General features: G+C 41.0%; 1 protein-coding gene and 1 long non-coding RNA gene across 8 annotated transcripts in view; one reads left to right on the top strand and one right to left on the bottom strand.

Annotated features, from left to right (window-relative positions):
• mfsd2ab (major facilitator superfamily domain containing 2ab) overlaps window positions 1-6,796 on the top strand; it is a 59,982-nt gene extending 53,186 nt beyond the window's left edge. For both annotated transcript variants that reach the window (XM_039739251.1, XM_039739250.1), the window contains exon 14: window positions 5,145-6,796. In XM_039739251.1, the coding sequence (XP_039595185.1) occupies window positions 5,145-5,187 (43 nt within the window). In that variant the 3' untranslated portion in view covers window positions 5,188-6,796. The remainder of the gene's footprint in view (window positions 1-5,144) is intronic.
• Window positions 6,797-24,679: 17,883 nt separating this feature from the next.
• On the bottom strand, window positions 24,680-44,868 carry LOC120517951. 6 transcript variants are annotated; one of them, XR_005631146.1, is made up of 6 exons: window positions 42,842-43,389; window positions 42,606-42,674; window positions 42,353-42,417; window positions 41,972-42,140; window positions 41,272-41,355; window positions 24,680-25,490 (listed from the first exon to the last, which is right to left on the bottom strand). It is a non-coding gene; the product is annotated as an uncharacterized LOC120517951 (long non-coding RNA). The 6 variants fall into 6 exon arrangements; XR_005631145.1 differs by lacking the exon at window positions 41,272-41,355 and adding an exon at window positions 27,590-27,636; XR_005631143.1 differs by lacking the exons at window positions 24,680-25,490; window positions 41,272-41,355 and adding exons at window positions 27,520-27,636; window positions 43,747-44,868 and having other exon boundaries at window positions 42,842-43,299.
• Between the last annotated feature and the right edge of the window lie 27,221 nt (window positions 44,869-72,089).

The raw sequence follows: 72,089 nt of genomic DNA, 5'->3' as shown, positions 1-72,089 counted from the left end.
AGTATAGTACTATGCAGGTACACCAGTGTAGGCTATTGTAATATTGTCCATTAAACACCTGCACAAAATTTAATTAAGGTCCAGTTTTGTCATCTTATGGCTGTCCCAAATTACTGCGTGGAACCTCCCCCTTAACCAAAAAGAACACTGTAGATTTGGCAAGGAATATTAGAACATCTAAACAAGAGAACAAGCCATTCAGCTTGCCAGTCCTTTCCACTCAATTCTTCTAAAATAAAATGAATACTTTTGAAAGTCCCAAAAGTCACAGCATCTGCCACACTACTTGGCAACTTATTTAATGTGTCTGTGATTTTCTATGTAAAGAAAAACTTATGTTTGTATTAGATAGATAGAAATTTACCTTTAACAAGTTTCTGAGTCCCCATGTTCTTGATGAACTCATTTTAAATTAACAGTCTTGATCCACTTCATAAGTTTAAACAGTTCATTTATGTCTCCTCTTAATCTCTTTTTGCTTAAACTGAATTCATCCCCTGTAGCCCTGGAATCAGCCTAGTTGCTCTTCTCTGGAGTTTGTCCAGTGTTGCTATGTCCTTTTTTTGCATAGTGACCAAAACTCTACACCGTACTCCAGGTGACACCTCATCAGTGTATTACAAAGCCTGAGCATAACCTCCTTTGGACATGTACTGTAGACTTTGTGCTATGTAACCTAACCTTCTGTCTTTTTAATGGCTTCTAAACACTGTCTCGCAATTGATAGTGTTGAGTCCACTATGCATTGTAAATCATTCTCATAAGATGTACTTTTGATTTTCAGACTTCCCATCATGTATTTAAATCTAACATTAATACTTCCTATGTGTACTTTACATTTACTTACATTAAATTTCATCGGCCATCAGCCTATATGCTCAGCAGATTCTGGATTATCTGCCAATCCACCTAGCTTGATATCATCTGCAAATGTAACCAGTTTCTTTCTTATATTCCTATACAAATCATTTATATATTAAAAACTGCCCTAGCACTGACCTCTGTTGAACACCTCTGTTAACGTTGGCCAATTCTGATAGGGTTCCATGCACCATAACTGTCTACATTCTGCATCTTAGTCCTATTTTGCATCCATCTACAAACACCCTGTACTCTCACTTCTTCACATGGCATCTTATCAAATGCTTTCTGGAAGTCAAGATAAATTATATCATATGCTACACTTTCATCATATCCTTTTGTTGCTTCCACATAGAATTCCAGCATGTTGGTAAGACATGACCTTCCTCTTCTGAAGCCATGTTGACTCTTCAGTAAAACTGTTCTTGCAGTGTGCTGCTGAATCTTTCCCTTCATTCCATAAATTTCTCAGGGAGAGGACGGTGGCATTGAATGTTCGCCGCTTGGACTTCTTCGCCATCCTTGTTACATTCATAGAGGCTCTGGTCGAAAGTTTGTCTTTCATAATCAGCAAAAGTGCTCTGCTACCGGCATTCCATCTTTCTGGTCACTCGTCACACATTTGACGCGTCATCAGAGCACCGTTGCCCCAACTGCTATTAAGTTTGGAAGTATTGTGAGATCTCTGCACTCTAGCATGGGAAATACCCGAGCCATTGTAAAAAAAAAAAAAAACGCTGCGATATCCCTACATCCTCGGTTGGAATTGTGTTATGGAGCGGATTTTAATCTGCATGGAGTGGATTTTAATGTCTTACGACCTTTACAGTGATTTACTCCACAGTTATTGGTCAAATTTGAATTGTTTAACTCTCAATCCATTGGTAATAAATCCACATTGATTGAAGAACATATTAGGGAGAAAGGACTTGACTTCATGTGTCTAACAGAAACCTGGCACCATTCAGAGGTTTACTGTGCTCTAAATGAAGCCTGTCCTTCTGGCTACAGCTACTAGGAAGCAGCACACAGTACTGGCCGTGGTGGTGGCTTAGCTATCATCCACCATCAGGATCTGGGGTTGTCCCCTGTCTTGCTACCCGCAATATCTACCTGCGAGTGCCTTGCATTTAAATGTAAGCCCCCTACTCCCATGACTGTTTTCCTTATTTATCGACCTCCAAAACCCAATTCTGTCTTCATCCCGGAAATGACTGACCTTTTCACAACACTTTGTGCTACTTCTGCTAACATCATAATCCTTGGAGATATAAATATTCAAATTGACAATCCCACAGGTTATCTCACTGCTGATTTCCTTGAGCTGTTAGATTCTCTTAATTTAAAACAATATGTTAATGTCCCTACACATTCTAGGGGTCATACACTTGATTTGGTCATTTCAAATGTTGTCTCAATTAGTAATCTACAAGTATATGATCTTGGTATTTCTGATCATAAAGAGTGTCAGTTGAGCTGCCTTTTTTCTCTTCTTGTACCAAACCAAAACAACAGATTCATTTCAGAAATCTGAAGAACATTAATGTGGATGCCTTGGCCTTGGACCTTAAATGTCTCTCCTCTGATTTTACCATCTCCTGCACTGTTGATGACCTTGTGGATTTCTACAACCAGTCCCTAAGCAATCCTCCTGGACCATCACGCCCCTTAACATCTAGGTCCGTCTCATGTTCGTGCTCAGCTCCTTGGTATACCTGTGAGCTGCGAAAAATGAAGGCGGCTGGGCGTGTCCTTAAGTGGCGACTTAAGGCTTCTGGATTGACTGTTCATAAACAGGCTTATAGGGAACATAAGAGGGCGTATGCAGAAGCTTTGAAGGTTGCACGGTCCAGGTTCTATTCCACTATTATTAGTAATAGTGCCAGGAATCCCAAAAAACTTTTCTCAACTATAAACCACCTTCTAAAACCTCCTTCATCTGTTTACTCTAAGATTACCAATGAGAGGTGCAACATGCATGTCAATTTTTTCAAACAAAAGGTTGATAACATTTGCTTGCATCTCTCTACCATGGACAACCTGCCGTTTCCAACTGTCAATTCATTGTCTGAGATTGTCTGGCCCCTTTGCTCTTTCTCTGTTACCACATGGGAAGAGGTGGAGGCCATTATCAGGAAAATGAAATTGTCTACTAGTTCCCTGGACCCTTTTCCTTCAGCTCTGCTGAAGGCCAACATCTCTGCCGTCTCTCCACTTATCACTAGGATTATAAATCATTCTCTTTTGATTGGTCATATTCCTTCTGTATTAAAAACTGCTGTCATCAGACCTCTATTGAAAAAATCCACCCTTGATCCTGAAGTTCTCTCTAACTATAGGCCCATCTCCAATTTTCCATTTCTTTCTAAAGTTCTGGAGAAAATAGTTGCAGCTCAACTTCATGATCACCTCAAACTGAATAACTTGTTTGAGAAGTTTGTCTGGTTTTCGCCCTGGCCATAGTACTGAAACAGCCCTGGTCAGGGTTACTAATGACCTTCTAATGACAGCAAATACTGGTTCTCCTTCTCTACTTATCCTTCATGATCTGACAGCTGCTTTTGACACTATAGACCATAACATTCTCCTTCATCGCCTGCAATACACTATTGGACTTTCTGGAAATGTTCTTAACTGGTTTACATCGTACCTGACTGGTAGAACTGAGTACGTTGCCTTGGGTAGCGCAAAATCCTATACCCACAATGTTACCTGTGGTGTCCCACAGGGCTCTGTTTTGGGCCCTGTTCTCTTCAACATCTATATGCTTCCCCTTGGAACTGTCAATTGGTAGACATGGTTTATCCTTCCATTGTTATGCTGATGACACTCAGCTTTACCTCAGGACTACTCCCACCTCCTCTAATGCTCCTGTGCCAACATCTGCTTTGACTACCTGTTTGGAGGAGATAGAGGCATGGATGAGGCTTAACTTTCTTTAGATGAACAGATCCAAAACAGAAGCCATCTTAGTTGGCACACCACATCATCTTCGTTCTTCTATCATTACTGGTATTACATTCTCTGGTCAAAACATTCCTCTTTCTATATTTGTCACTAATTTGGGTGTTAAAATGGATTCTAAACTCACTTTTGACACTCATATTAAATATCTTTTGTAAATCTTCTTTTTATCATCTCAAGAACATTGCTAAACTCCACCCTATACTTACCCTGGCGGATGCAGAGAGGCTTGTTCATGCCTTTGTCTCCTCCAGGTTGGACTATTGTAATGCTCTTTTTATCGGGATTCCTGGTAAGAGTATCCAGAGACTCCAGTATATTCAGAACTGTGCTGCCAGAATTCTGATGAGGGTGTGAAAGTATGACCACATCACTCCTATTTTGAAAACCCTTCATTGGCTCCCTGTTTCACTTAGAATAGAGTATAAGGTTTCCCTCCTTACCCATCAGTGTATTTATGGGCATGCCCCCATTATTTACAGGAACTCCTTACCCATCATACTTCTTCACGTTCCCTCCACTCTGTACACATTAACACTCTTCAAGTTCCCAGAACTAAGCTCAGCAGCATGGTTGACAGGGCCTTTTCTTCTGTGGCGCTGAGACTATGGAATGCCCTCCCGGATTACCTGAGAGCCCCACAGTCGATTGATGTTTTTAAACGAGATTTAAAAACATATCTTTTTAGAAAGGTATTTTATTAGTTTTTTTTTTTTTTTTTAGGTCATTTTGTTTTATTACTTTATTTTACTCTGTAGCACTTTGAGATTGTTTATATAAAGTGCAGTATAAATAAAATGTATTATTATTATTATTATTATTATTAAATTTACCTGTGATACATTTAAGCTTACTGGCCTGTACTTTCTTCGATCTGCATTGACACTCTTTTTATTTAACGGGATAATATTTGTCATTTTTTAGTTCTTTGGAATTTCCCCAGTGTGCAGTAACTTACTAAAAATGTAAGGCAAAACACACAAGTAGAGGAACAGTAGAGCTACTGGAAGACATTTATACCAGCTCTAATGTGAATTCACCCATCTACTGTCTGTTCAAATCCACTTGATCCATTGTTAGGTTCTGGTTTCCCGCAATACAATCACAGCACTTGAGTGTAAGGTAGGAACCTACCCTGAACAAGGCATTGTAAGCCATACTTGGGCACATTCACTTGTGCACAGCCAGTTTAGAATTCCCAATCAACTTAATATGCACATCTTTGTGATGTTGAGGAAAAAACAGCTATGAATGTGTGTTACTCAGTCTTCAAAGATATGTTTTTTTTTTTAATTTCCAGTTTTATTTTTTCTTTACAGAGACGACATAGCTCAACTGGATACTGACTCCAGCTTAGTATAAAAGAAGAGTTTATGATGACTTTTCTTGCCTGCCTAAACCAAAGAAAACTGAAACAAGTGCAGCTTTGAAGACAAGAATCCAGTATATACAGTAATCACCAGAGTTCTTTGAAAAAGGGATGGAATGGCTTCATGTTTGAAAATAACACTAATTGGATCTTGTGGTTTCAAAAAGATTTGAATTTTTCTGAAGTCTTTTTGTAAGGTTCCATCAATACTACTGAGAAAACCTGAATGGTATACATATAATTGCCGTAATTATGCACTTTAACATATTTATGAACAAGGCTACATAATGTTATAAATTGCAGGAAAAAAAACCCTAAAATTATGGATGGCCAAATTTCATTTTGGTAGATAGTCTCTCTCCTTCTGACATATAGAGAATTCACAATCTCTGCAACGCACTTACTGCGGAAGGACATTAAATTACTAGTGCACACATTAGTCAGAGTTGTCTGCCTCTTTATCAGGTATTACAACTCTGGCATATTTGGTTCTCATTGAGGTGCTCTTTAAACCTGCATTCATGAACATGCTGATCATGCTTTTTCCTAAGCATTTACAAAGGTGTACTTTTTTGTTTGCTGAATACTACATTAGTTTGTGCATCATTTACCTTTTTAAGTAAGTTTTTTTCACATTTAAGAGTAAATCATGTTATTTACACTTTGAGATGAAATCTTAGAGGATAAGAAAATTATGAATTTCAGATAAAACACCCATTGCATACCTTTTAGTGGCAGTTATGGTAAGTCAGGAAATGCAGAGAGACTCTTCTAGAGTGATCCCAGAATTGGGACATGTCAGACTAAGACACACCAGCCTAATTTGGCCTGCATGTCACTTAGTCTTTGCCTGTTTGATCCCTCATTTTCTTTTCTGTCTGCTCTTCAAGAAGTAATTTATTTTCTTGAATGACTTATTTACCATGTTGTAAACTGTTTTTGAAAACCTTTGTCAAATAAGTCTTTTCTGAAATGATGGAACTTTACTACTGCATATTTTCCTTCCATGTTACTGAGACCAAATACAAACTGGACTAGGAAGCAGTACTGTATGAAGTTCAAAACTCTAGACAAAACCATGTTTCTGACCCAAGGCTATGTCATCCTGACTGATCTTGTTGTCTTATTTTTGTATGGTGTACTTTACTGAGAATTTTAGCTGATGTTTTGCAGATCAGAACCTAAACAGTGCATATTTTGTCATACAAATCCTTTGAGCTAAGCTTTAATTTAAATATTAAAGTTGAGTTTATAGGTCTGAAGTATTGCTTTCCATAAAACATTAAATTGCGTCTCATTTTTGTGGTGCCACTTCTTCTAATCCAGGAAATCTACCGTATGGTGCTGCTGTATAGCTAATGCTATATCTTGTATTTTACAAGGTAATTGTACAGGAATTATTTTGTATATAGGAACTATAGATGTAGTGTGTGATAAGAGAATGAGCTGTTAGTATTGTAATTTAAAAAACTGTAATATTGTTGAGATTGTTTACATGTACATACTAAACTGTTTAACTTATATTCAGCATTCATTTATATGTACAGAACTCTAGTGTTTAAATTGATTTGTGTTTAGGTGATTAAAAAAGCTGGAACAGGGTGACTAGAAGTATTTATTTTCCCCCATCTAGTAAAACTTGCCGCTCCCACTACACGACGAACCAAGGCAAACACACTGCTGATGGCTGTGCCCAAGAGGTCATTAAAGGCCTGGATTTTGGTTTTTATCAAGACACTCGCAAGCCCAGACACTCAGAATTCTCACTCAGTCTCTCGAGCGCCCCGATCAGAGTCTCCATTGACTCAGCGAAGATCACAACATCAACAGCAAAGTCAAGGTCTGTGAATCTTTCTTCACAAACAAATGCCCCACAGCCGCTGGACCCCACGACCTTGCCTAACACCCAGTCTATACAAGCATTGAACAGAGTAGGAGCAAGAACACACTGCTGCTAAACCCCAGAATCAACTGGGAAAAACTCAAAGGTCCTGCCTCCACTCTGCACAGCACTCACAATACCAGTGTACAGGCCAGCCATGTTATCCAGCAACCTCGAGGGGATCCCGTGAACCCTCAGGATGTCCCACAGTGCAGCTCGATCAACTGAGTCAAAATCAATAAAGGCTGCAAAGAAATTCTGCCGATGTTCGCGTTTGCGTTCCATGAGAACCCTCAGTGCTAGGATGCGGTCGACTTCTTAGGCATAAAACCAGACTGTTCGTTTGCTGGTAGGTGAGTAAGTGATCATGGATCCTATTGATCCCAGTGAAAGTGAGTGGTTCACAGCTAATTGGAGGATCAGCCCCAAGAACTGTGGATCCTTAGATATCCATCGTCCTAGCCAGAGGAACAGTTTTGAACAACTGCTCAAAGTAGCCAGCCCAGTGGGTCACAACTGCAGTGTCATCCGTAAGGACCGTTCCATCAGTCGCCCTAACTGCGACTTTCAGAGGAACAGATTCAGATGTGTGTAATGCTTTGATTCCTCTGTAAGTAGTATGTGAGTCGCTAGACCACAGATGGTGTATCACTTGCTCACAGATTCCTCTAACAAATGCCTGTTTATCTGCCCTCAGAGCCCTCGCAGTAGTCCTTCTCAGTTCCCGGTACAGACCAGAATTGCCATTGAGTCATGCGCTGCGACTCCTCTCGATGATGAAACACCACCTTCTGGGAACACCAGTAACACCAACACAACCCTCAGCAACCTTCAGGATCTTGTCTTGGAAGGTCTCCCATATCACATTAGGATGTCAGGTTGCACCCAAATCTGAAAGTTCATCACACAAACTGCATGCAAACTCATTAGAAACAGCCTGGTCTTGGAGTCTGGCCAAGTCCAGGCTAATTTTCCTAGTAGGTGATAACCTACTTGGCCTAAGCTGGATCCTAAGAGTAGCAACAAGAAGTCTGTGGTCCGAATTCACAAACTGGGCACTTCTGTAGACCATACAGTTTTGCAAGAGCCTCCAGCGTCTGCCCACGAGGATGTGATCGATCTCCTTCACCACACCACCAGTATTGGAGTACCAAGTCCAACGATGCGGTTCAGGGCAGTGGAACCAGGATCCAGCGTTTCGCAGCCCCGACCTTTAGCAAAGTCAAGGAACATGGAGCCAGTTTCACCACGGTCACCAGACCCATGGGGACCGAGACAACCCTCATAGCCAGCCCTGTCAGTGCCAGTGGTTGCATTGAAGTCACCTGTGACCAGAGGAGTGTCACCTCATGGGCACCCATCAACCACCCAGCGAAGCTGTGAATAAAATGTCTCCCTTGTAGAGATATCACTCACCGCGGTCGGAGCATACACTGAGACAACAGGCAAGGCACAAGCGGTCCTCCAGCCCTGCAAGCAGTCCTCCAACTTGCAGGGAAATCATGAGGGTTGGTGGCAGGATTGGAACTCCAGCCACTGTAAAAAAAAAAAAAAACTTCACAAAGCACTTAGACTACAGAAAGGACCCTTTTTGCTCTCTGCAGGAGTAGCTCTGCTGCAGCCACCCATAGGAAGACTTCCCACGTCATGAAGGGGATGGGGGAAAGCCCTCGGGAGCCCAATCCTCGGAAGAGTCGTAACCGTTAGAGAGCCAATAGGGTCAGGTCTGTTGGGGATCGGAACTGGTGTGGTGCTGAGACGTCACCCGCTGCATGGCAGCACTTGGGTCCCAATTTGAGGTGGCCCATACAGGTGGGCGCATGGAACATTTTGTCTCACTGGTAAGATGATCATCTTCCTCTGCTGTCGGAGGAGCTGCGTAAACTCCGCATTTCAGTGACAGCACTCTTTGAAGTGCGCAGACCGGGGACTGGCCAGATCTCTGTAGGTGGATACTCCTTTAATTGGTCTGGTCGGTCTGATGGCTGTCATACTCCGGGAGTAGCTGTTGCTATAGCGGATTGGCTTCTTCCGATGGTGTCCGATGTCACTCCTTTCAACAAGCATATTATGGGACTCTTTGTTATCAATTCAGAAAATATTAGCTATTGAATTACTGTATGAATATTTAATATGTTATTTTTATGTGCAGGAAAATATAAATCTTGATTCAGTTTGAGTAATTCCTTTTTTAAAGTGAAATAGTTATTTAATAATCTTTTTTCATGCTTCAGCATTTTAGAAGTATTACATTCAAAATCAAGAATATATTCAGAAAAATCAAGCACAGGTATTACAAGAATTATTCAAATAAACTGAAAATTAAAATATACGCAATAATTAAATAATCTGTCGTACTAAATATAGTACAGTATATGTAAGACAGAAATTTTAATTTTTTTGTTTTTCAGATAGATAGATAGATACTTTTATTAATCCCAAGGGGAAATGCACATACTCCAGCAGCAACAAACTGATAAAAAACAATATTAAATTAAAGAGTGATAAAAATGAAGGAATAACAGACAATAACTTTGAATAATGTTAAACCTGAGGTTTACTGCTCCAGGTGGAACTGAAGAGTCGCATAGTGTGGGGGAGGAACGATCTCTTCAGTCTGTATGTGGAGCAGGTCAGTGACACCAGTCTGTCACTGAAGCTGCTCCTCTATCTGGAGATGATCCTGTTCAGTGGATGCAGTGGATTCTCCATGATTGACTGGAGCCTGCTCAGCGCCTGTCGCTCTGCCACGGATGTCAAACTGTCCAGTTCCGTGCCTACAATAGAGCCTGCCTTCCTCACCAGTTTGTCCAGGCATGAGGCGTCCTTCTTCTTTATGCTGCCTCCCCAGCACACCACCGTGTAGAAGAGGGCACTCGCCACAACCGTCTGATAGAACATCTGCAGCATCTTATTGCAGATGTTGAAGGATACCAGCCTTCTAAGGAAGTATAGTCTGCTCTGTGCTCTCTTGCACAGAACATCAGTATTGGCAGTCCAGTCCAATTTATCATCCAGCTGCACTCCCAGGTATTTATAGGTCTGTACCCTCTGCACACAGTCACCTTCTGATGATCATGGGATCCATTAAGGGCCTGGGCCTCCTAAAATCCACCACCAGCTCCTTGGTTTTGCTGGTGTCCTGGTGTAAGTGGTTTGAGTCGCACCATTTAACAAAGTCCTTGATTAGGTTCCTGTACTCCTCCTCCTGCCCACTTCTGATGCAGCCCACAATAGCATAGTCGTCAGCGAACTTTTGCACGTGACAGGACTCCGAGTTGTATTTGAAGTCCGATGTAAATAGGCTGAACAGGACCAGAGAAAGTACAGTTCCCTGCGGCGCTCTTGTGCTGCTGACCACAATGTCAGACCTTCAGTTCCCGAGATGAGATGCACATACTGAGGTCTGTCTGTAAGATAGTCCACGGTCCATAACCAGGTATGAATCTACCCCCATCTCTGTCAGCTTGTCCCTAAGGAGCATAGGTTGGATGGTGTTGAAGGCGCTAGAGAAGTCCAGAAACATAATTCTTACAGCACCACTAACTCTGTCCAAGTAGGAGAGGGATCGGTGTAGCATATAGATGATGGCATCCTACACTCCCACCTTCTCCTGGTATGCGAACTGCAGAGGGTCGAGGGTGTGGCGGACCTGTGGCCTCAGATGGGGAAGCAGCAGCCGCTTTATAGTATTCATCACATGTGACGTCAGAGCAACAGGCCTGAAGTCATTCAGCTCACTAGGATGTAATAGCTTTGGGACTGGGGTGATGCAAGATGTTTTCCAAAGCTTTGGGACTCTCCCTTGTTCCAGGCACAGGTTGAAGATGCACTGTAGAGGACTCAACAGCTCCAGCGCACAGGCATTCAGCAGTCGTGGCAATACTCCATCTGGACCTGCTGCTTTGCTGGCACGAAGTCTCCTCAGCTCTCTGCTCACCTGGGCAGCTGTAATTGTGGGTGGGGATGTCTCTCCTATGCTTGAATGTATATACATTAAAGAAAATTGGGCATAAACCATAAAATTCATGCAATATGTAAAAAAAAGAACATTTGAAAAGACTTTTTTATTCCAAGCATGTGTGAAATTCAGTGTAGTCAATATCTGGGACCAGAATGTTACAAAGGGAGTAACAAGTAAAAATCATGGTAGCCAATGCCTGCGGAGGTTAATTTCAAGCAAAGTTGACGTTTATCAGTAGTACAGTGCAAAGAGCACCTTTGGGATCTTCATCTGGTATTTTTATATATTCAGTTGTTGTTATTTTGTTTTCTCTCTTTTTAATTACTAAATTTCAACTGGTGGTCACTAGTTGGTCATTTCCCAGTGGTTTGCCCCTATGTGTGTATACTTTTTATTTTCTTCATGTTTCTTTCATAATAATACACTATAGCAGAGGCCACATTTATGTTGCACATGATGTTATTTATTCATGTACAGACAAACACTGTGTTTCAGAAGTGAACTAGTTTGGCTACAAATTTACTAGACATATCCTTAAACCAGACCCAGGAAAAAACAAGGTAATCAAAGAAATTAAATCACTAAGAAATCATAGAAGTAGAAACTCAGAGTGATTAATTATCAATCCAAATTCACTGCAGAACTTTCAGCAGTAAACTCCCTAGGTGGACATATCACAGCATGGGTTAAGTACCACCCTGTCCTAGGAACGGCAGGCTAACAGCATACTCTTCCACACCCCTTCACTCTAATGAATAAAACTATGCAGTTGTTCTCTTTGACTGTAAATGGTTCTAAGTGTACATAATGTACAGTGGACCCTTGACTTACGAACTCAATTCGTTCGCGAGGGCTGGTTGTAACTCAAGTTGGTTGTAAGTCAAGACTATTTTTCCCATAAGAAATAATGGAAATACCCATAATGCGCTCCGAACCTCCCACAGCAACACTTAGTTAACCTTTTCATAATAAAAAAGGGTTGTATAATGCGCATAATTTACCAAAACACCAATACTTTTTCTAATGTACTAACCAAAAAGTTATAAAAAGTACCTAGCCTACCAGAAACAACAATTTTATACTGTACTCACCATTTAATTTGACATCTTTGGGCTGCAGGAAGGGAGGAGGAGGAGGAGAATGAAACAGAAGGTGGTTATTGCTTAGAAGGAGCCTCCTTATGCAAATCTTTTCTTTGTAAAATAGTCGAGATGGTGGATTTCGACATGCTGTACATATTAGCGAAATCGGTCACGAACGCCACTCTCATATTTCCGCACAATTTCCTTCTTCATTTCGATTGTGATCGCTGTTTCTCAAGTTAATAATGACAGTAGTCGAGCACTCAGTTCAAAGCTGGCCGTGTTGTGAACTGCTGTAATAATACACTCCAAAGCAAGCCGGTGCTGACTCAGCCTGATGACATCATCATGTGCCGCGCCAGCCCGCATTGCTAACATCCCTTAACAATCACTTTCTTTACCTATGTTACCTTCTCTTCCTTCCTTAGAAATTATGCGTCTTGCTTGCCATGGTCTTAGTAAATTATATATATAGATAAATCACTGCACTGACCGAAATTACGTCCACAAACACATGTATCTGGCCTCCGACTGATGCTTACGAACGCTCTCGGCTGTTTGTTTACAATCGCACAAGCGGATACACGTGACCGCATTCAGGTCGTAACGCAAGATGTTGGTAGTAAATCAAAATAAAAATTCTGGTCTTAAATCAAGTTGTTCGCATGTCAGGCCGGTCGTATGTCAAGGGTTGACTGTATATGACTGCCAAGTCATATGACCACAAGTCATTGAAGTTCATATTCCACAAATTCATCATCAGCTGCTCCGCTGAAAATGCAGAGAAGGGTATTGCAGCTCCACGTGTATGATCTCACCATTGTGCACACCCCAGGAAAAGAAATCCCCACCGCAGACAAATGTCGCAGATCTCATTTTTGTGTAGTGAAAATTCATTGACCAAAGGTGTTAATGCACAAAGCTACAATATAATTTGTAATATGTTAATATGTTACTGGAAATTTGATGAAATTCAGGGTGCAACAGAGTAAGACCCCTTGCTTAATGTACTGGTCAGAACAATTCCCACAGGGTGGCCAGAGCCTAGGAAAAAGGGCCTAAAAGGTTTTGTAGAATATTAGGGCACTTGAGATGAAATATCCCGGACACCAAGGTTATTATAGTTTTGCCTTTTTATATTAGTTTTTATTTCTATATTTTTTCTGACCTTACTTGGAAATTCTATTTCGTTTTAGTTTTCCTTCATCGTGTATTTTTAGTTTTTATTTCACAAAGACATTTCTATTTTATTTTTATATCTATTAGTTTTAGTAATTACAGTATTTCATTGAGCTCCTACAGAGTTTAGGTTTGTGTCACAATCGGACAGAACTGTAAACTTAACGGATTTGGATACGAGTTTAATGTTAGTGGAAGCTTATTATACTACATGGTTTACTCTTTGGTTTTGCTTTAGTCTGTTTAAAAACAAGCCTAATCAAAACCAGGTACTGAATATGAACAATTTTACACAATTTATCATATTTTCTATGTCATCTGTGCTGAACAAATTGGCGCTACTGCTGGCATTTTTATCTTTTCCTTTTATTGCCCAGAATGGGCCAATTTGTAATGAAATTTAGGTGAATTTTAAGGTTTGAGGGTTTTTTACTCTAAATGTCTACAGCACACAACAAATTCTGCTCCAAGGCAATGTGTTTATAATGAATGCCTTCAATATTGCATTCAAAAATTTCCCATACTGCGCTTTATTTTCTACCAGCCATATTGATCTCTGATTCCATCTAATGCACATACAATTTATAGACAGAATTTTGCCACCTGCAGGCCTGAAAAGAAATCAAAAATTAGAAAACAGATTCAACTGTGTTATGACAGGTGTGATCATGAAAATCAGGGGGCTTACAAAGAACAAGGCTCTTAGGCTTGAATCAGTGTGCAGACCCCACCAGCTATTTTGAGGAAAAAAAAGAAAAACAAGCAAGTAGTGTGAATATGAATTTCTGTCCATATGGTAAAGGTTTTGTTGACCAGGATATTATGATATTAGCCGTTTGAATTACATCATGATAAACAACAAGCGCAAAGAAAGGTGGCACGTAAATCGCTTTCTATTTCACATGCTTTACGTGCCCGTCATCAGCTCACTCTGTCACCGCAAATGCTGTGTGAACACTCGCTCTCTGCTACCAGCCACCGTTCACTGGAGGAATATATGCGGGCGGCTCGTGGTGGATGACTTTCTGTTTTAGAGTTAAAAGTTCAAAGGGTTAAAGACTAACGACAAGAATATTCATTCAAAAATGAAAACTAAAAATATTTTTAGTAAATTATTATTTAATTTCAGTTAGTTTTTCTAGCTACTTTAATAGTTTTGTTTAGTTTTAGTTTTTCATTTTGGTTTTGTTAATTATTTTATTTGAGATTACGAAAATGTTTTTTTAATAATAGTTTCAGTTTTGATTTTAGTTTCGTTAACTATAATAACCTTGCCAGACACAAGGCATGTTGTTCAAAGTTGAGAAAAATAACTGTCCCTTGTGCTCTCGGAGATAAGATATTCGGTTGGACACACGTGGTCCACATGGGTATTAAAAGATACAAATATAGACTGAGGCGGACACGCTTCTGGCCCAGCACGAATCAACAAATAGAGGCCATTATTTGTAATTGCAACATATGCCAAGAACATTGAAATTAAAATGTTAAGGAACCCGTATTACCCAGCATAGGTTTGTTTGAATAGGAGGGTGATGAGTATGTCATATGTGTTACAGCAGGCTCTTTGAGTTAGAGAAACTTATGAACGGCTAATCCACAGCAGTCATCAACAAACTTAACATGATGTTTGTGATACAACAACAACATTTATTTATATAGCACATTTTCATACAAACAATGTAGCTCAAAGTGCTTCACATGATGAAGAAAGAGAAAAAAAGACAAAATAAATAAGAATTAAAAATCAGGGAACACCAATTAACATAAAATAAAAGTAAGGTCCAATGGCCAGGGAGAACAGGAAAAACAAAAAAAAACTCCAGACGGCTGGAGAAAAAAATAAAATCTGCAGGGGTTCCAGGTCATGAGACCACCCAGCCCCCTCTAGGCATTCTACCTAACATACATGGCATTACAGATGCGGCCATTAGTGATACTGAGCCTTGCTACATTTAGACAAACAGAATATCAGTTTTGATTACATCACTACAAGTCCTCAGTCCCAACTGAATAATGGTTTAGCTGAAAGGACAGTCCAAACAGTCAAAAACTTCAAAGTAAATATCAACTGAATACTAAGATCCATACTTAAACTGGCTTGAATATTGAAACATCCCAGTTGATGAGTCATATGCCGAGATCCAAACTTCCCAGTACAGCCAGAAAGCTTCAACCACAGGTACAAAACCAAAATTAAGTGCGTGCTCAGAGAGAATGTCAGTATTGTCAGAAAAACACTATGACAAATGTTCTAGATCTTTACAACCCTTGCCAAGTAGCTCTGTAGTCAGGTACCAACAAGGTAATGGCCTGTAGAAACCAGTCACTTAAGTTAATTTAGCACGTAGTATTGTTAAGTACTGACAGATCTTACTGCACCCGTGGCACAAATGTCTTGTATACTGACATAACGCAATCTTCAGCATCTTTTACACACAAAAGAAGACTCAATTGCAAATGATACGCAGGTCGGGCCAAGAACAACTGAGCCAAATGCAGATTAACCAACATAGCCTCATTGGGATGAAAACAAAAAAATAACAGGCGAGCAGCAAACATCAATCTCCTCCAGGTTAGACAAAGTTGTTTCACAAAGTAAATTTCTTGATTTGTAAATTTTCTGAAGGGTACAGGCAAAACATCTCATGGAAAAAACTTTTTCCATTTTCAAAGAAAGCTGTTATGGAGCCTGGACGAGAATGATCAACATTTCTTTATTTACACAAAGTTATGCTCAAATATCTCATTTCATGGAGTGAATAATCAATTAAACAATTCATCTGCTTTTATATGTTTTTCTGATTACATCATGTCATCTGACTCTTAATATGCAGAACTTTATTACCTCTGCCAATCAACTAGCGCCACCAGTAATTTCAGACTTCTCCCATTATTCTCAACACCGCTTCATTGAGAGGGGTGTATTTTTGACAAGGCAAAGACCTCTCACACGTTCAGCTTTTATTAGCTGCCATTTAGCTAAACCTTGAGTTACACTCAATCTGTCTGTTTAATAATTCATTCTGTTATAGCTTGATACATATATATATATATATATATATATATATATATATATATATATATATATATATATATACAGTGGAACCTCAGTATATGTCCTTAATTCATTCCGGACCCTTTGACTTATACCAAACAGGACGTATACCAAACAAATTTTTCCCATAAGAAATAATGGGAAAATAATTAATCCGTTCCCATGAAAAAAAAAAATCCTATTACTATTGGCATATTATACATTGATGGGGTTGTATAAAATAATTTAAACACTGCTTAATACTAATACAAAAGCAATTAGATGAAATAAATGAACATTTTACCTCACTTTACTTTTTAATAACATCTTTGTTTTTCACAATCGTAGATACCGTCGTTTTCGGCAAACGGTATGCAGCAGCCATGTCCCGGATACGCATGCCACCTTCATACTTTTCAACAATCAATTCAAATTTACATGAAAAAAACACAAAATCACGTTGTGACAATGCAGGTTTGCTGTATGCTCCCATCTGCTGCCGGGGAGCCCTTGAACCCTACACCGTCGGTAATGTGCCTCACTGCTAAGCTCATCGGTAACAACAAAGCAAGGGGATGGTGAAAAAGTGCAAAATGCTTTTATTTAAACAATTAACAAAACAAGGTGTTCAAATTAAAGTGCAGTCTCCAAAGTTCCAATAAATAATCCATAAAATCAGAAGTGAAACGTGGAGGTTAAAAACAATAGAAAAAAGTCTTCTTAAAAACAACGAAGTTAAAATAGAGCAGGAAGCATTCTTTAAAAAAAAACCAAGAAGAAGCCCGGTGCCTTTTTACCTGGCGGCCCCCCTGCTTCCCAACAGGGGAGTCGCCCTACTTGCAGCTGACGTTAACTCTGCCTACTTCAGCTACTTCGCTCACTCTCTCTCTCTCTCTCTCTCTCACTCACTAAACCTCACGTCCGTTCTTTCTTTTTCCTCCTCTTCTAGCCGACTCGCACTTCTGTTTATCAAGATAAGCAGCTCCAGGAACAATCATGAATGTGGATGGTCCCTCACAAGTGCACTTTGGTGAGAAACTCCCACATCTCTAATCGCCCTGACAACCTTCAGCCACATAACCACCATGCCCCCTCATCAAGCTGCGAGCACGGTGATTATTTATTTTAAAGCTGGACTTTGACAGGAGCTGTGGACCCGCTATACCACACACGTGAAAATTCACAGAGAGTTATAGCGCGGGTTGTTCACTGAATGCTAGCAACTGGCGCACAGATGATCGTGGGCATTCATGGCTTTGTCTCGAGAGAGGGGTAAACAAGGGTAGTACGCGAGTCGTATTCCAAACAAAGGTCGTATACCAAGCAAAATTTTTCGTGTCCAAACAGGACGTATACCAAGTTGGACTTATTCCAAAGCAGACGTATACCGAGGTACCACTGTGTATATATATATATATATGTATATATATATATATATATATATATATATATATATATATATATATATATATGAAATAGTTTAACTGTGAAATAGTTTAACTGTGAAATAATGTCTATGATCTGCTTCTTGCAAGTGAAAGAGTGCATCGTGGTGGATGTTAGCTGACTTGCTGACCAACCACCAGCGTTACCTGGTAGGTAACCACCCATACAATCAGATTGTGATTCACACTACAAATGCATTGAATATATATAGTTAGTGTCAGGTGGCCGGTGCCCATGCACAGCCGGGACACCCCTGGAGTATATCTTCCAGGGGAGCAACGATGGGAAACCCAGTATCTCCCCCTGGATGCTAGATAGCAGCCTCCCTGGGTTGCAGCAGTGCCTCTGACTCCCCCAGGGCTTCATAGGGGTTGGAGTTTTGTGCAGCCCTGTTGGGTTCCACAGGCGCCTCCAGGGGGTGCTGCAGTTGGGACTCCTGAGCCCAGCTGAGCTAATCTTCAGCCCACCCTGGAGTGCAACCGGAAGCAGGTGATCAAGCACCTGGAGCACTTCTGGGTGGTCTATAACAGGAGCCAGCAACCACCACTCAGCAGCCGGAGTCTGGAGGAGGAGGACTAAGCTTGGTGAGGAGTGGTGGTGGAAGAGTGAGGAGTGTTTTGGTGTAGTTTATTTGTGCTTTGGGACTGTGTTGCATCTGAGGGACATGCGGAAAACATGCCCTGCAGCTGAAGAAAAATAAAAGTTTATTTACTTTTGTACATGCCTCCCATGTCCAATCTGTGTCGGGTTGGGCGCTATATAGTGCATTTGTTACAGTGGCATAGACGGCAGGATTCCGGTCCTTCTTCTGGGCCGGGACCTGTATTAAAATTTGTGTAACAATCCAGCACAGCAGCGCGAGGCACATGCATGGCGCAGGAATGTAAGAAGTGCGCACCACAAGTCAGCGCACTGAAGCGCACACCCGCGGCAAGAAGCTTGCAACACTGCAGAGGCTCCATAACCCACCAGAGCTGGTATGAGGAGGAAGAAAGCTGGGCAGACTCCAAGGTCAGCAACTGGCCGCCTGCCCGCCATCACAGAAGAAGCCACGGTTGGCATGTCTCAAAGAGAGGCCACACAGACGAGAGGTCATCTGGAAGACGAGATCCATGCAGGGGCTTGTAGCCCGGGGGCGCCGATTTGCGGCGTGATGGCGGAGCGAGCTCAAGGGCGAGCAAGGTAGGTCCAGTCCCCGTTTTCACTGCAGGACATCGAGCGGAGGACGAGACTCCAGATGATCTCCCCGGCGCGGTTTTCTGTGGTAAGAAGGGGGAGGTGGAGAAAAGATGCCACATCCCAGATGCAGGTAAGGGGGTGGGGAACGTATGCTGTCTTCCTGTCGACAAAAGAACAGAGATGGGGTTGGCGAAACTCCACCTCGCTCCTGGGGCCTCATGTACAAACGGTGCGTACACACTGAAATGTTGCGTAAGAACGTTTCCATGTTCAAATCGCGATGTATAAAACCTAAACTTGGCATAAAGCCATGCACATTTCCACGGTACCTCATACCTTGTCGTAGGCAAGTTCTCCACTCGGTTTTGTTCCTTAAAAGTTTTGAAAAATCGGCGTTATAAGCTTACAGATGACTTAACATTTATTACAGAGCTGATTGTGTGACGATTCAGCATTTGGAGAAAGAAAAGGAAGGACAGGAATTGGAGGTTAGCACTTTTGAAAGAGACATACTGGTGCAATAAATTATTTTATCGAAGGTCACGCACAATCACTGCGCCACCATGTTCCCATGTTTAATAACATGCTTTAACTCCTATCATCAAGAAAATGATATCACGTATACATCTCAGTATTTCAGTTATTCAGAGAGCTGTAATATCATGAATATACAGTAATGGATTCTGTGTCCTGTCGGAGGAGGAGAAAGCCTGTTTAAGAAGCACGTAGTGATTCACACATATAGAGCATATAGAAGATCAAATACAAAAAAATGCATTTAACGTACTATTTTAGTTATGATGGGATGACACCTCAAAACGTGACTGTGAGCAATTTTTAAAACCTTCTCCCTATGCTCACTTGGTACTAGCAACTGCTCGATATGTCCGTCACTCATGTAATCAGAAACCACCCAATACAGAAAACCATCCTTAAGCAAAAAATGTAGTGTATTATAATTTGGGTCCTTTCTCTCTCTCTCCAGATGATAAGAGTCATTTGCGACGTGGGCTTGTCTGAATGCAGAATCCAAGTTGTTATCGGCTTTTTGTAGGCGAGCAAACTATGCCTGGAGGCCAGTCTCTGTTTCCTCTGTCTTTGATGCAGAATCACACTCACCTCCCACAGCTATTTTGTTTTTGTCTGAGCCTGTATTGAGTCTCAGGTATGTGGAGGCTTTTGGTGCGTGCAATGGTGCAGAGAAGTTTGCCAGCTGTCCTGGGACTTCACCTGAGGATTTGTCCCCCAGTTTGCTGGACAACTCTGGTTCAATTTCAAATCTATTTTCTTGACTGACATTGTCTGTGGCGAGCCCCTCTCTTTTTACTATGGGGGTAGGTGCTCTGCAGATGGCCAAGACCCATGGGAAAAGGGCATTCCTTTTTCCTGTTAGGGGTGGCAAGGGAGAGGTGTCTGATATGGCAGTCCAAACCTTAAAGTTCTTCCCTTTGAATTTCAAAGAGAGTAATATAGTCTCATATGTTTTAATGTCCCCATGGATACAGCAGATGTTCACTCTGTCTGTGGCCTTATAAGGGGTCTGCGGGAGCAAGTCACGGCAGACTACACAGAGGTCACTACCAGAGACCAATAGCACAGAGAATGCCCTTCCAGCCAAAGTAACAGAGACCTTAAAATTGTCCTACTTTAGCATCCTGGAGGAAACTAATAGATGAGCTAGATATCCCAGTTGATCACAGTGAAAGCAGCTGCTTTTAATCCGCATTATGGTGTTCTGTGCAGGCCGGATCAAAGTCGGGGTGAAGCCTGGGTAGCCCCACTGTTTCTAGGTGGTTTGTGCACCCTCTAGTGTGCAGATCAGATCCAGCAGTGAGTGGATGTCGCTCCATAACATTTCATCACAAAGGCTCTCATCTATTCCTGACAGGACTGCATCAGTAGTGAGCTTTTCCACAATGCACTTGACAGGGTCTCCATGGAGCCAGCTTTGAATCAGATCCACTAAGCCCTGGATCTGTCCTCATTCAGGGTGATCCAGACCGATATGCCACAGCCGAAACTGGTGCCCATTGACCACCGGGGTCACAGCCATGCAGAGGAGGATCTGTTGCTTCAGGTAGTCATAATCATCAAAAGTTTTGGGAGGGAGATTCTGTACGGCTTGGAGGGCTTCTATGGTTTAAAACGGGGCTAAAAAAGCTGTCCAGACTCCCCTGTCCCAGCACACTAATATTGCCATACATGCAAAGCAGAATTGGAAGCACTTAGGGTTGTCTAGGGGAGCCATCTTCAGGAGCAAATTTTGTGGCCACACCAAAGCAGCAGCGGCTACCAGCGCCTCATCTTGCTCTGGGTTTTGCTGTATTTCTTGGGGATCCATTAGTGCAAGGACCCCACTTCTGGTACCTTGTGATGTGTAAGTTCCTGTCTTGCACCCCAAAACAAGAGACAGAGTCTCAGTACTTTAACAAAACCAGCTTTATTCGGCTTGAAACAGTAACAGCACAATTATTTTTTGTAGCGAGATTTACCACTCTCCTTTACCCAGACACAGCAATCAGGCAGGGTCGTGACCAGATAACACTGTTCCTGTATTTACAATGTTCCTTGCATTACCCATCGACGGCAGGCACTCATAGCACGACCACAATCTTTGACAGGAACTACAGGGCATGTCTGTGATCTGCTTCTCACAACTGAGAGCATGTGATGAATGTCTGCCGACTGGCCGACCACCCACAAGCATTACCTGGTCGGTAGCCACCCAAATAATCGGATTGTGATCATACCTATGCATGTAATACTTCGGTCTACACCCTGTCAAGTAAGCAAACCAAACCAGATATCTTCTTCTTTCAGCTGCTCCTGTTAGGGGTCGCCACAGCGGATCATCTTCTTCCATATCTTTCTGTCCTCTGCATCTTGTTCTGTTACACCCATCACCTGCAAGTCCTCTCTCACCACGCGCATAAACCTTCTCTTATGCTTTCCTCTTCTTCTCTATCTCTAGCATCCTTCTCCTAATATACCCAGCATCTCTCCTCCGCACATGTCCAAACCAGTGCAATCTCGCCTCTTTGACTTTGTTTCCTAACTGTCCTACTTGAGCTGACCCTCTAATGTACTCATTTCGAATCCTGTCCATCCTCGTCACACCCAATGCAAATCTTAGCATCTTTAACTCTGCTACCTTCAGCTCTGTCTCCTACTTTCTGGTCAGTGCCACCATCTCCAAACCATATTACATAGCTGGTCTCACTACCATCCTGTAGACCTTCCCTTTCACTCTTGCTGATATCAGTCTGTCACAAATCACTCCTGCCACTCTTCTTCACCCATTCCACCCTGCCTGCACTCTTTTTCACCTCTCTTCCACAATTCCTGTTACTCTGTACTATTGATCCTAAGTATTTAAACTCATCCACCTTCACCAACTCTACTCTTTGCATCCTCACCATTCCACTCTCCTCCCTCATTTACACACATGTATTCTGTTTTGTTCCTACTAACCTTCATTCCTCTCTAGAGCATACCTCCACCTCTCCAGGGTCCCCTCAACCTGCTCCCTACTATCACTACTGATCACAATGTCATCACCAAACCTCATAATCCACAGGGACTCCTGTCTAATCTCGTCTGTCAACCTGTCCATAACCATTGTAAATAAGAAAGGGCTCAGAGCCGATCCCCGATGTAATCCCACCAGTTACAGGTCTTTTTCTTCCTCCTTAGTGTCCAACCTCTCATACAACTCATTATATGCTTTTTCTTTAGCCTTCACCACCTCTCTCTTCACCTTGCACCTTATCTCCTTGTACTCTTGTCTACTTTCTGCATCTCTCTGACTATCCCACTTCTTCCTTGCCATCCTCTTCTTCTGTATACTCTCCTGTATTTTCTCATTCCACCACCAGGTTTCCTTTTCCTCCTTCCTCTATCCAGATGTCACGCCCAGCACCCTTCTTGCTGTCACCCTTACTACATCTGCTGTAGTTTCCCAACTGTTTGGTAATTATTCACTACCACCCAGATATATTAAATAAAAATTCCATAATTCCACATTGTTTAAGGCAGGATATGTTTAAGGTTCTGTATATAAACTGTCTGAATCATTTAAATTATAATTTTACAAACATTATGCAGTATAACATATCACATGCAATGACAAGATTTTTTTTTCCCTCTGTAATTAATAAAGTATATCAGATGTTAAATGTTGTTCTTATTTCAGATGCATGTTTATTATCCATCTTCAATATGCAGGTTCACTATACATAAAGCCCGTCTTTAGGATCACCATCACTATGTGCTGACTTTTCTGATGTTCTTTTTATTTAGTATTTTGAGAATACCCTGGATATGTATTTTTCACCAATGCTATGCAGCTCACTGTAACTTGTTATTTATTGGTGTGAAGAAAAACGAGAGAGCAGAGATAAAGAGTTGGGGAATCCACCCTATATAATGCAGGTGTAAGCTACAACAGCCAAACAGAGTAATCATAAAAGATAATACAGGATTGTCTCGAGGCACAAATCTGGAGAAGGTTTCAGAAAAATTTCTGCTGCTTTGAAGGTCCCAATGAGCACAGTGACCTCCATCATCCATAAGAGGAAGACGTTCGAAACCACCAGGACGCTTCCTAGAGCTGGCCAGCCATCTAAATTGAACGATCGGGGGAGAAGGGCCTTAGTCAGGGAGGTGACCAAGAACCTGAAGGTCACTCTGTCAGACCTCCAGAGGTCCTCTGTGGAGAGAGGAGAACCTTCCAGAAGGACAACCATCTCTGCAGCAATCCACCAATCAGGCCTGTATGGTAGAGTGGCCAGACGGAAACCACTCCTTAGTAAAAGGCACATGGCAGCCCGCCTGGAGTTTGCCAAAAGGCACCTGAAGGACTCTCAGACCATGAGAAACAAAATTCTCTGGTCTGATGAGACAAAGATTGAACTCTTTGGTGTGAATGGCAGGCGTCACGGAGGAAACCAGGCACCGCTCATCACCAGGCCAATACCATTCATACAGTGAACCATGGTGGTGGCAGCATCATGCTGTGGGGATGTTTTTCAGCGGCAGGAACTGGGAGACTAGTCAGGATAAAGGGAAAGATGACTGCAGCAACGTACAGAGGCATCCTGGATGAAAACCTGCTCCAGAGTGCTCTTGACCTCAGACTGGGGTGATGGTTCATCTTTCAGCAGGATAACGACCCTAAGCACACAGCCAAGATATCAAAGGAGTGGCTTCAGGACAACTCTGTGAATGTCCTTGAGTGGCCCAGCCAGAGCCCAGACTTGAATCCGATAGAACATCTCTGGAGAGACCTTAAAATGGCTGTGCAACGACGCTTCCCATCCAACCTGATGGACCTGGAGTGGTGCTGCATAAAGGAATGGGCGAAACTGGCCAAGAATAGGTGTGCCAAGCTTGTGGCATCATATTCAAAAAGACTTGAGGCTGTAATTTCTGGCAAAGGTGCATCGACAAAGTATTGAGCAAAGGCTGTGAATACTTATGTACATACGATTTCTCCATTTTTTTTTATTTTTAATAAATTTGCAAAAACCTGAATTTAATCCATTTTGGAATAAGGCTGTAACATAACAAAATGTGGAAAAAGTGATGCGCTGTGAATACTTTCCGATGCACTGTGTGTGTGTGTGTGTGTGTGTATATATATATATATATATATATATATATATATATATATATATATATATATATATATATATACACACACACACACACACACACACAAAACTAAACTTGCTGATAAAAGAACAAAACAATAGGCTCATACCATGTAGCCACAAGCTGGTACCCATAGTCAGAAATCTCTACACACACCAAGACTTTCCTTGTTGAAATCTTAGGCTGTCATACATCAAATGAGTGTTCAAATATGTGTCCAGAAATTCCCACCTAGTGTGTTAACATCCTCAGACTTCAAATAATTGTTTGATCCCAAATGCTCACTGCTTAAACGTCACCTACACCCAAACACATCTTGCCATATTCGAAAAGGAGACTCCATGTGCTTTATAATAAATAACAAAAAATAAAGTTCAGTGTATCACAAGTATTTAATAGGCAAGAGGTTCCTTAAGTATTTATATCTGTTCCGCAACCCCGACACATAAAGCACATGAAGTGACGATGAAGTCAGCACTTGGGAATGTACAGCAAGCAGTACGTGCACCAACGAATACGTTCGCAATTCGGTGCCTTTTTTCCGTTCACTGCCTGCAGTCAAATAGACGATCACATGCTATGGGACGTATGAAAATTACAAGTTTCCTGGCAGGAAAGTTCAGGTGATCGCAACCTCCCACCATCCAACCGCCCACCCCCTCACACCGCCGGGCTAGTGTGACGATTGTCAGGAAATGAGCAGCCAAACTAGCCAAGATGCGACGTAACATCGATTGCCTAAGAGTCCGGGCAGGCAGAGGTTGGGCAGAAGACGAGTTATTCAATTGGATCCGGCTGCAGGTCGCAGACTCCACGCCCCCAGGCGTCCTTTGTCACATCGCTTTTGTTGCAAAACCAGTAACGTCGGTAAACGCCTGTAACGGTAAAAGATATTTATGTGCCTTCCTCTGATCACGAGACAAGAATCCGAGTTTCTGTTTCTATTATAATTGTCGTATTTCTTTTTAGAAACAAACAGGAAAAAGCAATTTTATAAAATATGATTCAGGATTCGATAGTTAAAGCAGGGCATAGCATATTTTTTACCTTAAGAAAACACCATACTAAATATGAATGTCCATCCATCCATTATCCAATCCGCTATATCCTAACTACAGGGTCATGGGGGTCTGCTGGAGCCAATCCCAGCCAACACAGGGCACAAGGCAGGGAAGAAACCCCGGGCAGGGCGCCAGCCCACTGCAGGGCACGCACACATACACATACACTCACAAATCAAGCACACACTAGGGACAATTTAGAATCGCCAATGCACCTAACCTGCATGTCTTTGGACTGTGGGAGGAAACTGCAATACCCGGAGGAAACCCACGTAGACAAGGGGAGAACATGCAAACTCCACGCAGGGCAGACCCGGGAAGCGAACCCGGGTCTCCTAAGTCCGAATGTGATGGCTCCAATTTCTATTATAGTGAATTATATCGTTCAAAATATTTAAATTTATTTTTAAATTAATTTTTTTAATCTTCCTTTAACGAAAGTTTATTATGTTACAAAATAAGTGATGATCAACAGGCATGAAAATGAAGAATTAAACTTTCAAGTTCTCAGTAAAAGAAAAATAAAAAAGCACTTGAATAACTGTTTATATTGAACAGTGTTTGAAATGATCCAGCTTACCTGGGGACCTTAGTCCTCCATTGTCTGTTTTCTTAATTTTGTTCTGCACTTCAATTATAACGCTGGTAAATTACAAGTGCAGTTATTCAACTTTCAAACGTTTACCTAAACATTTAAATTTTAATCTAAATGTATAATTGTTCTCTCTGTGAATATTACAAGAGCAACACAGATATATTACATACAAATAAATGATGTGTTTTGGTAAATGGTTTTCAAATTATATCACTTGAGTTAATAAGGCATTTACTCGAAGTACCAATAATTATAAAATGATTCTGTATTTTTTATACTGTTGGTATCTTGGAGGCTTGCAGTAAGGAAGACCCAGGTTTGCATTTCAGGTCCTCCCTGTGCTGAGTCTGCATGTTTTCCCTGTGTCTGCATGGGTTTGCTCCCTCTGTGCAAAGGCATGCAGGTTAGGTGGACTGCTGTTGCTAAAACATGGCCCTAGTGTGTGTGTGTGTGTGTGTGTGTGTGTGTCCTCCCTGAAGTGGACCGGCCGCCCTGTCCCAGGTTTGTTCTGCCTTGTGCTATATGCTCCCTGGGATAAGCTCCAGCTCCCCCATGACCCTGTTTAGACAATAAATGAACGAATGAATGGATGGTATTTTGGTTACCCCTAAGCAATTTATTATGGTTACGTTGTATATATTTATGGTTAAAAAAAAAACAAAAAACCAAAAAACTGGCAGCTGTGGTTGCCAGAATTTTACCGTATTAATAAGGTGACAATATTTTAGTTCTATGGTAACTTGTACTTGTATTAAATGTTTATCTTTACAATACATTCCAATAGAAGTAATGTTTAGCCATAGCCTGCAATCCATCCACTAATAAATATACCAGTCACTAAACCATTAGAAAATATTGCCAGGATCAAACACCAATATACAGTTTGCAGTAGTAAAATACAAACCAATAACAAACGTGTTGTACCATTTAATTATAAACATTGAAAACATTTCAGTGGCACCATGTCTGGTGGAAAAGTAACGTTTGCTTGTATTATTTATGGTGTCCTATATGGTGCCAATTTATCAAATACAACACATGCAAAAACAAATTAAATCATGCATAAACAAACCAGAACACACAAAAACAAATCAAAATGTGCACCAACAAATTGAATATGCAAAAGCAGATAAGAAAACACACACACACAAAATAAAAATCACAAAACTGCAAAAACAAATGAGAAACAACAAATGCAAATGGAGGAGCACGCAAACAAAATGAAGACTGCAAACAAATTGAGGGCATGAAAACAAAAAAGCAGTGTATAAACGAAATGGAGGCAGAAAAAAAAATAATGAAAACTGAAGTCCATCACCTTTTAATGCCAGCTTTTCGACGGGTGGTGTGGTGAAAGCAAGAACGCTAAAAGGTAAAATACATCTCTTATTTTATATAATTTAGATAGATAGATAGATAGATAGATAGATAGATAGATAGATAGATAGATAGATAGATAGATAGATAGATAGATAGATAGATAGATACTTTATTAATCCCAAGGGGAAATTCACATAATCCAGCATCAGTATACTGATACAAAGAAACAATATTAAATTAAATAGTAATAAAAATGAAAAGAATTAAAATAAAATTAATGTTCGCATTTACTCCCCCGGGTGGAATTGAAGAGTCGCATAGTGTGGGGGAGGAACGATCTCTTTAGTCTGTCTGTGGAGCAGGACAGTGACAAAAGTCTGCCACTGAAGCTACTCCCCTGTCTGGAGATGACACTGTTCAGTGGATGCAGTGGATTCTTCATGATTGACAGGAGTTTGCTTAATGCCCGTTGCTCTGCCACAGATGTTAAACTGTCCAACTTTACTCCTACAATAGAGCCTGCCTTCTTAACAAGTTTGTCCAGGCGTGAGGCGTCTTTCATCTTTATGCTGCCACCCCAGCACACCACCGCGTAGAAGAGGGCACTCACCACAACCGTCTGGTAGAACATCTGCAGCATCTTACTGCAGATGTTGAAGGATGCCAACCTTCTCAGAAAGTATAGTCTGCTCTGACCTTTCTTACATAGAGCATCAGTATTGGCAGTCCAGTCCAATTTGTCATCCAGCTGCACTCCCAGATATTTATAGGTATGCACCCTCTGCACACAGTCTCCTCTGATGATCACAGGGTCCATGAGGGGCCTGGGCCTCCTAAAATCCACCACCAGCTCCTTGGTCTTGCTGGTGTTAAGGTGTAAGTGGTTTGAGTCGCACCATTTAACAGTCTTTGATTAACTTTCTGTACTCCTCCTCCTGCCCACTCCTGATGCAGCCCACAATAGCAGTGTCATCATACTTTTGCAAATGGCAGGACTCCGATTCATATTGGAAGTCTGATGTATATAGACTGAACAGGACCGGAGAAAGTACAGTCCCCTCTTGGCGCCCTGTATTGCTGGACACGATGTCAGACCTGCAGTTCCCAAGACGCACATATTGAGGTCTGTCTGTAAGATAGTCCACAATCCATGCCACAAGGTGTGAATCTACTCCCATCTCAGTCAGCTTATCCCTAAGGAGCAGAGGTTGGATGGTGTTGAAGGCGCTAGAAAAGTCCAAAAACATAATTCTTACAGCACCACTGCTTCTGTCCATGAGAGGGATCGATGAAGCATATAGATGATGGCAGAAATTATAACATTTGCTGAGCCGACTTCCCTAGTAAACATATCCAGGAGAAATCTTGACATGTCTACTGCAAGTATAGAAGAACGAATTTGATATCTTGGTATCAGATATACTAGTTTGGTCTAAAAAAAATCGTCCAACTAACAAATTAAATTAAAAAAAAAAAGATTTTTGTCGCTTGTATCACAGCCGATTGCTTTTGATTGGTTATGTGTGTCCTGCAACACTCTGGTGAATAATTGCTTGCTGTCCCGCACTCAGCATTACGTTATGGTTTCTAACGGTCAGTACAGGACTGACAGACTTGTAATACTGTACTTTAAATGGATCTCCCTCAGGTATGGGAAAGTTTTAATGTCCAATTGTTAGAAAATAGCTAAATAGACGGTAGACATTCGTAATTGATTCTTGACATACTGCCGCCTTGCTTTTTTGTTTAACCTTTGCCGGTATTTGTGGTAACATTTCAAAATGTCTCTTTTCATACTCACTTTATAAATATAGAGATATCAAATGCTGAAAGTGAAAAATAACTAAAGTATAGCGCAAAGTACCTGAGTCACACTGGATCTGGAACTGAAATGATCAAAAGTGCTCTTGCAACAAACTGTTATAGGAGACTCCACAAAGTCAAATAGTTTTCTGTTTCATCCACAAATGACAATAAAATAGCGTCCCGGGTCTGAATGTGAGAGGGACACGCTCCTCAGGTGGACGCGCACTGTGCAAAGGAGCGGAAATACCTGGAGAAGCTGGCTATACAAGACGCATCGTGAGTAACGGGTACAAGGGGGTGCAGACCTCGCTTCCCCGGCAGCTGTAAGTAGTGATGGGCGGAGTGAAGCCTCACGAAGCATCAAAACGTTTGAAGCAATTGTGTCGGAAATCGCTTCGAAGCATTTGACACTCACCTCTCTAGTGACCCCTCCTGGCCATTTTCATCAACATTACACAAACTCATGATCCACTTCAATGACGTCTGTTATAACTCTTATTGCTTTTATTTTTTCGCTGCTACAGACTAACAACGAAGAGAAAGGTTCGTCAGCAACTTCTAGTGTCTGATGTCTACAAAATATAAATTAATATTTATATTTTTATATAACGCTGACAGGCAGAGTGCACTATACGATAGCAAGAGTTAAACAAAATAAGACGCCTCACTCATGGATTCCCGGCTCTTTCAATTAGTATTTACTTTTGCACTGTATCATTATAATCGTTCATGTTATTAGTATTCTAATTAACCTTCATTTTTTCTTGAGAACACATTTAATAACCTTAAATGTTTTCTTTGGTCTGACTTAGCCTAATTAAAACGAAGTATACGGAAAATAAAGATTTATCCCTGTACTTTGCCATGATATAGGTAAGCACATCTGAGAAAGAAAAGGTGAAATCCTTAAATCACAGTTGTTATTATGCGATCAAATATTGAAATATTTCATTTATTTAACTCCTTATAATATTTTGTGGAGAACAAAAATAACGAGTTTGCTACAAAGAAAAGACGGCTCAACTAACTAAGGTGGTTGCTTTTCAAATTCTGAGCGTATTGCCAGCCAGAATTCGATCCAACTTAAATTAACAATAATAAAAAAAATGATCAGGAGTGAAATCTTAATAACCAATTTTAACTAAATAATTTTGAGAGATTCTGTGGATGGATCGCATAAAGAGGTCTGTTCGGGAATCATCCCCACTCAAAATCGCCATCAAAATATGATCTCTAATTGCGGACAGCAGCTCACGTATTTACATTAATCCATCTTCTGTTCATTGCCATTTGACGTCCATGAACCCCTCCATTGAATATAACAAACCCACTGTGGTAGATCAGGTTGAATTTGCTCTGCTGCACCAAACATTCAAAGGTGTCAATCCGGAGCACATCAGAGAGACTGAGAGACAGGAGCAGTCACTGGCACACAGACACACATGAGACACTCCAAGTTGAGCATTGCACATATCAAGGTCGGCATTAAAGATCCTCTTGAGTGCTGAGGCAACAAAAAGCAGCGGGATAAACACATCTGGACCTGCTGTCGAAAAAGCATTTGCTTTTAACAGCAGCATCCCTCCCTCGTGAACAAATTGTTCAAGGTCCGGATAGGCGATCAGTAAAACGTTGTCTTAGTCACAGTAAGCACAATGCAATAATAAAACATTTCCTAAAACATATAGTTGTCCAGTCTGTATCATTCCTAAGAAATCTTCCAGTAATAGAGGCGCAATTCCCAATTACTAACACATTTACCGTGTAGAAAACACTCAAAGAACACATTCCACCTTATCAATTTAATATTTAAAAATTTAAACCGCTAAACCCGCCATCAACAACTACAAAAACAGTTGAAATCGTTACTCAAATACATTTTTTTGTTATAGATATAAAACAAGATGCACATTTCCATTCGATATATCTTTACTAGTGTTCTCACCTTGCTCACTCCTGGTCCACATTGGAATTTGCTGTTTAATGAAAAAAAAAGAAAAACAGACTCTTTCGAGTCATAATTCACAGTGGGTGGACATGGGACCCGAATCCACGTATGCCTTATTAGGAAGCAGTACCACTACCGCTACATCACTACTATTTTCAGCGAAGTGGATGTATATAATGTATGTTTTTGAATGTATGCATGTATGTATGTAATGGAGACGAAAACAATTATATATAGATGTATACTATATGACATATGTTCAGTGTTGCATGAAAACGTTACATGAGGCAAAGAATGGATATTTATGAGAGTATGAGAGATGTGTCGCCACCCATATCACTAAAACTCTTCTTTACAGCATTATGCATTCTACAAATCGACATTTGTATGATGCATAATTTATAATTTTATTTTTTGCCACAAAGTATTATCCGGCACAATCATTTAACATGTATTGATCATCTACATTTCAATGGGAATTCTGTCAAGTTTTTGAACTCTGTTGATGCCATATGTACTTCAAATGGGAGCTCAATGAATAAATAATAAGTTGAAGCTTTGAGCAGACATGTGTAGTACTGAGATTGCGTCATGACAGGCTTCGAACGGGGTTACGAAGCCTCAGACATGCGTAGTACCGAGATTGCGTACTGATGGGCTTCGAACAGGACTTTGAAGCCTCAGACATGCGTACTACTGAGATCATGACAGGACTTCGAAGCCTCAGACATGCGTACTACTGAGATCATGATGGGGCTCTGAAGCCTCAGACATGCAAAGTACCAAGAATGGATCATGACAGGGCTTCAAGCAGACGTGGTCACATTTGTATTTAGTCTTTGTGAAGCCTCAGCGCACTCAAAGGCATTGACCTCTATATTTTGAGAGTCTATCTGACACTTAACTCTCTAGTTATATTTTGTAATTCGTATTGACATTACACACTTCAGTTGATATAATTAAACTATAATTCAGGTAGTTAATGAGAATTAATTATTGTTCTTTTGGATTGCTGTGGTTTCCTTTGTCTGATACATAGTGTCAAAGATATATTGTCATATATTAACTTTATATATATATAAAAAATTAGGTAAATGGTGCAACCTTTTAATAGAACGCTTAATTTTGTTTAAAACCGTACGTCATATAGTATACATCTATAAATATATTTTTTTCGTCTTCATTAAAAGAATACAACAATGATACTCTCATGTCAATTAAACCAATTTAACGTGTATATGTCAAACAACATATTTCTACATCCGCCACAGTAAGAACAGTAGTAGTAGTTCAGTTGTGGGGAGCTCGTTAATTATCCCGATTAGGTGGCTCAATGGTATTGCAACTGTCTCTCAGTAAAAACACCAGGGTTTCACGTCGTTGATATATGGAAGCGTATTAGGGCCATGGGTGAAAAAAAAATACGGACACAGTGAAGAAAAAAAAAATCTAAATGTCGAGATTAAAGTCGACATGTTGACTTTATTCTCGACATTTCCACTTTATTCTCGACATTTATGTCGAGATTAAAGTCGACATTTACACTTTATTCTATTGTTTATTTTGTCAGTAGAATGTCGCAAACTAAACTTCATCTTTAAATGAATGTTCAATTTACTAGATTTTCTCAAACCCCTTCATTAGTTAATGTAGCACATTAAATGCTTTATATTAAGTGTTCCCCGACCCAGTTTTTAATCTCTATGCGCTTCTTCAACTGACTTCCTCTTGCACTGAGAGGCGCAGACAGAGATCGCCGCACATTGACTTCATGATGTTCCTGCTCTAAGAACATTCAGAATACTAAGAGAAATACTTGATATCTTCTTCACGATGAAATGCAATAAAGCATGTATTAAACATGGGTGGCGGGGGGCACGGTGGCGTGGCTATAGAGCTGCTCCCTTGCATTAAGGGGTTCCCAGTTGTATGTTCTGTGTAGTGAACTTTATGGCAAGTGTGAAGAGGCTCCAAAAAACTGGATATATAAATGGTTATCGCACCGGTTTAACTGGAATATCGTGTAAATGTTGGGTTCGTGATGTGGTGGTGGGAACCGACGCAGAATTCAATGGATGTTCTTCTGGCGGGCTTTCTTTATTACATGCGCTGTCTCTATCTGGCGTACTAAACTTCCAGTTCCAATCCTTGTTTTTCTTTCTGCACATAACCAATCACCACACGATAAACGTCTTTGTGAAATTAAAACAAGTTATAAACCTAGACCCCAGAGTTTTCAAAACTTAAAATGTACAGAACTTAAAATGTATTAAAGCATATGGGGGCACGGTGGCGTGGTGGTTTGCACTGCTGCTTCGCAGCAAGGGGGTCCCGGGTGTTCCCTGCCTTGAGTTTGCATGTTTTTCTGGTGGGTCTACTCGGCGTGTTTCAGTTTTCTTTCAAAGACATGTAGGATGTGGGGTTTTGTTATGTATTATTGACCCTGCTGCTTTATATGTTGCGTATTCACCCTGCGATGTGTTGGCGTCTCATTCAGGATTTACTCCTGCCTCGCACAAGATGCTTGCTGGGATAGGCGCAACCCTGAATGGATGGCATAATTAAACATGTTTAATGAAGATTCTTTTTAATTTCTGAAAACTCCATCCCAGCAAGCACCGTGCCCCCACATGCTTTAATAATTTAACGTTCTGAAAACTCCGAGGTCTAAGTTTATAACTTGTTTTAATTTCACAAAGGCGTTTATCTTGTGGTGATTGGTTATGTGCAGAAAGAAAAAGCAAGGATAGAAACTGGAGGTTTAGTACGTCAGATAGAGACAGCACACATGCAATAAAGAAAGCCCGCTCAGAAGAACATCCATTTAATCCTGTGTTCGTGTCTCCGACCCACCAAGCCCAATATTTACACAATATTTAAGTTAAACCTGTGCGATACCCATTCATATATCCAGTTTTTGGGACTTTGTACTACACTGAACATACAACTGGGGACCCCTTATGGCAAGGGAGCAGCTCTATAGCCACGCCACCGTGCCCCCCGCCACCCATGTTTAATACATGCTTTAATGCATTTCATCGTTAAGAAGATATCAAGTATTTCTCTTAGTATTCTGAATGTTCTTAGAGCAGGAACATCATGAAGTCAATGTCGCGATCGCTGTCTCGCCTCTCAGTGCAAGAGGAAGTCAGTTGAAGAAGCGCATAGAGATTAAAAACTGGGTCGGGGAACACTTAATATAAAGCATTTAATGCCATCCATCCATTCTCTTCTGCTTATCCGAGGTCGGGTCGCGGGGGCAGCAGCTTAAGCAGAGAGGCCCAGACTTCCCTCTCCCGGCCACTTCTTCCAGCTCTTCGGGAGAATCCCAAAGGCGTTCCCAGGCCAGCCGGGAGACATAGTCCCTCCAGCGTGTCCTGGGTCTTCCCCGGGGCCTCCTCCCGGTTGGGCGTGCCGGAACACCTCACCAGGGAGGCGTCCAGGAGGCATCCTGATCAGATGCCGAGCCACCTCATCTGACTCCTCTCGATGCGGAGGAGCAGCGGCTCTACTCTGAGCCCCTCCCGGATGACTGAGCTTCTCACCCTATCTTTAAGGGAAAGCCCAGACACCCTGCGGAGGAAACTCATTTCAGCCGCTTGTATTCGCGATCTCGTTCTTTCGGTCACTACCCATAGCTCATGACCATAGGTGAGGGTAGGAGGTAGATCGACTGGTAAATTGAGAGCTTTGCCTTACGGCTCAGCTCCTTTTCACCACGACAGACCGATGCAGAGCCCGCATCACTGCGGATGCCGCACCGATCCGCCTGTCGATCTCACGCTCCATTCTTCCCTCACTCGTGAACAAGACCCGAGATACTTGAACTCCTCCACTTGGGGCAGGATCTCTCCCCAACCCTGAGAGGGCACTCCACCCTTTTCGGCTGAGGACCATGCTCGGATTTGGAGGTGCTGATTCTCATCCCAGCCGCTTCACACTCAGCTGCGAACCGATCCAGAGAGCTGAAGATCACGGCCTGATGAAGCAAACAGGACAACATCATCTGCAAAAGCAGTGACCCAATCCTGAGTCCACCAAACGGACCCCTTCAACACCCTGGCTGCGCCTAGAAATTCTGTCCATAAAAGTTATGAACAGAATGGTGACAAAGGGCAGCCCTGGCGAGTCCAACTCTCACTGGAAGCGGGCTCGACTTACTGCGGCAATGCGGACCAAGCTCTGACACGGTTGTACAGAGACCGAACAGCTCTTATCAGGGGTCCGGTACCCCATACTCCCGAGCACCCCACAGGATTCCCGAGGGACACGGTCGAATGCCTTTTCCAAGTCCACAAAACACATGTAGACCGGTCGGGCAAACTCCCATGCACCCTCCAGGACTCTGCTAAGGGTGAAGAGCTGGTCCACTGTTCGCGACCAGGGCCGAAAACCACACTGTTCCTCCTGAATCCGAGGTTGACTATCCGGCGGACCCTCCTCTCCAGAACCCCGAATAGACTTTTCCAGGGAGGCTGAGGAGTGTGATCCCTCTATAGTTGGAACACACCCTCCGGTCCCCTTTTAAAGAGGGGACCACCACCCCGGTCTGCCAATCCAGAGGCACTGTCCCGATGTCCATGCGATGTTGCAGAGGCGTGTCAACCAAGACAGTCCTACAACATCCAGAGCCTTAAGGAACTCGGCGTATCTCATCCACCCCGGGGCCCTGCCACCAAGGAGTTTTTGACCACCTCGGTGACTTCAGTCCCAGAGATGGGAGAGCCCACCTCAGAGTCCCCAGGCTCTGCTTCCTCGTGGAAGGCATGTTAGTGGGATTGAGGAGGTCTTGAAGTACTCCTCCCACCGACCCAGCGTCAGTGAGGTCAGCAGCGCACCATCCCACTATATACGGTGTTGACACTGCACTGCTTCCCCTCCTGAGGCGCGGACGGTGGACCAGAATCTCCTCGAAGCCGTCCAAAGTGGTTCTCCATGGCCTCTCCAAACTCCTCCCATGCCCGAGTTTTGCCTCAGCAACAACGAAGCAGCGTTCGCTTGGCCTGCGGTACCTATCAGCTGCCTCCAGAGACCCACAGGACAAAAAGTCCTATAGGACTCCTTCTTCAGCTTGACGGCATCCCTCACGCGGTGTCCACCAGCGGGTTGGGGATTGCCGCCCGACAGGCACCGACCACCTTGCGGCCACAGCTCCGGTCAGCCGCCTCAACAATAGAGGCACGGAACATGGCCCATTGGACTCAATGTCCCCACCTCCCTCGGGGCGTGGTTGAAGTTCTGCCGGAGGTGGGAGTTGAAGCTACTTCTGACAGGGGACTCTGCCAGCCGTTCCCAGCAGACCCTCACAACACGTTTGGGCCTACCAGGTCTGACCGGCATCTTCCCCACCATCGAAGCCAACTCACCACCAGGTGGTGATCAGTTGACAGCTCGCCCCTCTCTTCACCCGAGTGTCCAAGACATATGGCCGCAAGTCCGGCGACACACCACAAAGTCGATCATCGACCTGAGGCCTAGGGTGTCCTGGTGCCAAGTGCACATATGAACACCCTTATGCTTGAACATGGTGTTCGTTATGGACAATCCGTGGCGAGCACAGAAGTCCAATAACAAAACACGCTCGGGTTCAGATCGGGGCCATTCCTCCCAATCCGCCCTTCCAGGTCTCACTGTCATTGCCCGTGAGCATTGAAGTCTCCCAGCAAAACGAGGGAATCCCCAGAAGGTATGCCCTCTAGCAACCCCTCCAGAGACTCCAAAAAGGGTGGATACTCCAAACTGCTGTTGAGCATACGCACAAACAACAGTCAGGACCCTTCCCCACCCGAGGCGGAGGGAGGCCACCCTCTAGTCCACGGGGTAAACCCCAATGCACAGGCTCCGAGTCGGGGGGCAATAAGTATGCCCACACCTGCTCGGCGCCTCTCACGAGGGCAACTCCAGAGTGGTAGAGAGTCCAGCCCCTCTCAAGGAGATTGGTTCCAGAGTCCAAGCTGTGCGTCGAGGTGAGTCCGACTATATCTAGCGGAACCTCTCGACCTCGCGCACTAGCTCAGGCTCCTTCCCCTTCAGAGACGTGACATTCCACGTCCCAAGAGCCAGTTTCTGTAGCCGAGGATCAGACCGCCAAGGTCCCCGCCTTCGGCCACCACCCAACTCACATTGCACCCAACCTCCTTGGCCCCTCCCATAGGTGGTGAGCCCATGGGGAGGAGGACCCACGTTACCTCTTCGGGCTGTGCCCGGCGAGCCCATGGGTGCAGGCCCGGCCACCAGGCGCTCGCCATCGAGCCCCACCTCCAGGCCTGGCTCCAGAGGGGGGCCCCGGTGACCCGCGTCCGGGCAAGGGAAAACGTTGTCCGCAGTTTTTATTTTTCATTGGAGGTTTGCATGGACTGTGCTGTTTCTTTTTTTTCGAGACATCGCATCAGTAGAGAGTGCGTCTCGTTAACAATGTATTATGTCCTAAATGACAGCGCACACGCTTTTTTATATTTCCTAAAGGCTAATGTGTCTCAATTTGCTCATTGATATATTTTGACAGTGTATTTTAGTGAGAATGATTATAAATATATTACCCATGTTCATTTCCCATGTAGATATGTAACGTTTGGTGAGAATAAATAAAAAAGTAAAAACACATATAATAGTTATGTTGCATTGTTTATGATTAACAAAATTCATAGTTTATCTGAAATGTTCTGCTTTTATAGTCAATTTATTCCACTTCTGAATGTGTACATTGTCGGTATTCTCCATTGCATTTGCCCCTGAGTGTAACGTGTGCCAGTGCAACTGAGGTGTGGCAGACGAGCTCACGTAATGGGTGACAAGGCACATTCTCACCCTGATGCCGAGGCTGTTGTCATGAATATTCCCATCTTGTGCTTTTTCTCGTTCTTGCCAGTTTACTATTATTATTAGACACGTATGTAGAGGAAATGTGTGTCGTATTTTATGTCTATGAAAGAAAGAACGGTAAAGCCTTGATTAAAACTGAGTGTTGATGTTTTGGGTAACAAGACAGGTTAAGGAGCAGGGAACATTAAATGTGACAGTGACTGCGGTGGACTGTGTAAGTGGAAGATGGTTTAAGAATACAGAAACGACAAAAGCTTAGTCTTTCAGTAATTCTATTCAGATCAATGATTTACTATGTTGTGCTGCAGTTCGGAAGATTACTTATTTACCAACCCCCCAGCGCAGTCTTTGATAAGATGCATTCAGAAGGGAAGGATGTTGCTGACAAAGTCAGGAGCTTGTTTGAAAGTTTGGCTCCAGATGTGCTTATCCAGCTGCTCCTTCTTGTCAGTTCTTGAGTGATCTTTATGTCAACCTCTGGATGAATTCGCAAAGTTTCTTTACAACTTTTTTGTCTCATTAACGCAGAAATCCCGGGGCTTTCCTAAAATTGCAGAAGACACTGTTGATGGCGCTGATTCATTTTAAAGACAGTTGTGATTAGTTATGCAGCACACGCTTTTACTCATATTGCTTTATGGAAATCAATAATACAAATCAGCTACAGATCTGGGAATTACTGAATAGTAAAAACGTTTAATGAGGAGCCTTGCGCGTATACGTCGGCTTTAGTGAAGCGTTTCTTAGCCTCTCTGATATGATCGACATGGGGTAGAATAGATTGTGGATTATTATATGTGCTACTTTACGCAAAATATGCTCATCAATTCCATACCAAGGAAAAAGGTGCCCTATGTAAATCGTTCATAATGTCTCCAAAATATATTTGTTAACTTACAGACAAGTACTACATAACTGTTTTATACAAAATCCTTATTTCAACATATGCGAGCCCCAATTAGGATTTGAACTCGTGTTAGCGCACCTTATCACGGACAATTGCCGCCACGCTTTGAGCCAAAGCAGGTCAGCAAACGAGGGACTGACTAAACTGACTGGTAACTGTGCAGATATCAATGACGTCATTACGCTAGCGCGCCTCAAAATCACGTGACGGGTGCATTTGTGTCAAAACCTCAGTATCGAGCGGCCCATCACTAGCTGTAAGCTCATCGGTTGTGATTCCTGACCTCCGGTGAGCATCAGATCTGGACACTGGCCTTGGGACGGCTCATGGAAAGTTTGCTGTATGGGTCGCTTCAGACACTGGGCGAGCGAAGTAACGCGGACCCGGGTGGCGTGTATGAGCTGAAGAAGTGAATGGTAATTGTTTAGGGCCACATCCGGCAGTCTGGTTTAAAGCGGCAGATTCCATTTGTCCTTCTCTCCCACCTTCGAGTCGTTACAACACATTTTAGGTTGACGTATACAAACACTACTTTGCACATGTTAACACACATCAATAGAGTGTATACTAATGTAATAAAAGAAATTAAAAAATAGGTCAGTATCAAACGTTTTTCAATGCGGAGTGCTGTCGCCCTGAAGTTATAGCTTCACTGCCAATGAACATACTGGAATATATTTGCAATACTTTAAACTCTGCTCTAGCAGAGAGTGCTCAAAGTTATGCAAACATCATTATTTCTGCCAATATACAAAAACTAGGCTCACCCGCCTTTTAAGGCGACCGACTTTTAAGTTGACCACTTCTTAAGGCAATTCAATATGTAGATCAATTTGATAAAACTCATTAATTTGGTTATATTGCATTTGAGCTGTATTACTTTAATACTCGTAGCTTCTGTTATTTTTGTGATGAAATTTAAACTTTTTTTCTATATTGAGGTCACCCTTTTGAACCCCCCTGATATTTACTACGTGGTGAGGCATTTGTACTCCATCAACATTAATTATTTCCAGAGACATAATTTTGTCTATTTTACCAGCGCATCGCACACAAAAGCAAGGGAACGATGGGAGCACCAGAACTCTGCTCACATCATGTCGCCTGCCGCAAACTGCAAGTAGTAAGTCTGTGATAAGCGGAATACCGCTACGCTTTCCACTCACGGGACGGAAGGACAATCCCGACCGCTTTTATACAGTAAGAAAGAAGAAGAAGATATCGCACAGTCTGGAGTAGAAAATCATCTTTTACCTGGAAAAATGAAACTACAAATCCAATTGTGCATTGCAAAATGGACGGGGCGTGTTTGAAACTCTGTGCCTGCGTAGCACTCACGGGACGGAAGGACAATCCCGACCGCTTTTATATAGAAGGATAACTACAAAAGATAAGAAATCTCTTTTACTTTACAACAGGTGTCCTCAATCACAGTCCTGGAGGGCTGCAATGGCTGCAGGTTTTTGTTCTAACCCGGTTGCTTAATTAGAAAGCAATTCTTGCCAATAATCTAATTTCATGGCTTGTTAGTGCTTTAACTCTGCATTGTCAGGTCATTCTCATATCCTAGATTTTCTTCCGTTTGCTAAGGATATCATCCAAATGATCTGAAGACTAAAATGGATGAGTAATTCTCAGTCCTTCACTTTTTTCGCTTCACTTTCCTTCCAAGTATTTAATTAAACCCAATAGTGCATGATAAATACACACAGGTGTAAATGGTAACAAACTAAATGGAGAAATGCGGGTGTCTTTTTGTCATTTGCATGTTATTGCTAATTAGGAGCAATTAAAAACCAAGAATACAGCTGTTTAGGACTAAAATAAGCAATAAGGGTTCAAAATCTTAAAGAGCGAGACAACTAAATTGAAGCAGAAAAATGTTACTTGAGCAGTAAGGGCTTCTTATTAAGCAACTGGGTTGGAGAAAAAACCTGCAGCCACTACGGCCCTCCAGGACTGTGACTGAGGACCCCTGCTAGAGCATTGTTGCCTCTACCACACCACTCGTTGAAATGCTGGGATTAAATCGTGATGAACTTCCATTTTCATTGATTTTTCCACCTCCATTTGGGTTATGCTCTGCTCTTTTTGTTTTCATGCGTATATATGAAATTCTACCCAGTATAAAAATATGTTTAAACATTTTGGTTAGGGTTCCTCCATTTAGATACATGAAATAAGATTGGATATTTACATTTATTTTGGCTCTGTTTCAAGTAGATACTGTCCTTGCTTGACATCCTTTTGGAATAACCAAGATTCCAGATTTATTGGACATCTATAGTCAAGACAGGTATAACATGTCATGAAGTGTAACTGTTTAAACTGGACAAAAGACTGAGGCCCTAACTTATAAAAATTGAGGCAAATCTCTTAAACTGATTCATAAATATTATCAAATATTTTTCTAAAGAAATGTAAAAATTGGCATTATTGAAAGTTGTACCCTCTGTGCCTTACTTCCATAGATTGTCTTTCATTTATTTTGGAACTGAACTAACGCATTAGTTGAGATTTTAAACTGTAAACATGTTTTGTTTGGGTCAATGCAATAATTACGAATCTGATTTTTTTTTTTATTGATTTGTAATCCTTTATTTGCCATATACAGTTTCTTGTATTAGGATTTTGTCATTTCTTGCATACCCCAACATTCTCTCGTACTTTCTTTGCCTTATAAAACATTACTTTAACGCATAACACTAAGAAGTGCAGATCTGAGACAATGGACTGCAAAGATTAAATTGGTTTGCAACATTTATTACATAAAAGTTAAACAATATATAAAATATATAACTAGAATTGTAGGTTGTAACAGAACAATGAGGGACATGCATGTTTACAGTATGTTACATTTTCTTACAAAACACAGTAATTTTTCTTTATCCCCTTACCTTATCTAAAAACTGATGCATGTCTTCCATATTTTGAAAAAAAGGGAAGATGAAGGGACTAAAGATGTATTCTCTTTCCTCTTCATCTGGAAATTCAGGGAGCAAATCAAATTTTCTGAAGGGTCTCCTCTATGTTGTCTTTCTCCAATGAAAGTAACAAAGGAAATGCCTAAGGAAATGTTAAAATGAACCAAAAGAACAGGCACACAAATGTCCAGGCTGTTCATCATTTCTGTTCCTTATATTTTTTGTTAGGCTCTTGGCCATCATTTAGAAGGGAATTTCCTGCAGTGAAGCATTAAGTTTATAATGGTAAACATTTTGATTATTTGTCTTTGATTTACCTCATAGCTAAGAATAAGAAATTTAAAATTCATTTACCTCTTGATGTTGCAGTTCACAAGCGACATTATACACCAGCACTTCTTCAAAGCCAGCATGTCATTCTAAAGAGGATCAAGTAAAATCAAGTTGTTAAAAGGAGTGTAATGTTACAAAAATATTTATGCCGACCATTACAAACGTACATATTAAAATATGTGGATTCTGAAAGGTATGCATTTTTGGAACATCAAAACCACCACTAGGGACATTTTGCTAAAAGTAACAAATAAACATAATTCAACATAAATACCCAACACTCATTGTAGATGGTGACAATCATGGGAAACCACGACCAACTATAATTCTCCCTCCAAAACTGCTACAATGAAAGAAGAGAGAACTGAAGTTAACACATACATCGAAAAAATTGAAGGGGACTTCAAGGATGACATAACAGTATATTCTATAGAGAAACCACCAAATGGTCATTTGGAAATTAAATACTGGCATACATAAAAATATAGTTATAATATGAAATGGTCGTACCATCAACATGAAAATTCCACAGTCATGGTTATTCATCAGACTTGGAATGCCTTAATACAAGGAGTAAAAAAATAAATCAATCAAAGAAAAACATTAACTACACTAAACTGTTGACAATGAAGATTTAACAAAGCCAACATTGGAACTGGCCACTTGTGACATACTCTGTGCTGCATCTACAGATAGTAAAACTTGACAAAAGTTCTAATTAAAAAAATATAACAATCAGTATTATTTGCAAGTAAAGTAGCCTAGTGTGATTTTATAAAATAAAACACACATGCATACACTACTGGCGTAAACACCTGCATATTTTACGACATTGGGTTCATGGCTCTGAAGGTGATGCAGAAGGATGCTGTAGTCTCCCAGCTTTTTGCAAAGAGGGCACTTGGAATCATTTTGATATTTAATCAATATTGGGTTTATATTCTCAGCATATATATGGAGATATGTGGCTGTGGAAATCAAGACAAAAATAAAATGTAATACTAAAATGTTATATTACTTTTATAAATATAAAATTAACTCTCCAACTACAGGAAAAAATCAAGTTACATAAGATATCTAACAAATGTTAATAATGACAATAAACACAAATATCTTTTATATTGTACACTAACATTGCCTAACAATAACATCACATAAATAAGTTAAAAGGTTAAAATAGTTGAAATAATAAGCCATGACTAATAAAAAGAGATAATACAAAAACGGAGAAAAAGAATTGATTAAAAGGATATGTTTTAAAAATAGACTATCTAGCCAATATCGGTAATGACGATAAATAAAAAACACTTGGATTTGCAGTGTACACTATATATAATCATACATCTCATAAGTTTTGTTTAATGGCTCTAAAGTTTCTTGAAATATACTGAGCTTTTTATTCTGTGAATCCAGACCTGATTCTGTTGAGCCATTGTTCTGTATTGGGAAAAGTTTTCAGCTCCTTTTCTTTTTTGAAGTGGAAAAAATGTTCAGCTACTCTTCTCCTTCTCTTTGTACGGACTGTGGAAGATCAACTTTTGGAGTTACAGATGAACCTTCCTCGTTATTGGGGCAAACTGGGATGGCAGTGATGCGGAACTCATTTCATTTAATTCAGTGTGGCTGAACAGAAATGGAAAGTGTTGTTTTGTTTGTTTTTATTTTTCCTTTTTAACATTAACAAATAGATAACAGCACATACTGTATACACTCAAAATAAGTTTTTTAGTAAAATCCTTTTTGAACATTTTTAAAATGAATGTAGAGGTGTATCAGTGGCAGATACAGAATGTAAAATATGAACATGATGTGGAATTTATCCTTATTTACATCATGTAAACATTTTTCATAAATGATATTTAACTGTAACCTGACCGTGTTTTTGTTTGAATTTGAACTGTGGTATATAAATGGGCCAATATATTACTTAAGTTATTTATAAACAAAATGTTTTTATTGTTTTTAGTGGGGTTTTATACACCTCTGCAAAGCCAATATCCACCTACTGGTACATTCCTTTTTTAATGTAAGCTTTTAATTTAATCCAGAATTTATTTTTACAATGGGACATAGCAAACTACATGCTGAATCGATTACTGTCACAAATAGGTCTAAATTGCATAGATGTTTTGTTAGTATTCAGACTAATTTACCTAAATGTGTCCCAATTATATCTTTAGCTATTTTTCAGCAAATATTCATTCATTCATTTCTTTAATTTTCCACCATTTATCCAAACCCAGGTCATGGGGACAAGTCTTACCAGTGAGGCCCCAATGTCCACTTCTCCTGGCCACCCTTGCCAACTCATATTGTGGGATCCAAAGACATCCCAGGCCATCTGTGAGATATAATTCTCTTAGCAAGCTCTGGGTCTTCCCAGGGGTCTCCTCCCAGCTGTTGGTGCCTGTAAAACCTCCACAGGGAGGCACCCAGTAGGCATCCATATCAGATGCTTGAACCACCTCCTTTGGCTTTTCTTCATGTGGAGCCTCTCCCAGATGTCTGCACTTCTCACCCTATCTCTAAGGGAGATCCCAGCCACCCTGCAGAGAAAGCTCATTTTGGCCACTTGTACAATCTCATTCTTTCAGTCATTGCCCAAAGCTCATGAACACAGGTGAGGGTAGGGACATATATCAACTGGTAAATTGAGAGCTTCACTTTTTGACTCAGATCCTTTTTTCCACTACAGATTAGTACAGTGACTACATAACTGCATTCACTATCCCCATCCATCTGTCAATCTCACCATTCCTTTTCCCCTCACTCGTGGACAATACAAGGCAATTAAACTCCTCCACCTGAAGCAGTAACTCAAAAACCTGCAGCCACTGTGGCCCTCCAGGACTGTGATTGGGGACCACTGTTCTAGACAGTTCCCCCATCATCTAACCACCAGTTTGTGATCATTTGCCCCATCTTCACCTGAGTGTACCAAGAAGAAGAAGAAGAAGTCAACATATTTTTGAACATGGGTTTTGTTATGGACAAACCATGTTTAGCACAGAAGCCAAATAACAAAATACCGTTGAGGTTTAGATCAGGAAGGCCGTTCCTTTGCGTCACGTCTCTCCAGGTGTATCTATTGTTACCTACATGGGCATTGAATTTGCCCAGCAGAACTATGGATTTCCTTGCTGGGACCCTTTCCAGGATCCCCTCCAGGCACTCCAAGAAGGCCTGGTACTCCAAATTGACATTTGGTACATAAGCATATATGGTAGTCAGAGCCCTCCCCTCCACAATCTTCAGCCACACAAAGGCAGCCCTCTTGTTCTCTAGGACAAACTCCAACATGGTTTCAACCAGGCAGCAGCTCAATTAGAAGCCCACTCCCACCTGATACCTTTACCCCTGGGCAACCCCAGAGTAAAGGACAGTCCAGCCTCTTTCAAGTGGTTTGTTTCCAGAACCAAGCTAGCAGGTGGATGTGAGCTAAACTATGTCTAGATAGACAGATAGATACAACAACAACAACATTTATTTATATATTAAATTTTCATACAAATAATGTAGCTCAAAGTGCTTTACATGATGAAGAAAAGATAAATAAAAGACAAAGTAAGAATTAAAATAAGACAACACTAATTAACATAGAATAAGAGTAAGGTCTGATGGCCAGGGAGGACAGAAAAAACAAAAAAAAAAAAACTCCAGATGGCTGGAGAGAAAAAATAAAATCTGCAGGGGTTCCAGACCACAAGACCACCCAGCCCCCTCTGGGCATTCTACCTAACATAAATGAAACAGTCCTCTTTGTATTTAGGGTTCTCATGGAAGGACTTGATGATGATGGTCATGTAGACTTCTGGCTTTTAATCCATCAATTTAGGAACATCATGGTCCTTTGATTAGGTGGTGGTGGTGCAGATCACCACCACAGAAAACCGGGAAAAGAAACAGAAGAGAAAGTAGGGGTCAGTACAGATTTTAGTGCCACCATGAATAGTTATTATAATAAATTGAATATACAGAGTATCAGGATTAAATTAAGGTGAAGTTATGAGAAGGCCATGTTAAAGTAATGTGTTTTCAGCAGTGTTTTAAAGTGCTCTACTGTATTAGACTGGCGAATTCCTGTTGGCAGGCTATTCCAGATTTTAGGTGCATAACAGCAGAAGGCCACCTCACCACTTCTTTTAAGTTTAGCTTTTGGAATTGTAAGGAGACACTCATTTGAGGATCTAATGTTACGATTTGGAATATAAGATGTCAGACATTCCGATATATAAGATGGAGCGAGATTATTTAAGGCTTTGTAAACCATAAGCAGTATTTTAAAGTCAATTCTGAACGAAACAGGTAACCAGTGTAGTGACATCAAAACTGGAGAAATGTGATCGGATTTTCTTTTCCAAATTAGGATTCTAGCAGCTGCATTCTGCATTAGTTGCAAACGATTTATATCTTTTTTGGGTAGTCCTGAGAGGAATGCATTACAGTAATCTAGATGACTGAAAACAACAGCTTGAACTAATTTCTCAGGATCTTTAAATGATATAAGAGGTCTAACTTTTGCTATGTTTCTTAAGTGAAAAAATGCTGTCCTAGTGGTCTGATGAATATGCAATTTAAAATTCAGGTTACAGTCAACAGTTACCCTTAAGTTCTTTGCCTCCGTCTTGACTTTATTCCTAATGCATCAAGTTTATTTCTAATAATCTCATTGAGTCCATTACTGCCAATCACTAAAATTTCAGTTTTCTCTTTATTTAGCTAGAGAAAATTACTATTCATCCAATTACAAACACAAGTAAGACATTGTGTTAGTGAAATAACAGTGTCTGGCTCATCAGGTGCAATTGATAAATACAGCTGTGAGTCATCAGCATAGTTGTGGTAGCTCATGTTGTGCCTCGAGATAATATGACCTAACGGAAGCATGTAGATCGAAAAGAGCAGCGGACCCAGGATAGAGCTTTGTGGAACACCATATAGAATATCATGTGTCTTTGATTTGTAATTACCACAACTAACAAAGAATTTTCTACCTGCTAGGTAGGATTCAAACCAATTTAAGACACTGCCACTGGGCTGTGCCGAACTGGGGCCCATGACATTCTCAGCTGCCACAAGCTTACATGGGGGCACTCCCCCCAGGTGTGGCTCCAGGAGGAGCCCCCGGTAACCCCATACCAGGTGGGGTACTCTTTTTAAATTTGTCACTTTGCTTCATTAGGTACATATTCACCTTAGGCAAAATAGGCCAACCTTTAGGCATAAGCCTGCTTGTCTGGGAATAAAGCAGCCTATAAAAAATAAATATTTTGACTTTTGCCTTTGCAATTGATAAATGTTGCCAGGGGGCCTTTTCAGGGCAGCCAGCTACTGTATATAAGTGGTTGGCTAGCCAGCACAGGACCGATGGTCACCTGCAGATTGGTTACCACCAGTGTTCTAGTTGTTACGGGCCACTGATGAGCAGCTAACTATTGAGTGGTTAATCACTAGCAAGCCAACACTGCACCACCTGCTGAAAACGCTGTTGGCATACTGCTGCCCCCCCTTCTGTCAGTCTGCTGACTGGTAGTGTCCTGCTCCAAAGGAGACGGCAGACCAACAGATGCTTGCTCACTGGGTCATTTATTTCAATTGAATGAGGCTCTGAGGAGTACAAAATGCAGTCTGTTCTGGATTCTCATCGACGTACTTTAGTTGTGGAATATCTGGTCCATTAGAAAGGTTACAGTCTGAAGGAAAGATATGGGTCTATTCTTCTCTGTTTTCTCAGTTTCGTGTGCATTATCCCAATAGACCAGATGGATGCATTCAGAGACTACAACCCAGAAGGAAGGCTATGTTTTTATTTCTGATTTTTGAAAATTTACTATGTAAGTAATGTGTCATCTGATTGCTGGGGGTGAGTTCACAGTGGTTGTTACCCTGTTAAAGGCTTAAAGGTTGGCTTTAATGGCCATATTATATCTGAGGTTTGATGGATAAACCTTTGAATTGCTTTCCAAAATCTTTCTTTTTGATTTCTGGTGCAATCCATGCTCTTGTATTTGACTCTGAATTTTTGATCACATTTTGATCAGTAGCTTTGATTGCTGGTTTTTGACTTTTGCTTTGATCCCCCAGGCTTTGATTTCTGGGATTTGTTTTGGTTTCAGCTAAAAGATTGTTTATGAAAATCAGCATAAAATCATTTTAAATACTATATCCAGTGTAACCACAAGGTGGTGCCAGAAAGCCCCAAACCACAGACACAGTAATACCTCACACAATTCAGTTCAAATAAAAGATATTTGTTTAAACACAGCATCCTCCCAATGATCACTCTTCAAAAGACACGTCAAAATATACAAATAAACCAATCCCTCTTGCTACTCCAAGAGTGTAGCCCGCTGCCTCCCGACTCTGACTTGTCCATGTGTGGCAGTGGGCCCCTTTTTAAGCCAGACCTGGGAGTGCTTCTAGTGTGATGCTGTATCTTCCGGGAAGCACTTCCCAGCCATAACGAAAGTATTGAGGTCCTCCCCTGACAGCACCCTCTATTGATCCCCAGGGACCCCAATAGGGCTGTATTTCTGGACTCCATATCCCAAGCACCCCTAAGAGCATCCCAACTGGGTTACCACGCGAGGACCACTGCCTCCTGGTATACAGGGGACGGAACTGCTCTTGACTCCTGGCTATCACTGGTCCATCCATTATACAAATCGGGCACAAATTTATTATTTAGTCCCACTGGCCAATCACTTTGATTTCCTGTTCTGGCCTCCTGTTGTCGTGGCGAAAAATTCATCATAAGAAGGCTTTTTACCTGAAAATAAAGGCTATTAGGGTTATATATATTATTTAGGGCAATAAAACAACACAAATAACAACACGGACTCAACCCAATAAGGCCAAATTGAGCTGAGCCCCCAACATTACAGCAATCAAAGTTTTTATAACAATTTCTTATCATTTTGACCTCGTTCAATCAGCTCATTCTGCTATACTGTCTATTGTTCACTCCAGTTTCTGTTTTGCTTATTCTTGATTGGTTCTTCAACTGGGCAGATGTTCTTTATTCCATATATGGTCTTTCATGGTGTCACTTCCTTCTCTAGCCTTTAATGCTACACTATAATGGTGGCCTAAAGCTAAGCTTCATTTAATCATTGCTTGACATGCTTGATTTGCCTTTATTTCTATGCTAAAGTTAATTTGTAATAACTCTTCTATATATTTATTTCTAATGTCTGAATTTACTAGTGTTTCTCTTCATTGCATTACGTCAGTGTGACCTTGCTTACAGCAAAAGCCTTTTGTTTCCTTTCTTCTGATTCATCAATCCAGCTGGTTTCTTTACGTGCCTACCAGATCCATCTTCTGTCTGAGGTATAATTTCCTTAGCTTCCAAGCCTTGGACACAGGTGTTCTCAAACTCTTATCCTGTTCTAGCTGTTTTCTGTATGTCATTTTTTGTTCTTTTTCCTGTACGTTCTTACACTAGTAATTTCTGCTGTAAGCTTAAAAATAATGCAATATGACTGTTTTTTTAGTTTACTATTTGCTTGACCTATCTTATTTGCTTAACATTCTAATTTATGCTTAATCTAATGTTTTAGAAGCTTTTAATTACTTTTTATGGCTCTTTGTGTTAATTTGCTATTCTCTATGCTAATATAAAAATTTTTCCTTCTACACTGTCAGAATATGAAACCATCCTCCTTCCTGGCTGGAATGCCTATTCTCCTCTTACACCAGTCTATTAGACAATGCATGTGTATTTAGATCTAGTCAATTGTGCTTCACAATTAACTTACTTGGGATTTTTGAGTTGAATGCTGAGCTGAAATCAATGAACAGCACTATTATATAAGTGTTCTTTTTGTCCAAATGAGAGAGGATTTGATGGACGGTATAGAAAATTGTATTCCTAAAATTGGTAATCTCTATATATTAGAAAAGTATTATAAGCAGGGGTGCACATAAGTGGTGCGCAGGTGCACTTGCAATAGCAAAATAAACATTGCGTCCCAGATCTAATGTTGTAACGTGCATTTGCGTAGCTATGATTTTAGGAAAGAAATGTGCTAAACATAGAACTGCAGTATGAGCCCCTGCTTTTATAACTTTCTTCATTCATCAAAATGTCCAAGAAGCAGCCTCCATTAAGCAATTACTTTGGTGTTCCTCCACCTCCAAAGAAACGCCAGACTGAACCTGAACCACAGAAGAAGTGTGCGTTCTTGGAAAAATGGCTGCAGGAGGTTAGCTGGCTTCAAACAAATGATGCCCGCACTGAAATGTGATGCAAACTATACTGTGAAAATCCCACTGTGGCGGATAAAAACAGCACCTTTTATACTGGTACTAAAAACTTCAATCATCCAACTTTTGATAAGCATGCGAATAGTAGAGAGCACCAGAAAGTACTGCAAGTGGTTGATAAACATGCACTGCCAGGACCAGAGGCCCAGTGGTCCGATCGACAGATTGCAAGAAAAGCTGACTGAAGAACAGCATCAAGCACTGAGTAACGTTTTTTTGTTGACCTTTCACAAAGGGGGGTGGGGGGGTCATATCATGCAGTGCATCGCACAGACAATAACTTCAGATTTGAGTGAAAAACTGAAATCAGCTGAATTTTGGAGTGTCCTCTTCGATGGATCAGAAGATATAACAAAAATGGAGCAGGAAATTGTGTACATTGTTTCTGTTTCCAGAAACAGACAATTCAGCACAGATTTACTTGGAATAATTAACCTGGGGGCCAATCGAACAGCACAGGAAATAGTGAACGGATTTGTTCAACTGTTTCATACTTGTGGTTTAGCGGTGTGGAAGATGAAGCTGGTCTCAGTATGCACTGACGGAGCTGCTTTCAACGTTAGAATTTACAACGGGGTTGTTCCAAAATTACGTCAGATGGTGGACATCGGGGATTCCCTCGTGCATATCCTCTGCACTGCCCACACCCTGCAGAACTGCGCCAAGTCAGCTTATCACACGGTCCCATACTGTGAGTCATTTATTCAATCCACAGTGAAGTTGCTAAGCTTTTACTTACAGAAAGGGGGTGCAAAACAAATTGCACCACTAAAGAAGATCTGTGAGGAGAAAGGCATTGCTTTTGTCAAATTTGGGACGTTTAATAATATCAGATGGTCTGCATGGAGACAGGAAACTCTGTTGAAAATATGGAAAATGTTACCTGCCATTCAGATTCAAGTGGCAACAAGTGATGACAGTAGCCTAAAGCATATCTGCACAGAGCATTTTCATTGTTTTCTAGCCAACATGCTTGATATTGGGAACATTTGACAGTTCACTTCCCTCAGGTTCCAGCAAGAGAATCTGACTATTGGTGAATGCAAATGAGCTTATGGTTGCTATTGGACAGCTGACACTACTGATGGACAGTGAGGGTAAGTACAGGAAGGAGACTGTGTCACATGCTGATGCTGACAGGGTCAAGACTGATGTGTTGAGAGCTCTAATTCACAAGTTTGAAAGCAGATATGAATTCCTCAAATCATGTGAGCACTTTTTGATTTTTGATCCTATAACTTGGCCTCTTGAAATGAAATACCTCCACAGTTTTGGCAACACACTACTTAGTAACAACCTTAAGACATATGAGGCCAGCATGTCTTTTGACAGAGTCTCCACTTTAACAGAGTGGATGTGTTTAAAGCAAGCAGGAAAACGTTTGGCAGCCTCCTCTGTGCATGACCTGGTGAATGTAGTGAAGACAAGCAATCCAGGCAGTTACTCCAACATTCAGAAAGTCCTTCTGTTGTCCCTTACACTGCCCTCGAGCAGTGCTGCATGTGAGAGGGGATTTTCATATCTGAATATAATAAAAAACAAGTACAGATGCTGCCTGTCTGACTCTCATCTCTAATGCACATCCTGTTGTCTAAGTTCACAACAGAGACCTTTGACCCAAAGCCAGCTATAGACTTATGGATGCAAACAGCTAATCGCAGGCTAAACCAGGGAGAAAGGAGCAGGCCTAGTACACCTGTGTCTTCTACTGTTTTTGAAATAGAAGAAGACAGTCAAAAGGGGAGTGATGATGATGATGATGATGATGATGACATAAGATAACTTTCAGTGCTTTTAAATAGCAGTAACTGTTGTCAGTGCTTAAAAAGCTCCCATTTCATTTGGTTTTCAGTGTTTGAAAAGCAGTCATTTCATTAGAAAGCTACATACTACGGGGCTTTAAAGAACAAATATTTTGTTGAACTGGTTTTATTCATTCTCAGTTGAAATTATAGTACATGTGATGTCAGGTTATCCATGTATCCCTCTATTGTGTTCATCCTGTGAGGTGGGTCATGGAAAAAAATTATTTAAAAAAAGTGAGGACCAAGCAACAACCCCAGGTTCTCCTCTGAGAACAAAACCAAATATGTTATGTGCACCCCTATAAGCACATGAAAAAAGTAGACACTATATTTTCCTAAGAATTACGATGTAAGAGTTAGGATTAAAAGGATTTATGCTTACATATTTTTTATTCTTCTGTATGAGCTAGAAACCACCTTTAGTTTATTAAGCCAAAGCTTAAATGTGCAGGAGAGCTGGAGAGAGATTGGCCCCTCGCTTAGACAGAGAATGTGAACTGTTTGGCTGTAAATTATGGCAGCAAGCAAGAATAGTCCTTATCAAACAGATAAGATGGACAGAGCAGGGTTTGACACCCCTTTAACTATAAGAATTATTGGTGGAATCAGTTAGAGGCAGGACTAGAGCAATGGAATGCTAGAAGTCAGATGAGGAAGAATAATGGCTTAAATGCTGGGGGCTCATTGTTCCATTTTAAGTGAGCCTGTACTCGCACTGTACAATAAAGCTTAATTCTTTTTTTTTTTTTACAGTGTCCTGTTCGGCTGTGAAGCAATCAGAATTGATGTCTGAATGCTGGCGACTAGCCTTACAGTTTTTCTCTCAGGTGGAGCGTTACAGCTTCTGCTGACGTCACGCCTGATACCAAAACTTTATTAAAAAATATTTTTAGATGTTTTTAAGATTCGAACCGGACACGGAGACAAAAGTGAAAGAAAAGAAGAGAGAGAAGGAAGAGATGGAGGTAAAGGGGGAGGGGGGGTTTCGTATAGAATAAACAATAAATGAACCAGAATCCGCTTTTAGACCTGCAGAAAGAGGGGGAACAAAAAACCACAAGACAAAAACATTGCTGCATCAGCTACATGAAGATATATAAAAGTAAAAATGTTTGCTGACAATCATACAGTAATTATTACTGAGGCATTTAAGGCCACCACAACCTTAGATCATGTGCTGAAGATGTCCAAGTCATACTTATGAAATCACCATGTGAGCACCTGTGTGTGTACGCACGCTTGTATGTGTAAGGTTTCTCTATAGGAGCATCCAATAGTGAGTGTGAAGGGCCACAGACCTGCCCCCAAAACGTCGGAAGATGGAGGGAGTTCCAAGCCCAGAGATCCAGAGGTCACCCCAGAGCGGAGACCCCAGGGAGGCCGTCACCAGAGAAGCCCCAACCCCCACCGAGAGCGCAGAGGATCACCCGGGGTCACAACCAGCAGCAGAGTCCCGGGAGATATCAACGGCAAGCCCTCAGGCCCGCCCAGCCGCTCTCCCCGAGTCGGCCGGGCCCGAACCCAGCAGCCCGGGACCCGAGGCGACCCACCCGCCGAGGATCCAACAGAGCCCAGGGAACCAGATCCCACCAGGCAGCCACCGGGAGCGACCAGACAGATGCTTAAGGCAGGGGGAGGGTAGGCAAAGATGTTGTAGTATTGCCAGATGTCCCAGGAGAGGGAGGAGTCCAAAACCCCACCTGACATATACAGTCACACACAAACACAGTCATACACTCCCTCCCTCATGCTCTCACATACACATACAACCCAAGACTTACAAGGATGTACGCCAGACACCCATTCACACTCCCCACACACACCCTACCTAACTCTGGTCCCGGTGCTGCCGTACCTGAGGTACAGCCATTCCTGGACGTCAGAGTTAGCCCCGTTCCGCAGGGGTAATAGTGAGCAGGCACCCCCATCCAACGTAGAGCAAAGCAACCCACCACTCCAGACCACAGGCAGACGGCCAGCTCCCACTCCTAGCCTCCAGCCCCGGCAGCTAACTGAGAACAGAGTGTGATAAGACCTCTAGTCTCCCTCCGCCTGCTCTAATGTAGTGTTGGTGTGTGCTGATAAGGTGCATTTTGTGGTTGGGGCGCAGGCAGTGCCGGCACCATGTGGCCTACACCAGCTGATGCCAACACACAGCCCCACCTCCCCCCCAAAACTCTCCGTGACTAGGTGCAGTTTAAAATTGGAAGTGGACACCGGCACTCGGAGTGAGGCTGAAATTTCCCCCCACCGGATGCCGTTGAGTGTGCCCACTCCCAAGGCCCTAAGTGTGCATTTGTGTGGAATGTTTTTTGTGGAAGTGTTTAATGTGCAAATAAAATTGGGGTGTAGGCTGCCACAGGACTGCGGAAACGGGATCCATACCCGCACCCCCTGACTTACCCACACCCCAAGGCCCTATGTGCATGTTTGTGTGATGATGTGAAGGAGCAGGAGGAGGGAAATGTCTGAGGATGGGGAGGAACGGCTGAGGGGCCTGAGCCCTCCAGGGAGCCAGCTCCCCTACTGGCCCCAATAGGCACCTCCGTTCCCAAAATCCACCCGGGGCACGGAGGCCCCAGCCTATCTAGCCATGGCCCGAAGCAGCAGCATCACAGAGCCCCACGGAGTCTGAGGCCACCAACCCACACCACCCCAGCAGAATATTTACTCCCATCCCCACATTTACTCAACATTCAGATTAAGTAAGACATAAGACACCCAGGATAAAGCTGGATCCTCCCTCCCGGACATCCCTCCCCATGGTGGAACTGCCGCACGTTCCGCCCTCTTCCCGGCAGCGTACATGCCAGGACCCAATCCCCAAGGCCCCACCCATATCCCCATCCGGGGACGGCCGCCCCCAAACCCTAAGCCACCAGGCCCACACCCAGACCAACCCAGGGGCATTGCGGCCACTAGGCAGCGACCGCAGCCACCGTCAAGACCCCCCTAAGGCCCTACACACAACCACCAGAAGCCCACCCCCGGAGGTAACCCAAGCACCACCAGAGTCGGGCAGCAGCCCCCCAGCCCAAGACCCCCCTAGTGAACCCACCCCAGGGATCCTCCAGATACTCCAAGCTCAGACTCTCCACCACATCAACCACAGCATCCCGCAGGACCATATCAATGACCCTCCATCATCGCTATGTGATGGAACCGATCAAAGGAGCCCAGAGAGATTGATTTGAAGTGGAGGCAGAGGCTGTCTCAAGTGTAATATGATCCAATAAAAGATTTCTATACTGGTTAATGCAAAGATTATCTTTGTTTTTCCAGTTTATGAGGATAGTTTTCTTAGCGATGCATATGGCAGTGAGAACCACGTGAACCAAATTTGTTTCAATCGGGACATCCTCTAGGTTCCCCAGCAAGCAAAATGAGGGGGAAGTTGGGATATCACATTTCAGACACTTTGACAGGTCTTCACATACTCTATACCAGAATCCCTGAACAGGTGGACATGACCACAGTGCGTGGATATAACTGTCAGGAATGTTGTCTGTGCAGTGTGTGCAGGTGTCAGATGGCACAAATCCCATCCTGAACATCCGATGACCTGTATAGTGTACTCTGTGTAGAATTTTGTATTGAATTAGTTGTAAATTGGGGTTTCTGATCGTTTTAAAAGTTTTTAAACAGGTTTGGGACCAGAAAGTCTGATCAAAGCTAACTAATAGATCCTCCTCCCATTTGCCTATAGGAATTGCTATTGTATCATCTATTTTGGTCAATGTTTTATATACTTTAGACAGTAATTTGGGGTGTTTGAGATTACAGAAGTCTAATACCCTTGATGGTGTTTGTAATTCTACTTTAAGCTTAAATTTTTCTTTAACTACTGATTTAATTTGGAGATATTCTAAAATCTATTCTTGTCTATCCCAAATTGGGAGACTATTCTGTTAAATGGAATGAAATCCAATCCTTCAACTATGTGTTCCATGTATAGAATTCCTTTACTTTTCCAGTATGGGAGGTTCATCATTTTATTGTTTTGCAATATGTCAGGATTATTCCAGATGGGTGTGCGTCTGCATGGAATTAGTGAAGACTCCGTCATTTTTAGATATTCCCACCATGCTGTCAGTGAGGTACTGATATTAATACTTTTAAAGCTTTCATGCTTTCTTATTTTTGAGCTAATAAACGGTAGGTCCGAAAGCTCTATAGTATTGCAAAGTGTCTGTTCTACATCTAACCAGGACTCATCCAGCGGGTTATGTTGCAACCATCTTGGTATATATTGGAGCCTGTTGGTTAAGAAATAATGATAGAAGTTGGGTAGATCCAACCCTCCTCTATCTTTGGTCTTCTGTAGTGTTTTTAAGCTAATTCGTGGAGGTTTATCCTTCCAAAGGAATTTAGTGATGGAGGAGTCCAGGGATCTAAACCAATCAGATGATGGCTTGTTTGGGATCATAGAAAATAAGTAATTGATTCTTGGTAAAACCATCATTTTAATTGTGGCAACCCTCCCCATAAGTGATATCGGTAAGGATTTCCATCTAGCAAGATCATCTTCCACTTTCTTTAATAGTGGGATGTAGTTTAGTTTAGTTAGATCTGCCAGCCTGGGAGACACATGAATGCCCAGGTATGTAATATTCCCTGATTCCAATTGTGTATTAAGGGAATTGACAAAAGAGAAATTAATTGGAAGAACTGTGGATTTTAACCAGTTTATTGAATAATCTGAAACTCTTGAAAAGGAGTTTATTAGTTCAATTGCCTGGGAGAGAGAGGATTGAGAATTCTGAAGATAAAGTAACACGTCATCTGCATAAAGACTGATTTTATGTTCTATGTTCTTACACTTTATGCCTTTAATAACTGTAGTTTGCCTGATTGCTGCTGCTAGTGGTTCAATAAAGATAGCAAATAGCGAGGGGGAGAGAGGGCATCCCTGCCTGGTCCCCCTCTGAAGACAGAAGCTGATGTTTGGTCATTTGTCCTGACGCATGCTGTTGGTGAACTGTATAAAATTTTTAACCAGTTTATGAAGAAGTTTCCAAAACCAAATTTATGTAAAGTTGCAAATAAGAACTTCCAGTTAACTCTATCAAAAGCCTTTTCTGCATCGAGAGATAATATACTGGTTTCCATGTTTCTGCTATAAGAAAAGTCTATTAAGTTGAGTAATCTACGTGAATTTGTGGATGAATGTCTCCCCTTAATGAAACCAGTTTGGTCTGGATGTATTATGAAAGGGGTTACCTTCTCTAATCTTTTTGCAAGGGCTTTACAAATTATTTTCAGGTCAACATTAATAAGAGAAATTGGGCGATAGCTGGTAGGAAATATAGGATCTTTGCCTGGTTTTAACAGGAGACTAATGTTGGCTGAATTCATGTTTGGCTGTAGTCTACCATTTTCTTGTATTTCACACATCATTCTGAAGAATGTTGGCGCCAGAATGATCCAGAATTCTTTGTAGAACTCTGCTGGAAACCCATCTGGACCTGGAGCCTTCCTATTAGGCATGGAGTTAAGAGCTTCCTGAAGCTCATCTGATGTTAATGGCGAGTCCAGGACTGTAGCTTGGCTATCTGATAATTTAGGAAGTATTATCCTGTCTAGAAACTCATTGATCTCATTATCTGATGGGTTAATCTGTGGTGAGTACAAGGTTTTGTAAAAATCTCTGAAAGTGTTGTTTATTCTTTCAGGGTCATATACTATATTCCCAGTTGAGTCTTTAACAGCAGATATGGCAGTTTTCTCTTTGTTTATTTTTAACTGGTTGGCTAAAACTTGCCTGATTTATTACCGTGTTCAAAGTTTTCTATTCGTAGTCTTTGTGCTAAAATTGTGTTTTTGTCAATAATTCCTTTAAGTTCTAGTTTACTTTTACGCAATTTGTTTTGTAATTCTTCTTCTGGGGATGCCTCTAGAGACTTAATGATTTCTTCTAATTCCTGAATACGTTTGTTTTCTATTTTTTCTTATGTGATGAGAAGGAAATTATTTTACCTCTCATCACTGCTTTCCTGCCTCCCAGAGAACAGATGCTGATGTTCCAGGAATGTCATTGTGTTCTAAATATAAAGCCCACTCTTTTTTATAATATTCCACAAAACCTTCATCTTTAAGCAGTGACGTATTAAACCTCCAGTTTTACCTGATGGGATTGTTTTCTTATTTAACAGAGTTAAAGAAACTGGAGCATGATCGCTGACAACTATAGGGTGTATCTCAGTGTCTGAAATGTCAGCCAATAATGAGCTGCTGACTAGAAAATAGTCCAAACGTGAGTGAGAGTGATGAACATGTGAGAAAAAAGTATACTCTCTACGGCTGGGATAAAAAGATCGCCATGCATCACAAAGCCCATAATCACTCATATACTGTTTGACTATATTAGTGGAATGCCAACTGCGCTGAGTCCCAGCTGTACTGAGCCTGTCTGAAGAATGATCCATCCAAAAATTAAAATCTCCGCAAGTATAAGTGGACAGTCCAAGTGTTCGGAGAGTACAGAGAAAAATTATGAAAGAATGCGGGTCATCTATGTTTGGACAGTATATGCTAACAATACATAAGCTTTGATTTTGTATAGATAGTTTTAGTATTATAAATCTACCATCTGGATCTGAGACTGTGTCCAATACTTTGAAATTTGTATTTTTGTGTATTAAAATAGCTACACCTCTTTGTCTAGAGTTATAGGCGGCAGAGAACAGTGTGGGAAACTCAGATGTTTTAAGTTCATCTGCAACTGTGGCAGACCTATGAGTCTCTTGTAATAAGACAACATCTGCCTGCAGTCTTTTAAGCTGATCAAAAATCTTTAATCTCTTCTCTCTAGAGCCAGTTCCATGAACATTCCAACTGACAAACCTTAGTGTACCCATAGTTGTGTGTGTGATTAGCTAATGTATGGTGCCTTCAGGTGAGTTAGTTAAGTAAATAAATGTATAATTTAATCTGAAGAAAAAAAAAATAAAAAAAAATAAAAATAAATATATATATATATAAATAAAAATAAAGCAATAAATAAGTAAATAAAAATATATGCATAATAATGCTAATAACAATAATAATATTATTAATGCTGATGATAATAATAATATGAATGCTGAAAATAAATAATAATAATAATAATGCTGATAATAATACTAATGCTGATAATAATAATAATCATTCTGATAATAATACTAAAGCTGATAATAATCAGACAATAATAATAATAATAATAATAATAATCAGACAGAACCAAAAGTGTTTGTGGTTGTATGATAAAATGTAATAATTATAATCTAGTGTTTGTATGCGCGTTGTGTGTGTGCTGACGCAGTGTAGGAAAGTTGTGTGATTGTGTCATGCGGATGTAAAGTTCCAGAAGCAGGTAAAAGAAGGAAAGGAAAGAGTGATAAAGGTTAAGAAAAGAAAAAAAAAAGTAAAAAGAAAAGGTGTTAGAGGTGTGGGGTGGCGAGAGAACAGGTGATCCCATCATCTAAACACGGATATAGCAGCTTTTTTTTATATCCTGACATGCTCATACCCAGTGAATCCCGATAAGAAAAATAAACTTGTGACCTGATGTTGGGCTAATAAAGCCAGTCTGTCACTCCTCGCTCCTTGTACAGCCTGTTGTTGACGTAGAGCTTGTCCACAGAAATGACAGCGCGCTCCCTTCTTGGATGAATTTTTACGTATTGGGAACAGAACTCTGCGGCGATCCAAAATTTCTTTAGGAAATTGATCATTCACGCTAAAATTTTTCCCTTTGAGCTCTTTCCCGTGGCTCTTAACAAAATCCTTCTGTTTAAAATGCTCAAATTTAGCCACGATGGGACGAGGTCTTCTGCTGTCTGCTCTCTTGGCTCCAAGGCGATGTACCCGGTGAAAGGTGATGTTTTTTACCGTTTCTTCGGGTATCTTCATGTGGGTCTGGAGAAAATACTTGATTGTTTGTTCGCAATCCTCCGGTTGTCCTTCCGTCTGCTCCGGCAGGCCTGCGAACACCAGATTGTCTCTCATGCTGCGGGCCTGAAGATCCAAAACCGTCTCCTTCAGGGTCTTGTTGTCTTGGGAGATCCGTGTCCATCCCTCTGTCAGGGAAGACACAGTCTCCCGCAGAGACGCGTTTTCAGCAGCAAGCCGCTCCACCTGATCCTGGCTGAATTCCAGAGATTGTCGGAGGTTCTGGAACTCCTGGTGTAGAATTTCGAGCAGGTGGAGTCGTCCCTCAAATCCCAAAAGCCTTTTATCTATAGAATCTAATAATTCTAATATATCCTTGCGGGGAGATGAGGTCGCCTCGGGGGAATCTTGAGGACGGCTTCTCTTGGTAGCAGGTGTTTCCGTGATAGCTGCTGCTTTCTTAGGCCCCATGACAACAGACTCAAAAACTTGATCAATATAATTTTGTAAACTTTCCAAATTTTCTTCACTTACCTCCAGGTTGAGCGAGTTATACTTACCGGATTAATTGCGTTGTCAGTAAATAAATTTGGCGTAAATGTGTCTTAATTGTTTAGAATGTTCGCTAAAGAGCTGCCATCTGCTTCAAACGCTGCCGAGAATCCGTGATCTTCCTAGCCAGCGCTTCTCTCTCCCAGCATGCTCCCGTCTCTCAATGCTTAAAGCTTAATTCTGCTGTCTGTTCTGAAGTCTCTGTGTGCCTTCATTGGGGCTGAGGACACCTCTGCCATGTCAGCCTGCTTCAACAACGGCAATACAAAAGCGTTATCAGTGAGATGATTTTGGCAGAGTGGAAACTGGAGCAAGTTGAGGTACCTGGAGGGGCTCAGTCTTGATGCATAACATGGATATTCCCTCAAAGCACTTCATGATATTAGAATAAGTGAAATTGGTCATAGCCTATACTGTTGGCTTTTTGGGCACAAGAACGACAGAGGTGGTCTTGAAGCACTCAGGGAGAGCAGCAGACAGAGTGTCATGTTAAAGATATTTGTAAAGACACTCTCGGAAATAAACAGGCATATTGTCTGGTCCACCAACTTTGCATGGGTCGATTTCAGAGAAGCTTTTTACTTCAGTGATAATCAGAAACATCAACTGGTTATTGAAGGAAATGGGGAGTTTCCTTACAGATTTGTTGTTTTGTGCATCCAGTTTTGGCCTGGGTATGATACTAAACTGCATCTGGCCCTGCAAGTGGTCAGGACTACTTTCTGCTCTCCACAGGAGTAGCTTTGCTGGAGCCGCCCTAAGGAAGGCTGGCTTTATGAAGGGGACAAGTGAAAGGCCTTGGGAGCCTCATCCCCAGAAGAGGTCGAAACTGCTGAAAAGCCAATGAGGTCATGCTTATTGGGGAATGGAACTGGTGTGGTGCTGAGGCGTCGCCTACTGCATGACAGCACTCTGGTCCCAATTTGATGGGGCTCATCTGGGTAGGCATCTGGAACATCTTATCTCTCTGGTATAATGATCACATCTTTTAGGTGGGATCAGCTGGGCCTACAGGACCTGGTGTATTTTATCGCTCGGAATCCAGAGATCCCTAAGGAACAAACTCATTTAGCCCTTTGAGTCATTTGTGATATTTCTTGAAGGTGGCAAGTCAACGCCATACCCAAACCTCAAGTTTACAAATTCTAATTTCCTAAGGTAGGACCTAGAAGTGTGATGACAGTCCTGGTGCAGTTGAGCTCTGCCCTTGAAGCTTACCTACCAGTTATTAGATGGGCCCTGCACAGTGATGGAGCGATAGTTCAATAAAGTGCAAATGCAAGACACACGACACGCAATGATCCTTCACTATATTTAATCTGTCCAACAGCCATCTAACTGCTTTCTATGCAGATCCTGCAGTTGCTAACTTGGTTGATTATTTGCAGTTGTTGGTTAGTATTATTGTTATTTGTCAGAACATTTGAGGAACAAGGATTCTTTTAGTTTATATAATGTGCATTTTGGGTACAGGTTCTTTCATATGATTTATTTGTCTTCCTGCATTTATATTCATTTTGATTTTAAAGTGTGTTCCTTTGTAACAAGGTTTAGACTAAGTCACCTAAATAAAGTAAAGACTTTTAATGCTGATTTGCCTTCTGTGGTGTCGAGAGCAGGCAGGTTGTGCAGACTAAAAGCACACTTACATGTAACTGCTGTGGCATTTCTGTTTCTCTAGTTACATTAATAACACTAGTTTAAGGTCATCTATTTTTGTTCAGTATAATAATCCAATGCCTTGTATATACAAGTCTGCAGTATGTTTATGAGGAGCTTGCTTAGGTAATTACCTGCTTATTGGTGTTGCTTGATTGTGCATGATGGCAAGTGGCTAGTTCGGCACATACTATTCACTGCTTCAGTTAAAGCTACTGGCAGGTGTGATATTATTGGAAGGAAAAGTGCATTATATAGAACAACTGGGAAAACATATAAGCCATTGTTGAGGTGTCATTACATTTCTCAGACTGTGTTGTGCCAGTTCCTCTGAAATCATTAGAGCTGATTGGCAGTAGATTCACTAAAAGTAGGCGATTCTGGGCATCCACCTGATTCTGAACAATATCAAAACTGTGTCTGATTTCTTACAAAGAACTCTTTGTTTAATTATACTGTGGGAATTTTTTTTTTTAAAGATGTGATTCTTACTGACAGTTTCACATTAGTATAAAGGCATTTTCAGAAATATTGTTTTAATTTACTCTAGTTTGCCTTTACAGCATTAGAAATATAACCACACAAAATGGGTTGAAAGTGGTGGGTATTCAAGATTGCTATTTGAGTATAAGGGTTGCCAAAGCAGCCCATTTGGTGTTCTTCAAAGTAGTTATAGTATCCAAACACATTAATTCAAACACGTTATCTGCAGCTTATGCTCAATAAGAATTTACATTTACTAGTGTGTTTTATGCAATTATACCTCCCTTATTCCAAAATATTACATTAGATTGGTTTTATAAATCCGATGGAGAAATTCAAATGTTTACAGCAACAGAAACATAAAAAACAAGGATACAGTCTCACAGGACATATATTACAGACAATCGATAAATAAATAAATAAATAAATAAAAAGTACATTGGGTGGAAGTACCGAACTGCTTAATAACAGTTAACAGAAAAGACCCCCAGAAGTGTTTCTTAGCACATCATGATGGAATGTGCCTCTGGCTAAAAGTAATCTAAGAGGGATTTTTCATGATGGCATCCATTTTTGCCATCACCCTCTTTTCTAGCTTCCAGTTTGTCCAGGGTTCACCGTGTGATGGAGCAGGCATTCGAGATAGGTTTGTTCAGGCATTGTGCTCCTTTTGAGCTCAGGTTGTTTCCCCAGGAGACTGCAGCCTAGATCACTACACTGGCCACTATGGACTGATGAAACATTTCCAGCAGTTTGCTGCATACATCAAAAGACCTGAGAATCCTTACAAAGTAGGCAGCTCTGGTCCTTCTTGTATAGCACCACCCTGTTGTTAGACCAGTTCAGTTTGTTGTTCATGTCAACACCCAGGTACTTATAGCTCTGCCCCACTTCTACACCCTACTCCTGAATGGTGACTTGTCTTACTGTAGCGACTCATTGTCAGGCCGGAAAGTCCACCACCAGCTGTTTTACCTTGCTGATGTTGAGTTGCATTTAATTTATTAAATTAATGAATAGCCACTTTATTAGGTAGGGTCTAAAATTTTGCCTCAAGAGCAGCTAGAATTCTTTGAGGCACGGGTTCAACTAGAAATTTTGGGCTGACCATCTACATGTCACATAAGAAATCAAGATTTGCCAGGCCAGGTGATATTTTCCTAATCTTCAGTAGTCTAGTACTGCAAATCACATGCCAACTGTTGTCTCACTTTCCCAGCCTTTCATTTCCATGTCTGACAAAATGTTTGTTTGGAGATGGTCTTCTACACACCACTGAAGTAAAGAGCTGTTATCAGAGCATTTGTATCTTTATGTTAACTTACAAACGTTTGGCCATTCTCTTATGATCACTCTCACTGTGAATGTTTTTTGACCCACAGAAGTGTAGTTCACTGTGTTTTTTGATTATCTCATTATTCTTTTTAAACTTTTGAGACTGTAGTACAAGTATTCTCCATGTCTAGCATGAAGGATGGTCAAGCTTGGTGGGCTAAATGGCTTGTTCTTTTCACAATTGTTCTAATTCTTCTTCTAATTCTAACAAACACATCACAGTCAAAGTCACTTAGATCTTGCAGCTTGTCTATTCAAATGTTTGGTTGAACAACAACTAACACTTCTGCCCATGTTGTAGTTATATGGTTGACTGTAACAATGTGCCAGGCTGTTTCTGTTAACAAGGAGGTGTAGCTAATAAAGTGATCACTAAATGTATGCATTCTTATCCATTAATTATTTTCATTTGAAATATATTATGTTATATAGTACATGATTTATTCATTTTGACATGTTAACATTTGCTCTTTCCTTCATTATTGCTACTATTATCTTTGTTTTAGTGTTTTTTGTGTTTTTTTACTTGCAACGTACTTTGACCTGAGACTTTTATTTTTATTCAATAAAAGAAAGAGAGCAACACTACATGAAGATTGGGGTGTTAGCACACTTAGTTATGCTTAACTAACGCACAAAATACAACTTAGACAAGAGTAAAGACTGTCGTGGTCCTGGAGTAACAGGATTAAAGTTATTTCTGAGGTACACAATTCAACACCATCTGTTACTGGTTCATAAATGAATGCCGACTTCAGGGGTTCTGCATTGTTACTGTATATAGTTGTCCCACCAGAATCTGCTGAGCATCTGATACCAGAGGTGCCATGCCCTCTTGGGAATCGTCCTCCTCTCTGTAGGCAAAAAGGGAGAAGTTTTTACTGTCTGTTGGTTCCCTTTTCTGCAGGAGTGGCACCTACAACAACAACAATTTATTTATTTATTTATTTTTCTATTTGTTTTTATAGCCCAAAATCACATAAGGAATGCGGCAATGGCCTTTAACTCCTTAAGATAAGTAAAAAAAAACTTGTCTGGGAAGAAAAATCTTGGGACTGCTAATTTGAAGATAAATGTATTAAGTCTATTAAAAAAAGTCTAATCTATGGTCAAATGGCCAGGGAGGATAGAAAAAAAAATCTCTTGGATCCAGGAGAATAAAAAACTAAGTCTGCAGGGGTTCCGGGCCAAAAGACCACCCAGCCCCCACTGTACATTCTACCTAACATAAACTTGCTACAGCAAGTCTTATTATTCTTTAATCTTAATTTTATTCAATTTGATGCATTTCATCTCATTAACAGAGTTTCTCATTTCATTCCATCATCAAAAGTGGCTGCATTGTACCCTGATCAGGCATTGGTGGCAAAATGCCACCACAGAGAAATCAGAAAAGAAAAAAGGGAATAGTAGGGATTAATAATGATAGCATATCCATGACGTAAATGGAATAACAATGCATACATAATCTATTAGAAGTAGAACAGAAATTAATTAAGAAAAGGCCAAATTGAAAAAAGTTGTTTTTAAATAGTTTTCTTAATTGATCAATGGCATTAGCCTGGTATACAGTACCTCTATCAGTAAAGTATTCCAAATTTGTGGTGCATAACAGCAAAAGGTCATCTTCACCATTCTTTTATGCTTAGCTCTCACTGTGATAAGCAATCCAATGTTAGATGATCTGAAATTAGGACTGGGAATATATGGGAACAGGTACTCCAAAATTTACAAGAGATCAAGATTATTTAGAGCTTTATATACCATTAGCAGTATTTTAAAATCTGTTCTAAAGAACACAGGTAACTAAAGTAATGATGCTAAAAGCAGTGAGATATGCTCAGATTGTCTTTTGTTGGTTTGGATTCTCACTGCTGCATTTTGAACTAACTGCAATCGGTTGATGTCTTTCTTTGGTACTCTTGTTAGAAGAGCATTACAGTAATCTAATTAACTAAAAACAAAAGCGTGCATTAATTTTTCAGGATCTTGCAGTATTATAAGTGGTGTAACTTTTGCAATGTTTCTCAAGTGAAAAAATGCAATCCTCATAATATAGTTAATGTGTGATTTAAAGATCAGAGTCTATGATCACACCTAAGTTCTTAACTTCTGCCTTGGGGTCAATTTTATTTCTAAGATCTTTACTATTTACATTTTTCCCCCAACAACAAAAAATTCTGTTTTTTTCCTTATTTAGCTTGAGAAAATTACTGTTCATCCATTCAGTAATACAAGACAGATATTGATGCGGCGGGGACAGTTAGTCAGGGGTCATCCCCTGCTATTGATAAGAAAATGCGTGTGTCATCAGCATAACTGTGGTAGCTTACCAATCTGGCCTAATGGAAGCATGTAAATTGAAAATAACAGTGGGCCCAGAATTAATCCTTGTTCTACTCCATATGAAATATTTTCAAGAGAGCGAATGTTTAATAAGCAGCATTTAAAGCTGCAAAGATGTTTCTGAACTGTTGATATATTTTTTGTTTTAATTTGTACTTATTAGAGGTACTCCTTGTGGAATATCTGATTTTATCTCTTGGTTTAATTATACTGAATTTTTTTTTGGGTACCAAGTAAATTAAGGTATCTTTAGCCTTAATGTTCACTATAATATTGTGTTAGGATGTGATAATTCTGTAGTGAGTTCACCTATAGATCTGTATTAGCATTATAATAGAGGACCATAGTCTAACTAAAAAACCCAACAAAGCAGTATAAATACGAATAACTTATTGACCATTTTACCCATAGACGTGCAATGTATTAGAACTATAACAACAAATTATAGATTAAATAAAAAATCTGGACAAGGCAGCAAAAACGTGAATAACTTAATCACCATTTCAAGCTGCAGTAACACTCTGATTCAGCTCTTCTCTTCTGAGACCTCAAATGTGGCTTTACTAAACATTAGAACATTAACCTAGCAAGATTTTTTACATTACCAATCTTATCTGTGATAGGAAAATAGAGTTTCTTAGATTAACTTTCTTACATTCTGATGGTGCAGCAGTCTTAACTGAAGCAGGACCTCCAAATTAGAATTTGTTTATTTGGTTTGGAAGGACAGAAAAGGTTTAGTGAGTATTTACATGAGCTGATTAAACTGTAAAGATGTCGGCTTTGGTACTTTCATGTCTTTTGAGTATCTTGCAGTGGTTTTTTAAGAAGTGACACAGTCTGTTTATAGACCTCCAAAATATAATGCGTCTTTTATTGATGAGTTCTCAGACTTAATATCTATAATAATAGCTAACAATGGCAGGCTCCCAGCTGCAGGTAATTTAAATTTTGAATGTGAATTAGCAGACCTTAAAGCAGGAGAATTCATGAACTTACTGCACTCCTTACTTTGCAGTCTGTATGACAGCCAGCCCACACATAAGGGATGGCATATGATGGATTTAGTGATTTTAAAAGGATTAAAAGTTGACATGAGGCAGGTAATGGGTGTGACAGATAGGGGGCGCTGTCGCTCCCTTGAACCCTTGTCCAAGACTCCAGACACCAGTGTTCCCAATCTCCAGTCCATGTGATTCTTTATCACTTCCGGGTCAGGTACAAGTCCTTTTCTTCACCCCAGAAGTACGTCACTTCTGTTGTTACTTCTCCTATGATGCACTTCCGGGTTATAGGGCACATATGACTCTTCGGTCCTCCCTGCAGCTTACTCTTGCAGCCCCTGTGGTATCCAGCAGGGCTGTGTATAAAAACTACATTGTCCATGATTCCCTGCTGGTCTTCGGGGCACCTCCATACTGCAGGGAGGGCTCCATATGGTGGCCAGGGGGTATTGGCCGGGATGACAAGCCGGCCATATACCACATGGGTATTGGTACATCTGACAATTATTACATATTTTTTGATGTAGAAATACTGGTAGCTACAAGTAATGAGAAGTGTATTGTTAAAAAAAAATGTTTTGATTCATCTGCAGCTTCAAGGTTTGCTAATATTCTAAACAATCAGTTCGAATGTAGTTCTTGCCTTAATAAAGCTAGTAGTGTAACTAGTGAGATGGACAATTTTAGTGGTAAGGTAAGGGCTGCAGTTGACACAGTGAACCCAGAAAAACTCTTAAGAAATCCTCCAGCGCTATTATACCCTGGAAGACCCAAAGAGTATCTGATTTAAAGAGAACATGCTGGAGAGCTAAGCATAAATGGAGAAAAACTAAACTAACAGTCCACTATGAAATATTGAAGGCTGTGGTGTTGTGGTCCGCGGCTTGGAAATTAGTGGCCAATTTTAAATAAGAAATCGTGTCCCAGAAAGGTGCAGCCTCCAATCGGGTGCGCATGAATACATTTTGCTCCATGGTTAATTGGGGAACTGACTGGCCACTCCACATACACATGTGGAGGCAGGCAGATCAATCAGGCAATCTCAGTGATGCCACAGAGGATAAAGAAGCCTGCACGGGACAGAAGGGAGAATAGGAAAAGACAGAAAATTGAAAGAGCAGAGAGAGAGCTGTAAGAACAGCATCACGAGAAGAGAAGGGATGAGCCAGCCAGCCAATGTGAGGAAAGGCAGTGAGGTCATTAACCCCACAAAGGAGCAAAAGGATTGGTGATCTAGGGGTGGACCATCCGTACTGATTATTCTAGAGGAGCGGGTGCGATAGAGGTGGCATACCACCCCAGTGATCCAAGAAGGACGATGGAAGGACAACCGACTTTGAGCAGTCTAGCCAACGCAGCTTCAGGCAGCCAAGACAGGGGTCGGGCTGGAGAAGACCGTGGCTGCTGGTGTCTCCTCTGGCTTAGTGAGCAACAGGTGAGGCAGGGAGACAAAGTGGGAGTTGTGCTGGGATTGTTGGATGGAACAATGACCTGATGACTATTCTTGTTTTAAACCCTGGATTTTAAACTCATAGATTTTCACAGTTTTAAAGGATTATTTATTCATTTATGGAGTTTTGAGCACTGTTCATTTTGATTGTTTTGGTCAAAGTACTGATGCACTTATAATCTTACCCCTTGCTTTGCATGTGTGTCCTCATTTGCTAGGCTCACCCCTAGGGTACATTAAAGGTGATGGTAGGTTCAAGAGGCTCTTGGACGTGACAGGAGCATGCAGACAACCTGCACAGTCACACTGGCACAAATAACTGAATACAACGATGCGCTTTGCCTTGAGAGGCAGCCCTATTTCTTTAAAATTATAAATGATAATGCTAGTAATTCAAATTAGGGTTAGGGTTAGGGTTAGGGTTATTATCAAATACTGATCGTCTTCCAAACCCAGTTAATTCAATGGAATACCCCTTAAAAACTACTAGTGAAACTTGTGAGGCTTTTTCTATATTTTTAAACACAAAACAAATTATATTACAAACAATATAGCATGTAGCTGCTAAGTAGGTAAGGCGGGATCAAGCAGAAGTAAAACATGTGCCAAAAGAATTTTGCAGTACAAAAAAGTTTGTTTTAAAAAAGGTTTGGTGACAATTCAAAGCAAACAGTTCACACAAGAATAAAGAAAAAAGTTGTTATGCACACAGATTAAAAAGGCAAAAAAGGAAAAGTACTTCTTCTTTAAACTTAGCCTTTTCTTGTTAAACTTCAGTTGTTTTTTACATTTAAGGATGAGTTACTTCTCTATGCTTTACTTAGTAATTCAGTACGTTCTATATGTACGGGACTGCATGTTATGTTACATACAACTGGGCACGGTCTGAAACTGTGTTCCCTCCATGCCTTCCTTACTGCAAGGCAGGTGACTAACTGAGACTAATCTGTAGTCAAAGGGACAAGAAATAGAATAATCCTTATCAATTTGGCTTGTGGAGGTTATAATAGGACCTCCCATATAATATGTACTAATATATAAACAAACATTTAGCATAACTAAAAACTATTTCTATCAACTTATCATAACCTAAATAACTAACAAACGGGTCTTGCATAGCTTAGCTCCCAAAAGTTTATCCTGTCAAACAGCAGCATGCTTTTTTAAGCAAGTTACATTTTTTTCACTGAGATAGATCCATCCGAACTATGTAGAATAATTTCTCAGCTAAAATCCTTCACTTGTGTCCTTAACCCAGTACCAAAAGGCTTTTTCAAAGAAGTCTCTGATGTGCTAAGTGATAGTGTACATGAAATAGTGAAGTCATCATTAGATATGGGGGTCTTCCCTGACTGCAGTTGTTAAACCCCTGCTGAAATAAATAATCTCAACTCCTGTTTTTGATAACTTTAGACCAATTTCAAAGCTACTTTTCTTATGTAAAATTCTGGAAAAAGAAATTGTTAAGCAGTTAAATGATTACTTAAACAAACATTAAATTCTTGATAAGTTTCAGTCAGGTTTTAGAACAAATCATAGTACAGGAACTGTACTACTTAAGTAGTAAATGATTTGCAGGTTAATGTGGACACTGGTCATATATTGTTGTCTTAAACTTGAGTGCAGCATTTGACACCATAGACCACAGTATTCGTATAAGTCACCTTAGACAATGGCTGGGCCTCAATGACAGTGTCTTAAATTGGTTTTAGTCTTATTTAACAGGGAGAAAAATGTTCGTTAGTTGTGGTGGTTGTACCCTGAAGATCCATGAGATTGTATGTGGTGTATCACAAAGATCTATTCTGGGTCCACTGCTTTTTTCAATCTACATGCTGCAATTAGGCCAAATTATCTCTTATTGGCTAACTGAAACGATTACAATATGCAAGCTTTTGAGGCAACTCAGGTCCCTTCTTCAGGCTAACACAGTACAACACCCTACCACTATAGCTAAATTATCTCAAAACACAAGATGAGCTACCACAGCTATGTAGACGACACATAGCTTTATTTATCGATAACAACCCTGACAACCCTGCTGCGCTTGACTCTATGATCCAATGTCTTAGTAATATTTTCGAATGTAAGAGTAGTAACTTTCTCAAACTAAATACAGTCATATAAAAAAGTTTAGGAACCCCTCTCAGACTGCATAATAATTTACTCTACTTTCAACAAAAATGATAACAGTGGTATGTCTTTCATTTCCTAGGAACATCTGAGCACTGGGGTGTTTTCCGAACAAAGATTTTTAGTGAAGCAGCATTTGCAAATGTGAAAAACTGGCTATGCAAAAATGTGGGTACCCTTGTAATTTTGCTGATTTCAATGCATGTAACTGCTCAATACTGATTACCTGCAACACCAAATTGGTTGGATTAGCTCGTTAGGCCTTGAACTTCATAGACAGGTGTGTCCAATCATGAGAAAAGGTATTTAAGATGGTCAATTGCAAATTGTGCTTCCCTTTGACTCTCCTCTGAAGAGTGACAGCATGGGATCCTCAAAGCAACTCTCAAAAGATCTGAAAACAAAGATTGTTCAGTGTCATGGTTTAGGGGAAGGCTACAAAAAGCTATCTCAGAGGTTTAAACTGTCAGTTTCAACTGTAAGGAATGTAATCAGGAAATGGAAGGCCACGGGCACAGTTGCTGTTAAACCCAAGTATGGCAGGCCAAGAAAAATACAGGAGCGGCATATGCACAGGATTGTGAGAATGGTTACAGACAACCCACAGATCACCTCCAAAGACCTGCAAGAACATCTTGCTACAGATGGTGTATATGTACATTGTTCTACAATTCAGTGCAATTTACACAAAGAACATCTCTATGGCAGGGTGATGAGAAGGAAATCCTTTCTGCACTCACGAAATAAACAGAGTCGCTTGTTATATGCAAATGCTCATTTAGACAAGCCAGATTCATGTTGGAACAAAGTGCTTTGGACTAATGAGGCAAAAATTGAGTTATTTGGTCATAACA

The sequence above is a fragment of the Polypterus senegalus genome, chromosome 17 (assembly GCF_016835505.1).
Source record: "Polypterus senegalus isolate Bchr_013 chromosome 17, ASM1683550v1, whole genome shotgun sequence".
Taxonomy (NCBI): domain Eukaryota; kingdom Metazoa; phylum Chordata; class Cladistia; order Polypteriformes; family Polypteridae; genus Polypterus; species Polypterus senegalus.
Note: the sequence above shows the minus strand (reverse complement) of the source record. Positions and strands in the feature narration are given on the sequence as shown.